Below are 72089 nucleotides of genomic sequence, written 5' to 3'. Positions count from 1 at the left end.
GTGCCCAGCTGGATAAGTTATTATTTATACTGATGCAATATTTATGATATCCATGTGAACACACACACATATATAGTAATATTAAATAATGCAGGTGTAATAAATCCTGCTCCAAAGTTGGAGACTGTTACAATAATTTCGATCAAAGTTCGAATATATTTCATACCCTTTTCGAACTTATTTTAACAGATTCACACCAAACGTAACAATCTGACATTTGATTTGATAATATTAGATTTGTAGTGTAGCACTTGCCTCATTCTCTATAAAATACTCATGTTTCATATTTTATTGTTTGATACATAAATTTTAGTTTGTGATTCATCAATATAGTCAGCATGTTAGATGAACCACTACATGCTAAGGGGTTATTTTAATCAATTGGACAAAATATTATATCTATATTGCTTGTGCTTGTAAGATAGAATCACCTCAGCCAAAATTTTATGGCACCTCTAACTAAATGTTTCTTTCTTTTCTACAAAGTGTATCCCATTTTGTTATGTTCATGGATTCTTCAAGTTTTAAGGTTAATGATATTGACAACTATTGTATTTTGGAACTTTTGTAGATACATAATCGCGTACTACAAGTACAAAGAAATGTTTAACAAGAAGAGCTCTAAATTTGTGTTTAGAAGAAAGAAGCATTTTGGTTCACTTGATTGTGCAATATGCTTATCAAATTTCGAGAACGGAGAAAAGGGGAGAAAACTCGAAACTTGTAAGCATATATTCCATGAAAATTGCTTGGAGAAATGGCTAATGCAAAAGGATATAAAAGCAAGTTGTCCACTTTGTAGGAGTGTGATTATAACAGAGGAAATAGTAGAAGAGTATCGAAAACTCGAAGATGAAGGAAAAAGAGATCATAGCTATGAGAAAGAGCTAACTCTTCTCTTGTTATCTATCTTGAACCGAGGATATTGCCATTGTAGCTTTTCTAATTGATCAAGCTCAAATATTAGAATTCAGGGAAAATGCACAAGTACCCCTCAACCTATGCCCGAAATTTCAGAGACATACTTATACAATTCTAAGTCCTATTACCCCTAATCTTATTTTATAAGTAATTTTCTATCCTTTTTCGGCCTACGTGGCATTAGCTTGACAAAAAAAATCAATCAGCGTTGAGCCCACAAGATAGTGTCACGTAGACAGAAAAGGGGTAGAAAATAATTAATATAATAAGTTCAGGGGTAATAGGACCTTAATATAGTATAAATATGTCTTTAAAATTTCAGACATAGATTAAGAGGTACTTTTGCATTATCCCTAGAATTAACACAAAAAATTGTTTTAATTTATATCGAAGAAAAGAAGAAAAAAGTGAAACCAGAGTTATAATTGTCACATCCCATTTTCGAACGGGTCAAAATAGTTCGTAAAACAAAATGACTTTCTCAGATTTTGAAAATTGTTTAAGGGATCACCTTCGAGGAAATCATTTTTTGAGAAAATGCAAATGTAATTTATGCTTAAAATTTGGTGATAAGTAAATTTTCCATTAATTTGAGAGAGAGTGAAATACAGGTTATGCTATATATATTTATTGTCCAGTAAAATAAACAAAACACAAATAAACTTGCAAGGTATGGAAATTTAATGTATTATAAAATAAAGATGTGTATTTGTAACGCTCGGTTCGTTATATAAAAGGTCAGAGGAAAAAATTTTGGGTCGAAAATTTTTTTCGTAGTAACGCGAAATTTTTCAACTTAGTCCATATTTAGACGAAATCGGAGTCATCACACTCTAGGGAAATCTGGTAACAATTGGGTGATCTAATTATGAAATTGATCACATGAGTAGATATCCAAGACGTTAAGGAACCTGTACGACTTAAAAAATTGATTCTCCCACCGGAGGGTTAGTGTGGATGTCAATCACGATGGTCTAGATTGTGACAATATTTAAGGTCGTATGAAATGAATGAGCTTATATAATTATTGTAAGAAAATACATAAATAGTTTAAAGAGTACGAGATTTTGTACCTTTATTTATACAGATAATGGAAAAGAGTCTAAAATGCTCTTCAAGTATTTGAATCAGTACAAATTACCTTTAATTCATCTTTCGTATTTAAAATACCCTTTGAATTTTTTTCTCGTAAATAGCTCGATTTATGTGCGTCTTAGTCATGACCACTAATCGACCGGTCACACTTGTCAGCAACATTCGTTTAGTTGTCCTGTTCAGATGGATGCGATAGTTCCACTTGAACTATGCTTCAAGTCTAGTTTTGAGACATTTACTCCAACCGCAACCTTTAAGGTCCACCTTTTGGCTCAAAATTACTCTCGATGTTAATCCTTTGGCTCATATTGACTCATATTTTTAATAGCTCCCTTAAAGTGACATTATTAACTATTTATTTATTATAATGCTTAATGTGACAGGTCCAAATTTAAACCCTTCTTAAAATAAATAATAAAAATGATATTTTAAAATTTTATTTCTTACAAAACCAAATATATAAAAATGATATTTTTAAAATTTATTTCTTATAAAACCACATATGATTTACATTTTGACCCGATACAGCTGAAAATAATATTAATAAATAATTAATTTCATGATATCTTCATTTATTATAACATAGCCCAACTCATAAATGAGGATCTAACTAAAATCCATACTCACCTCGACTGATCGTCCATCTAAATAAATATATTATTTTTATTAATATAAAATTTTCTATCAATTATTCAAATGTCTTCTTCATTTTGTCTTCTATTCATTTATTAACAACATCTACCCATTTAAAATCATGTAGACCAACCTTAGCCAAACACCCTCACACTTTTAGAAATTTTGAGTTAGGGGAAAATCCTTTCCACAACTCATTTGGGGTCTTGTATAATCTTTTCTTAGAGACTTTATTAATAATATAGCATCCAGACGAAATCTCTTCTCACCACGTATTATCAGATAAACCGGAGCCTAGAAGCATATAATTCAACATTTTCTTAAGGGTTCATATTTTTTTCGTTTGGCTACACTATTTAGTTGGGGAGCATATGGAGGACTAACCTCATGAATAATATCATTTTTCTCACAAAAATTCTTTAGAATTTTAGTGATATATTTACCGCCCCTATACCATCTAATCTCTTGATTTTTCTGTCTAATTGATTTTCCACTTCTACTTTGAATCTCAAAAATAAGTTTTCAATATCGTCTTTAGACTTAAGAAGATAAATCGTAATGTATCTAGAATCATCAACAAAATTAATATGTAATACTTTTTTTCCACATTTGTTAATAGTATCCTCGAAGTCTATTAAATCTAAATGTATTAGTACAAGCAATTCAGTCTTTCTACTAATAATGGATTTGAAAGGTTTCTTGACATGCTTTGCGTCTACACATGATATTTTGAAAAATTATCAGTTTTTTCATAGGAATTAATTTCATTTTTATAAGTGTTTTATTAGAACCAACATTAACATGACCTAATCTATCGTACCATAAATAAATTAGACTCAATAATATTAAAATATTTGAAATTGCATTATTGACAATCTCTCGAACAATGTTCAGAACAAATAAATCTCCACTAAGATACATATTCCCAACAAAGTCTCTTCCACGAAAAATAATTATTTTATCAGCTTCAAAAGCAAGTTTAAGATCTACTTCGTTGAGAAATGCTTCGAAAATTAAGTTTCTACAGAAAGATGGAACATACAAACATTGTTCTAGTCTAAAGTTTTTTCAGAATTTGATTTAAGTAAGACTTTTACTTTATCATTACTACAACAGTAGTGTTGTAACCCATATAGACACTCCCCATTAGTGAACTCCTCAAAGTCATGGAATAACTCCTTATTGACACAAAAATGTCTTAAAGCCCCCTATCTAGTACCTAATCAATTTTGTTACCCATCAGTTTTGTTTGAGTTTCAACTACCTAATCAATTTTGTTACCCATCAGTTCTGTTTGAGTTTCAGCTTGTCTTTCACAACAGTAGCAGCGAATTCTACAATCCTAGCTTTAAAAGAATTAAGAGAAACTACTTTCATTTTATCTTTGAGACAGTTAGCCTCTTTAGTCCTCATGTGACTAATAAGTTCTTGAAGAATTAATTTTTTTTGTTCTAATTGGTTTCTCTAAACACACCGAGATGGTGAGAATTTTTCAAGGAAAATATTAGCTTGAAAAATCTCACACACCATATTGTGCTTGCTCATAACATAAGCACTCAAGTTTTCGTATTCGTGAACTAACTAACTTATTGTTAACCATTTGAAATTAATTTAATGATTGAAAAAATATTTTCATATTTATATTTACTGCATCATCAGAACAATATTTCTTTTCTAAAATATCTCATATTTCCTTAACAAATTTAGAAGTAACAAATAAATTAAAGAAAGGGTTAGTCATATGATTTAGCAAATGTCTTTTCATAGTTTTGTTATCCTTTCTTAACAAAATAATCATAACATTACTAGAATAAGCAGTAGTGGTAGAACCATCCACAGAATATTTGATAAATAAAACATAATCAAATTCTAATTTTCAAAGAAAATTGGAAGTTTTTATGACCAACATTTAAAATTGTTTCCATCCAATGGCTTAAGCTTTTCCAAATCAAAAACAAGTTTTGTACAAAGAAATAGTCATTCAGCAATATTTTATGTAAGGAAATCATTTTAAAATTGTTGGGAAAAAAATACAATTGATGTTGAACTGAAATTATAATGTTGAAAATAACCTATTAAAAACATTGTGTCGTAGCAAGCCACTACCTTGAAAATGATTTCGATCTGACTCTAGTGCAAATTGTTGTTGTCGCGTGCCCCTCAAAGTTTCATAGTTACTCTCAAACACATGCAATCGTGACTAACAGTTCAGAGATTTTCCTAAACTAATTTTCAAAAATATTCTAAGGATAAGTTAAGAAAAGAAAGGAGAAAAAGTTGTTCTCTTAGTTTTATAGGTAGTGTGGTCTTATGTTCACCCAAGACATTTCTTTATATAGGATTTGGAAAAGAGGAGTTTCAAAGAGCAGCGGCAGATTCAAATTTTCATGAAAAAGTGTAAATTTTTGCGCCCCGAACTTACATCCTGAATAGGACTAGCAATCAAGAATAACTTTTGGCTCCCAAGAAAACTCTCGGTTTGGATAACTACTTAGCGGGATATTTGACTCAAGAAAATTAAAAGTTTTAAAGAGAAGCATATAACTTGTATGTCTAAAATATCATATAATTAAAGTATAATATTCACAAAACACTTTAAAGAGAGGATTTCTGAAAACAACTGCAGTTTAGTTATCTATTTAGCCACTAAGTTCAACATGAATACCGAGACAATACTCTCGACGCGCCAAATTAAATACTGAAATACAAAAATGTGATCCTCTATGCAAGAAAGACTCAGCAAAACTCACAAAAAAAAGTGATCTCAATGAAGCACATGTAGATGATCCTGAAGACATGTATTTGCATCATAAAAATATGTAGGTAGAATGACATACACACATTGGATGTATGAGTATATGTAATATACCCAAAATAAAATAACTAAAAGAAAAATGACTGCAACAGATAAAAGAATAATCAACGAAATGTAAAGAATGAAGGAACTAAATCATTTAATTTTACAAAATACTTACTCATCTTTGAACTCAAGGTAATAAGTGATATAGTAAAAATACAATTAAATCGTAGATTCTCTAACCAATAACCAACATTATGAGCTACGTGGAGATACAACGTCTCGCCCCCGCTGTTAGAGTCGTCCTATACCTACCGAGGTATAGAACCTCTCAAATAAATGGATTCACTAAGCAATAAGGATTCATCTAAAGAGTATGATTTGTTACCCATTTGGCAGATATGATTTATGAGGATTTTGAATTGTTTGAACTCGTTCCCATATCGATATTCAATACTACTCCTAATGAACGCATGCTCAATGTTACAAAATAGTCTCTTTCTCGATTTGAGATAATTACTCAAAAAATTCTCTTTAAGAGGCAATGTCTCAATTATCTCTCGGAACTTTTTTAACTCTTATGAAAATTAAAGTTCTTTTTCTCAATATAAAAATAATATAATAGAGAATCAGTTGGTCCCTTCATACTTTATTGAAAACCATTCTTTAAAAACTACTCAAAACTTTGTCTTTTAACTTTCTCAAACATCAATTTAAGACAAAAGAGTTTGGTTAAGATATTTTCAATAATAACTCACTAATAGGGTTCATGCTAAAAAAATATAGACATGAACAATCAACTCAAGATTCCCAACACAAGATATAGCTCAAAATCAGGAATAAAACTCATAACTCAACAACGATATTCATATCAAGAATTATCAAAACTAAGGATGTCACCCTAGATTATTTTTTATAGATAAAAAGTATATGTAGGGAATGAGGATGATTTTAGTTCGTCACTATGATAGCCTTACATACCTAAAAATGAAGTTTTTGGCGAAATCAACGAAAACTCGTAGAATACTCAAAATCCTAGCTCTTCTCCTCCTAAAACCTTGATTTGATTCTACTAAGTGTTAATGAATGTAAAAAGGTTTCAACATTGAATAAACCCTTAACTGGACATAAAAGGGTCGGGGCTTAGACTTATAAGGGATGGTAAAAGTCCAAAATACCCTTTATTAAAATTGTTGAATCGGTCTATGATTCCGACCTACAGCCTGTGAGAATTATAGCCCGTTTGGGTCAGTCGTAGAACCACTTACTGGTCCTTAAAATCTGAAATATTCTTAGGGTCACCATTCTACAGCCCGTGGACCGGTCTATAGATTCTTCTGTAGATCCCAATCTTTCACCTCAAAATTTTATCAAGTCCATACCAATCTTATGACCCGTAGAAACTTCTATGGTCTGTAGGTGTATCCCACAACTCAGTAATATTTTTTCGAAAATTTTTCCTTTCCAAATTCTAGGGTGTTACATCAATGATTGTAGTAAAAAATTAACTATGAGGCGAGCAATGCTTTAAAACACAACCTCAAGGAATTATCACAAACCCTTAATCATTACATTAAATGTCACGACTCAAGCCTACATCCTAGATGTTATCCACACTCGAAAATCGTTGTTGGACCCAAGCGAATCCTTGGTCTAGCTCAACTCTAAGTGGAATACTTCTTCATAATAAGATAAACTCAAAAGAAAGCTTTAACTCAAAAGTCTCAAATACTCAACTTACAACATTTTAAAATATTCAAACTGGCCACAAGGGTAACTTAAGTCTCAACATTTAACAAAGGAAATGAAAAAGACTCATGAACTATTATTGTCTATCTATGAAGCAGCTACTAACTGATATAGACGTCGGGAATATACCCATGACATCCTAATTACAATACTGAATTTATAAAATATAGATGAGAGATCCTCCAAAAGCAAGGAGGCTCACCAAACCACTATGGAACACGACTGGATCAACAGAGCGTCGGTTGATGATCATAATTTCCTGTAACTGCATAATAAAGATGCATGATAAATGGCGTCAGTAAATAAAATGTACAAGAATGCAAGGGGAAATATGAAACATGACATAAGCTTGAACTGGAACTGAAGAAATAAATTACCTCGTCTCAACTCAACTCAATCTCAACTCAAGGATACTCAAACTTACTCAACTCAATTTAATATAAAGTAGTAGTAAAGATGCATTATAAATAAAAACTTTTAAATATGGTACATAACAACTATATGCACTAAAAAATACAATAATGACTCAATTTGTATGTAAATAAACAAAATAATCTGCTTAGGAGATTCTCTAACCGGCAATCATCACTATGAGTTATGTGATGATACAACGTCTCACCCACACTGTCAAAACTGTCTTACACCTTGTCAGGGTATAGAACTCCTCAACTAAGTGGATCCACTAAGCTATGCTTAAAAATCATAGGGAATCATCTAAAAAGTATGGCTCTTTCTACCCACATCTGCTACATAGTTTATAAGAACTTTGAGTTATCTGAACTCGTCCCCATATCGATGTTTAATACTACTTCTAAAATATAACTTAGCTCATATTTTAAAAGTATTTTCTCATCCTCAACTTTGAAATTATAACTCAAAAGGTTTCTCTTAAAAGAGATAGTACTCAAAACTCTTCATGAACTCATTTAGAAACCGGTGTTTCCCCTAATTTTAAATGTAAAAACACTTACACTTGGGAATACTTAGTTCTCATATATTCATTTAAAAAAATGAAACTCAACTATATCCTCATACTCAAATAATCAAGTTTTAAAACAACTTTTAAAAGATTGTAAAAGACTTCTTAAAATGACTCAGAAGAACTTTCAAGACTTAATTCTTAACTCTACCTAAAAGTGATCTATCCATGTTTAGATATAGTTTACACTAATTAGAATCACAAAGGATTAAAGGTATCCTATAAAATAACTCAAACAGGCCAAACGATGAAAAAAGGGGTGGGGGCATACGATCCTGGTGCACTAAGTGGCGCAGGGCGCCAGCCCCCTTGAACTACAGGAAATTTTTCCTTGCCCACAAGTTTGGCGGCGCACCAGCCTATGATCATATATCCCAGATGAATTTTCTTACTCGTTTTTTGACCTTAATTCGCCTAGATTCGAATGATTACTTCTCAAATCACTTAGTTTCAAATACCCATTATAAGTGCACAATAATCCACTCAAAACAATCGCCAAATGACTGACGTTCATCTCAAGAATTCATTAAAACCCAAGCAATCAAGATTAAGAATGAAATTTTCAAGAAAAATGATCAAGCACTCAAATATTTCAAACTCAAGAACAAAATTGCATTAAAATCGCATGATTGGCGGGTGAGTGAACGAACCCAACATTATGAGAACTCACATACCTCTTAGGGATCAAAGCCTTGAAGAAAGTCTGCAACAAAACTCAAGAATCTTGACGAACGCCTTGAACCTTTCCTCTTTTATCTTCTTGAACCCTCTTCTACAAGCCTAAGCGTAATTTAGGTGTGTCAAAAACTGAACCAAATCATTTTAGAACCCTAAAAACTTAATAAAACATTTTAATATAAAGAGTTAAGGAAAAGATAAAAATACCCCTCATAATTTTGAGTAACTTTCCTTAACTAGGCATATAGCCCCCATCCGAACTCGAAACTTAGTAAACTCAATGGCGTTGGAATGAGGATACTAAGACCTTTCATTGATATCTCATGGGATACCTAACTCATCATGTACTGAAAGTTATGATCATTTGAAGTTGACCCACAACTAACAACTTAAGCATGACTTGCAAAATTCTTAATTTAGCTATTTCTAATTTAGCGCTTTCTAAATTTAACCTTTTTCTAAGGCGCGATGTAACACTAAACATTTAACTTGTATCAGGTGTCAATACTTTTAAAGATATATTTATTAAGGAAAAAATATGAGGTTATTGTGTTCAAGATTTTAATTTACAATGTAAATATATATTTTTTTATTTACAAATCTAAGTTTTTAATTACCAATTTAGCAATTTCAATTAATACACTTTTTTTTATTCTTTTTAGGTTAGTTTGTTTATTTTATTAGACTCATAACAAGATTTTTTTTTATCTCTCTCTATTATTCATCTCAATCACAAGAATATCTCTCTTAATGGGATATGTTTCTCTCTCATTATTCTCTTATCTTTTTCATTGTTTGTATCTAGGTAAAACCTCCATTCTTGATAATGTTCTTCATTTTTTTTCTTTCCTTGCTTTTTTTTTTAAATCACCTCTAATTCAAGAACAAGAATTATTTTTGTCGGTATTATTTACTATGAAAACTTTCATGGATTATACTCCTAGAAAGAACCTTGGGTCAAGGTAAACAAGAGTACGGAGCCTAAAGGGCAAAAAAAATTGACAAAAATTCCAAAAGGGTACATCAAAAAAAATTATAACCAAAATGGTAAACGTAACGTTTTACTTTAACGCCGTTAATCAAAACCGCTGCTCGTGGAGCAATTTTTTTCTTGAAAAATTTTTGTTATTGTTTTGAAATAGCTGCCGTGGCAATGATTTTTGTTATTGAATTTTAAAAAATTGGGAATCGCTCCCTTGGCAGCATTTTTTTAAGAAATCATTTTTTAATGTTTTTTTAACAAATCCCTGCCAAGGCAATAATTTCAGTGCTTTTTTCTTTTCCTCATAATTGCATTGTAAATTGCTGCCTTGGTAGCGATTTATTGAATTTTTAAAAAAAAAGTTGTCCAAAAAATAGGATTCAATAAACGGTACCTTTAAAAAAATGATTCATCATTGAATTTTTTTTTTTTTTGAAATTTTGTCAAAAAAAAAGGATTCAATAAATCGTTGCCTTCAAAAAAAAATATTCAATAAATTGTTGTCAAGGCAGCGATCTACAGTGCAAGTTGTCACAATTAAAAGGAAAAGAAAAAATCACTAAAATCGTTGCCTTTTGTTAAAAAAGGTAAAAAAAATGATTTCTTAAAAAATGTTGTCAATTCAACGATTTTCAATTTTTAAAAAAAAAACAAAAACAAAAATCGCTACCAAGGTAGCGATTTCAAAAAAAAATAATAAAAATTTTTCAAGAAAAAAAATCACTCCACGAGCAGCGATGTTGATTAACGATGTTAAAGTAAATCGCTATATCAGTACCGATTTTACCATTTTAGTTATAATTTTTTTATGTACCTTTTTAGAATTTTTTAAAACTTTTTTTGCCCTTTAGGCTCCGGCCAGGTTAACAACCTCATTATATGTTATAAATTACCTTTTTGAGTTGAATGCATTCACTTTATTCTCATAAGTGAATATGAAAGAATAATTCATGCCATCAATAGTGAAATTTTTTTCTTTGTTGCAACTAATTCGCCAAAAAAGGCAAGAAAAAAGATGTTAGTGCAAATTCTCTTATTATTACCTTCAAACTGGCCAAAAAAAAGGTAATGAGAAAAATCACAACTTTTAATTCAAAGAAAATCCACGTGATCATAGTGAATATATTTTTTATCAATTATGTGTCACGATCCAAACCGTTGTGATTAGCACCCACACTAGCACTCGGGTGGAAGAACCACTATTACCATCCAACTAAGTAGGTAAAACAAAACTAAGGCAATTAAGTTACAAAAACAAGTTTAATTAACTAAACAATGCAGAATTAAATACCTAGAACCTGAAAGTCAAAGTATCAAAACTCTACCAATATTAAGACTAAGAACAAGGGGTACAACTCCGAAACTAAACAACACCTAATAATAATAGTTTGAGTTCGAAGAGATTGGACTTAAACAAAAACAACTCAAAGCAGTCTGGAAGAACTAGATCACCCTTGAATTAGAATGGTCATTGATTCTTCTAAATGAGATTCGTCAATAGCCACTAAAAAATGTCCTGTGCTCAACAAAAATAAGAAGAAGTGCAGAATCAGTACATAATCACAGTGTTCTAGTCATTATAATTCACTTGACTCAACATACTCTTCACAGCCTTCAATTGGAGCAAACACTCTTAATACCAACAATCATGATAAACACTCCGACCGTTGAACTTATTTTAAACCAACACCTTCAGAACAAAAACCTTCCTTAAATACTTTAACAATAAAAAGTGATAAACTTAATAAACTAAAATCAAGTGTAAGTCTTTTCAAATGCTCAATACTTGATACAAGTGACCATTTCACACCTTGCAAATTCATAACTTGGAAAAATATACCACTGCGAATGTAGATGAACAATGAAAATTTTGAATTAATTCAATCGTCTAACACAAACCCCTTATGTATCAACATTAGCTTATATGTTTATTTGACGACCTTCAGTTGCTTCGGGCCCGCCACAGAGGCACCTATCTCGTTGTAGCGGTGTCGCTGCAAGCTGTAGCTGATTTATTTAGACCAGTGAGCTCTCATCTGAAAAGTATAAAAAATCTTATAATTTTAATTCCCACCTTATTCGTTACAGCATCACCCGTCCCGCTGTAGCGGCGTCACTGCAGCGATAATAACCCTGTTACAGCGGCAAGAATTGAGGCAGTGAGCTGTTTAGAGAATTTTAATTCTCCCTTTTTATAACACACTCTTAACCCACTACGCTCAGAAAATGCCAACACTAAGATCAATTTCCAAAGATCTAATTATCCAATTCAAAACAAAATAAGGCACTCATCATCACTCTCGAGCTAATATATGTACACTCCTTTCTCGAGTCATTTTTCAATAGTCTTTAACTAATCTGATGTTCCTGTGACACTATTACCATAGTCACAACAACACTACTGAAATTACGCATCTCTACACCGAGTTATCTATACCTCTTAAGATATATCTTTAGTCTTTCTTTAAAGATCGTATTACATCCCACTATAATTCGCTCCTTAAAACTCTATATGAGTGGGTTCCCGACAACTCTTAGAACTTCACATACAATCACGTTACTCACCAAATATAAGAAATATACAACCTTAGATATTCACAAGTCATAATTACTGCATCAAATTCATTTAGCCACAATCTTATTATATAGTTGCATCCCGTCACAATCTACTACGAACTATTATTATCAAGTCACTATTTTCATCGACATAACACCTCAAACTCATATGTACTCATCAAATTCAAAAGACTAACCCAATCTTGGTATGCACTTCCTAACTAAAATCATCAATTTCCTTCACCCAATACACTCCATTGAACTTTCCTTATCCATAAACTTGTAAATTATGCTAAAAATCTTGCCTTACCAGTTTTCTAGTGATACGCTCAAACTTACTTCTCAAATAAGAAGTACAGCGGTCGTGTCAAGTAAATAACCCAACTAGTGAGGTTGGGATCGTTCCCACGAGGAAAAATAGTCTAGACTTAACTTAAACCTGTTATTACTATTGTTTGGTCAATGACTTCCTTGGAAAGTAAAAAAACAATAAAAGGGGGGTTTAAAATAACTAACGTAATTGAAAGAGACACTTAACATCTTTGATGGTTGGATTTTAATCAATCAATCAAAGTAACTAGGGTTTACGTGTTCCCCACAGGTTCATAACTTGATAATTCTAACTATAACAATTCTTTCCTAGTATCTTGCATGCAAAGTGATAAGTTATGTATTTCTAAATCCTTGGTCCGCCATCTAGAAAATCTTACTCCGCACCTTGGTCCGGCTACGTGTGTTGCTTTCCTAACCCTTATCTTTACCTCATATTAAGCATCATATTCGATATTTGACTAAGTTATCACCTTGTACTAATCAATACTAGCCTATTAGATAGTATATACTAAATCTATATTGATAATTATTCTCCTATTATCTACCTCCTTGGTCCGGCAAGTAGCAGTAAGGCGAGTTCTAACGTTGGCCATCCGTTAAAAAGACTTCTAAGCGAAAGAATTATTAATACATGCAAGACACCATTCTAGAATTGTTATTTTAGTTAGGTTTTATCTCATTATTTGTCTATGGTTCCCACAACCCTAGTCATGGAGTTTAGTTACCCATAGTCATAATCACAATATTCAAATATATTAAATAAGAATTCATGTACTTTCTTCAATGAGAAAGAGTAAAATCCAAAAGTTTGCTTGATTAATCACCAAAAATCACTAACAATCAATGATAATCAAAAGTCTAATAATTATCAAGAATCTCACACTAATACACAAAGTCTAATAGTATGATGTCTAACAATCTAGAGTCTAACCTCAAAAACGAGGTTTTTCGAACTATTTATAAAAAATAAAAACCTAATTAAACAAGGACTCTATTTGCTGGAAATCTGCCAAAACGCGGCTGGGTCGACGGACCTCGCGACGGATCGTCATGGTTACGACGGACCGTCATGGACTCCGTCGTCCCATACTTGTGCAATTTCTTCTACTGCTCATTTTCATTACCCTCGACGGCGAGTATGACGGACCGTCATAGGCACAACGGTCCGTCGAGGGCCTTCGTTCCAAAACACTTCAACTCTCGGAATATGGGTACTGGGATTACTTCTCTGAACTTCATAACGAACCTGCAGGACAAACTGTCATAGACACAACAGACCGGCACAAGCTTCGTAATCCCACACTTGGTCAGACTTCCCCATCTTCCTTCAACAGCTGCACTACGCTGCCACCTACGGACCATCAAAAGCACGACGTACCGTCATAAGGTCCGTAAGTGGTCTCTTCTGCATTTCTTCGCTCAAAACCTCCGCATTCAGCTTTGGACAGATTTCCTGCAAAATAAACAGAAACTTATATAAAAATTAGTACAAAAAGGTTTTTGGACACACTTAACTTAAGGAAAAAGTATTAATAATACCGTGAAACCACGGTATATCACTTAGCCCGAATGAAGGATATGTTCTTAGCTAGGTTAGACTTGTACACCTCTTCCCACTTTGATCTTTCCCTGCCCGGTATCTATAGAGTTACCGTCTTGGAACCACAATTAAACCTGATATAATAGGGGGAAAACCAAGTCATGCCTAAGATTATATCGAGTCAGTCATATCCAGCATAACCAAATCTGAGAATCCACCATACCACAAGACAACACGATACACATGGGTGACTATGAATGACTCCTCAACTAGAGTGGAAACATGGATAAGGGCATCAAAGTATATCAAAAACCATATCAAATCCCAAGTCAATTTAACTGACACGTAAGAATAAGTATTGGATAAGCAACACCTTAGTCATCTGGTCACAATAATTATAGCACTTGTGATCACTACATCCGACCCTCATATGCGAGGTTCTCTATAGTTTTAACACAACTTATAACTTATATTCAATTGCTGGACACAGATGTATAATTTGGGGTCCATATTATGACTAGGAAAAGCCAGTGAGGTTCTTCCGCCCTTCATCCCGCTCTAGCGGGATAAATCTCGCTCTAGCGATTCTGACGAGACTACAACCCAGGCCAGAATTTTTGGGTTCTTTTTCACCCTTCTATGGTTTTCCAGGTCTAGCGGGATAAATCCCGCTCTAGCGATTCTGACGAGACTATAACCCAGGCCAAAAATTTTGGGTTCTTTTTCACCCTTCTATGGTTTTCCAGGTTACCCATTTTTACCATTCAATCGAATTTCTAAATTTTTCCAAGCTAAGGTATACGATACTTGGGTCATGTTATTGTAAACAACTCAGCATCACAGCACACACCTCCCCAGGATACACTCAGACATCTCACGATCCTTCGTCAATATCATCCTTTCACAATGATTTCACGATACTCAAGTATCTACAACTTTCATAACTTCAACAACCAGGCCAACATCTTGTACATATCAAAGTTTCGGGCACACATTTATTGTGCACATAATCATCTAATCACATTAATAAAATTACAACTTTACATTCGCAATTGATTCAGACAACCAGAAGCATGCATTCAAAGTTTCCAAGATGTCATTCAGAAATAAGTCCAAATTCTTAATTAATTATTTCAGTCCATGAATGACCCTTCTTGATCATTCATGCATTCACACCATCCCTAGGTCCAGATACCAATTGGAACCTTCACAGATTCCAATTTTCTTTGCTTGTGTTCCATCTAGTTCACTTCATCGAGATATCAATTTGAATGGGGAGATACCAATTGGACTCGACTCATACCACAAGCGACAATAGTATCTAGCGAGCCCTGCGAAACTGATAATTAACATAGCACTCGGTCAAACTCAATTCTTAATCGCCTTAATTGATGGTAACCAGACCTTAAATTAATCTCAGAGAAAATTGATGAACCTTACAATTGGTCAAAAACTTAATCTATCTCAGGCAATAACTATTTGTTCCGAATGGTAAGCCTATTCAAACTTGAGCAATCTATACGCAAACCTATCTTGCTAGCGATGTTCTTACCACTTCTGTTGCTCTAGTTCAGACCATAGAATGATGGAGGAAATATACCAATTTGTATCACCGAAATATCAATTGGATTCAAGTCATAACACGAAGGATTAGAAAGAAGTGAATTTTTTCCCAAGTCCTATAGCTTTTCAAAGAAAGGTACCGACGTCAACGCACTGTTCTGCAAGACTCTACTAGACTCGTTTCGGTACGATAAGATCAATGAGCCTCGGCTCTAATACCAACTTGTCACGATTCAAACTGTCGTGATTGGCACCCACACTAACACTCCAGTGGGAGAACCACTACTACCATCCAACTAAGAAACTTAATCAAAACTAAGGCAATTAAGTTACAAAAATAAGTTTCATTACCCCAACAATGCAGAATTAAATACCTAGAACCTAAAGGTAAATGTACCAAAACTCTACTAACAACAAGTCTCAGAACAAGGGGTACAACCCTGAAACTAAACAACACCTAAAATAATAGTTTGAGTTTGAAGAAAGTGGACTTAAACAAAAAGAACTCAAGGCATCCCGGAAGAACTAGCTCACCCTTGAATACAAACGGTCGCTAATCTTCTAAATGAGGTCTGTCAATAGCCGCCGAAAGATGTCGTGTACTTAATAAAATAACAGCTAGTGCAGAATTAGTATGCAACCACAGTGTACTGGTAGGATCATACGGCTATCCCACTAAGTGAAACATATATCAATTAAAGCAACAATATAACCATGTAAAATACTGAATATCAACAACATTGATTAACACGATCTTCATATCATAAGAGGACCAAACCACAAGCACTCTTAAAGTATACTTGTGCAATGCATGAATGAAATCTCATTCGATCATTCGCACTAAGTAGAACTTTTTAAGAAGTCATAAGTCATAGTTCGTACACAATAAGTACAATTATCACAAGTAGTTGGTCCTCTCACAGAACTCAAAGTCAAACTGTTAACGTGTCAGAACGAGGCAATTCGATCCAAACTATTAGCATGCCGAAATGTGGAAATCTGATCCCAATCACTCATCACATTCACTAGTACATGATCAAGATTATACAAAAAAAGGTGATTCATGGATTACAATTATTCGATCATACTCATTTACATAGTGTGTGATCAATAATGCATCATTCTCACACTTACATGCATTATAATGAAGCAATAACAAACATATATCACACCAACATGAAATCACAATCATCACCTACCTCGAATCAAAGCTTGAATCACCTAAAGCACTTGAATCTTCCCTTTCCGGATTCTTTCCGCTTGTTTTAGGTCTACAACAATTAATATACGCAAGGATCAACAATCAAAGGTCTAATTATCATATTGTACAAACCCAATAATCCAAGACCAACCCAAGATCATAATACCCAAATTAGGGTTTTTTCTACCATAATTCTTAGATCAAAACTCTTTGCCATCGATAATAACTAAAGAAAAAGGGTTCTACAGATCAAAAAATGGATTAGAGAGTTAAAACCTTACCTTTAGCCTAAAAAATGGTGAAAATTGTTATGAACTCGTCTAAGGTCGCCTCTTTAGCCCTAAAAGTCAAAAAATACCAAATATGGTCATTTTAGGGTTTATTAGTGATTTTTAACGAGTTTGGATTGCTCCAGAGGACCTATCCCGCTGCATCAGCACCGCTCTAACGGCCAGAATCCCGCTCTAGCGACGGCGGAGGCAGAATGTAGCCGTTCACGAAAAGATCATTTTCAGGAGTTCTACTCATCTGAATTCGATTCTGTAAAGTGCTATGGGTTCCTTATCGTCTTGGATATCTATTCATGTAATAAAATTCACAACTAGATCTCTTATTAATTATTAGATTTTTCCTACACCAAAATGAATTTGATTGCTTCCAAATCTGGGGTAGGTTGGGTAATTTCAAGTTACTACGAAAGAGTTTTCTGGCACAATTCTTTCTTCATTGACTTTTCGCTAAAGACGGAATCAGGTCGTTACAGTTCGGTTCATAAATTAATGGAATAAATTTTGAACACAAAAATATTTTAGTGTATACACATTGGTGGTCGATTTGATACAATTGTTGATGATATGTAATTTTACATAGTGATATGTATTAAGGAACATACTTTGGAGGCTAATCTGGTACAATAATTGGTGATTTGATAATTTTTCATTGTGATATTTTTTAGTGTGTAGATTTTGATAGATGATATAGTTAAGTTATTGATAATTTGTTGGTTTAAATTTGATGGATGGTGTGACTAATTTTTTTGGGATATGTTGATCTAGAACTAAAAAAATTGATTTAAAATTGATGATAATGTTAGTTTTACTTATATATTGCAGCCCTACAATGTTCACCATAATATCTAATCAAATATATACCAGCTTTTTAGTATCATCATGTTGATTTGCATGGTGTGCAATGTGGTGTCGCCTTTGTGTCAAGTTCAATTTTAATAACTATAAATAAAAATTAAAAATAATTGGTGGCTTTGTTGCTTAAAAATTAATGGTGATTTGTTGATTTAAAGTTACAAAATGTTATAGTGTATATTTTGATGTATGATATGACTAATTTTTTGGTGACATGTTCTCTTAGAACTATAAAAGATATTGATTTATAAGTGTCAGTAAAATTGATTTTAATTATAAGTTACAATCCTATAACGCCTTAATATCAAGTTCAAATTATATTAATTCATTTCATCATAATGAATAAATTATATCAAATTATAACCAAATAAGTCTTTTAAAATAGATTCTTACATAAATGAAAAAGTTAATTTGTAGCTACATATTCAAATCTATATTCGTGTTAAAAATAATTTATAACAAATGAAAGTAGAATAATAAAAAAAGAACAAAGAAAGTTATTGAAAAGTAAAATGAGGTAAAAATAGTTTGTTTTTTTTAAAAAAAAAAAAAAGAAAGAAATGAGTGAAGAAAGAGAAATAGAAAAGGAGAAAAAAAATTCAGAGAAAAAGGGTGGAGGAAAAAAGAGAACACGTTTATTCAATATTTTTTAGGAATATATTAGAAAAGAGGAAGAATACCAGGAAGTAATATATTGAGGGGAGATATTTTAGGAAGAACAAATTAAAAAAAAAAAAAGAGACATTTCTTAGGGACAAAACATGTTTTTTTTAATTCCTTGATACTTTCTTTTTTAAAAAAAAATTGTTTTGTAAAGATTTTATTGATGAAAGTCAGATTAATGTTATATATGAGGGATGTTGGTGTTAAATTGTATAGCTAGTTGTTTTTTTTTGTTTATTAAATCAAAATTTAACCTCTGTAAACTTAATTTTTCGGCGAAGGAAGTGTCGGTCGACACCTCTTGATCAAGGGTGGGTCCGCTCCTGTCAAGTAGTACTCCCTTTGTTCTTAATTACTTATCCAATTTTAAATTGGCACACATATTAAGAAAGCAATTTGATAGAGTGAGTTTATAATTTTACCCGTATTAATTATGAAATAGATGAATTAAAAACTTAAGATTTTGAAGAAGTTCTATATTTTTCAAAGTAATTAATTGGGATATAATAGGAAAAAAATTATTATTTCATGAATTGTTAAAATGGACAAGTAATTAAGGATAACTAAAAAAAATAAAATATGAACAAGTAATTAGGAATAGAAGGAGTAACTTTTTAAAAATGTAAGTTAATGTCACACTTAATAAAATCTGATTTGAAACATATATGTAATTCATCTCTTTTACAACGTATCATTTTGTATCCTTTGCATTAATTTTCATTAATAAAGGTGATTAATATCACAATTTTTACAGGAAACACACTTCTATTAAACTTAAGTGTTTATAGTGATAAAAAGGAGCAGACTTCAAAATATCAAAAGTAACACTATGACTTGCACGTGTTTAGCAACTAGGGTAGACATGGTATAGTATATATCAAATTTACATTGAAATTGAAATTTTTTATACCACGATATGGATCTTATGGTATTTGATGTAGTATTTGGAATGACTTTTTAAATTTTCTTGTATTCGGTACAGTATTTGGTATTTATAAAATAAATACTAAATACCATATATCATGCTGAAATTTTATAGTAATATATAAAATTAAGAGCAACTTTCACATATAACAAATACAAAAATCATATTTGTATGCTATAGTTATAGTTTGCATAATTGCGCTCCATAGCAAATATAAATATGTATATTTCGTTATACATATACAAAAGAAAGCAATTGTATCATTTCGCTATACATATACAAAAGACAACAATTATACAATCTGCTTTGGTACACATATACAAAAGAAGAATTGTATAATTTGTGTTTGTAAAGCGAGAAAGAGAGAAAAACAAAAGAAAATTATGCAGGGGAAGATCATATTTGTATAATCACAAGTGTATAAGACGAAATATATGCATTTGTATTTGTATATACAATTTTCTCTCGCTTTATACAAACACAACACAATGTAAACATTTGTGTTTGTATAAAGTGAGAGAGGCGAGTGAGCGAGCAAGATCTGGAAGAGTGGCGAGTGATATCTGGGAGAGGGGAACACACACACACACACACAAACACACACACACACACACACACACACATATATATTCTCTCCATTTATTCAAACACAAACACATTTTCTACATTTGCGTTTTTGTATAAAGTGAGAGAGGTGAGTGAGCGAGATCTGGGAGAGGGAAGAGAGAGGAACAAAAATATATGTATATATACAATTTTTTCTCACTTTATACAAACGCATTTTATACATTTGTGTTTTATATAAAACATGAGAGAGGTGGGGAGAGAACGAGAGTGGTGAGTGAAATTTACCAAGAGCGAGGTGAAATAGCAACAGTTTGCTATAAGGTACAATTAAATCAAACTATATTTATAGCATTTAATTTGAATTAATAGTTTACTATTATATACAATTTTTCCTAAAATTAATCATTCACTAATAGAGCTATCAATATGGATCGATCTACCCCCATACAGGCTTCAAAATTTTACGGGTTTGAGCAGGCTAGCCCATTTTTTATGTGGGTCAAAAAATGATTGGCCCAGCCCACAAGTATATGGGCTACGGGTTGGCCGGGCCAGTCCTCTTTTCTTAAAAATATATTTTTTATAATTTTTTAAATTAAATTATAATTTTAAAATATTATCATTAATATAGACAAGACAATATTACATGGTGTTAGTGTCACTGTTTGTTAATCAAATTCACAAATAAAATTATCTTTATAATATTTATTAAAATTTGATTTCAAGTAAAAGCATAAATAGCTAAATCGAAATATTAATCTAATTGTTTTTCAATGATTGTAATAAAATTATGACAATATTCCATAGGGTACGACCTATGTTGTGATTCCATAGAAATTTTAGAGAGTTTTTTTTATTTTATGTATTACATATTTGAGTTTTTATTTTATGTATTACATATTAGCATAATTTGGATTTGATTGTAATATTTCAAACTTTAATCAGATTTTGAATTTAGACTCTTTTTATTTTTAATACTCTATTTTATTTTTTATTTTTAATTAATTTTTATTTGACCCACGGACTGACCATATCCATATTTCTCAAGATCCACGAATTAGTAAGCTTATTCAGGTTCGGCTAAAAAGTCTTTTTTTTTAATGTGCTCCAAAAGTCGTAGTCCACCCCTATCAAATCACGAGTAAGTCCAGGCTATGCCCAACGAGCCTAACTCATATTGACGGCTCTATCACTATGTCAAGTTAGAGTCTGCATGTTAGTGAATGATTTTTGTGATGTAAAATTATATAGGACTATGCATAATTTTAGATAATGTTATTTAAAGTTTGCATCTATGATTACTCGATTATTATTGATTGTGAAATTATTTAACAAAAAGCATGTTGTTGATCTAATATGATTGAGACTTGTGCTTTTGAATTTCTCATATGTTGATCATCATATTGATCTTGCAAGAACACTTCCTAAAGGACAACGAGAAGAGTTTTAACGTAGTTGCTAACTAAGTGTGGAGAATTATAAATATATGTAAGTCGAAGTTATGATTACCGAATACCATTATGTAAAATACCAAAACCAAAATTAAATATACCGAACCATACCAAGCTAATTTGTTGTGGTTTTCGGTATAGTACGCTACATACCGAATACGGGAGTTACGGTACCGTAACATGCCCACCCCAACAGATCATTTAACAAACTTTTCTGCAAATTTCAACTACAAGGAATATGTTTATACAGTGAATGTTCAGTCATATGAAAGTACTCAAGTGTTAACGAAAGGCATGGTCGTAATCGTGGAAATGGAAATTTTTGTATATGAAATGAGATAACCATCTCGAGGCCACGAAGCATAGTAATGCAACGGTGACCAAGGAATACCTTGTCACCGCAGACAATGTGCCCTGCTTTAAAGCAGCAACAATTCCAATGGCACCAATGGAGACGATCTGCAGTACGACTTCAAGAGCATTGAGACTTTTATATGCGAGATTGCAACTTGTGCAACTCACTGTATGAGTCCAATACCTGAAAGGAAGTATAAACATATCATTTACACTTTTAACCCAACGTCTTCGTCTCTAAAAGGTTCTCGAAAGTCTATCCTTACAGGTCCAAAACTTGTTTACACTAGAATTAATGAAGAATCTATATTAGAAGTGTGGGAATCAATGTACGAACCTGTCCAGCAGCTGCTCCCTTGGAGGAGTTGGCGGGAGGTCTCCATTGTACTTTCCACGCCAATCAACTTGACCACCTGCATATTTGTTTAGCCACCTTCTAAAAGCAACAACAATGGCATCTGCCTTTGTTGGCACATAGCAAGCTTTATGCCAATTGTAAGAGCCAATTTCCTTTAGCTTGCGCTCCTTCATAATGGAAAACAAATTGAATGAGAAAGGACAACTCGTCATATTGTAAATGGAAATTTTCACCTAAAAGCACCAACGCTTCACCGGAATCTAACTTACAAACAGTCATGCAATATGTTCCAATAGCGAGACTATGCTCAAGATTTATTGTTTGAAGTAAAAGGTGGTAACATGAGCATTGAACTCCTAGGCTAATTTTGAACAGGTGGATGAAGCCTCGTGAAGTTGGAGAGCTGGAACAATCCCGTGCAACTAAAGGTGTTTATTTGGCTATCTGTATGGTTGTTTTTGTTGTTCATTTCATTTGATTGTCAAAAGTAAAGCACAGAGTAAAAAGACAACCACAACATAAATATTAACAGATGGGGAGAGTAAAGCCGCAGACAAGAAGAAAAGGAGAAAGTGAAGAAAGGGGAATGGACTGGTAGAAACTAAAAGTTTTTGATGAAATAAATCCCACACATCCTCAGCTTTCCATCGAAAAGTATTCCAGTAGCTTTTAACACAACTTGAGACAAGTTAGAAGATTAGAGTCGGAAAAAAGCGGTTCACATGTCTAGAGTTACTTTGTTGAGTAGTATACAAGAGTAGTGAAAATAGCATCGAATCATGATATTGCCTAAAAGTAACAGTATAGAGAAGTTCCTATTGATAGTTCCAGCTCCAGAAGCTATGCCAGTTTAGATTCTGGAGAAGGAAAAACCTTCAGCTGAGAAGCAGAAAAAAGCTATGGGATCTCCACTCTTGAGTTTGACCATAAATCTAAAACTTTCCGTCTGGTAACTTGAAGGGGTTTCAACAAATTTAGCTCAACATATATGCTTGTTTCCTTTTCATGGGACGCGAAAAGGGTCCTTGCATAGTAAACATCTCTAAAGCTTCAGGGATGTGTAAATCACAAGTCTTCTCTTTTTTTTAAGCTAACAACCTTCTGAGGGACAGCTAAATTTAACAAGTACACAATAGAAATGGAAAAGATGCAATAAAGAATGGATTTACCTCCACATGAAGAAGATACAAATCAGAATCCAGAATTAGATTTTGTCCCAGGTGAAATATCCAACGTGGAATTATTCGATCTGCCCAAGTGGCAAAGTTTCTTGGAGATGCAAATATAATTCTGCTATGACCTGGACTAACCGGAATACAGATGAAAACTAAAAGTGCTTTTTTCTGCTTCTCAGCTGAAGGTTTTTCCTGCACGAAATATTTATTTAAACTGCTGCAAAGAGTACCAAATAAATGTTGAAAAAAGACTAATAATATGGAAGGCACAAGAATTACCTGTACAGTTCCAGATGATACAGCAGTTGTTTTTCCCTGAGATCCTCCGAAAGCAAAATAACTATAATACACACAAGGCGGAACAAATGTGTTCCGTCCAGGTCCCTGGTTTGCAGTAATGACATTTACATCCAACTTCGTGATAGTTATGTCAAGTGGTCTTCCTCCTTCTCGATCAGCTTTCACAGTGAATAAACAATTCTGTTAGTCATGAAGTTATTTACACATGCAAAGAAAAGAATATAGAATAAAATGTGTATGAAATAGTATAAGCTTCTTATCTTTGGGGGGCTACTGGAACATTCATAATGCCATAATGTGAATATTGGACATGAGCTGGGTCCATAAGGTTTTCAATCAGAAGCTCATACCTGAAAATTACCAGATTTTGTTACAGATTATAACTAAAATTAAATAAAAAAGTAGGTAGTTTTTGTCACACAAGTTTCTCATAATTTATTACACAGTGATTTATCCTTGTACAATGTTAAGATTGAAATTACATTTTTACATAGTTGCTTGTTCACATTATAAAGTTTGAATTTCTCCTTCTTTCCTCTATTGATGGCCTTTTAGATTCTATAGGCTTCCCAACCCCCTCTTCCCCTCTATAAAAAAACCTATGTTGCTCGAACTCTTCAAAAAGGTCCATAGGTGTCCTACAAAAATAATGTATTTTTGAAGGATCAGACACGGGTTTGGCAACATTTTTGGAGAGTCCGAGCAACTTAAAAAGAAACGTTTTTTTCTGTTCAGTAAAAGTGAAACAGTTTGTGAAGGCTTTCTCCACAAAAGGTAGCAGGATATATCTGTGTCTGCTTACCCATATGATATATCTCTGACTATGAAAGTTTTCGAAAACGAACTGTCATCAAGTTCAGGTATATAGGGAGGCCTTTTCATCAAATATATGTCCTTGTATAGAGGATCAGAGTTCGGCCAAAACCAAAGAATGTCATTTTGCACACAACTTGGATAAACAGTTGCGCAAGCTCTTTTGGACGTATGAACCTGCACGACTAATACAAAAATGTCATTCCCAGTTAACTTGTGTAAAGCTAATGCAAATACTGTTGTAAAATTGTTGTCAAATACTAGTGCTTATCTATAAGCATTTCCGAGAAGTACACAATACACAAACTTCCCATGTTTGGAAAATGAAGATTCACATTCACAAGAAAAAGGGTGAAAAAACAAAATAAAAGAATATCCAGGACTATTAATTATGAGAGTTGTCATCATCTTTCATCAGTCAATAAAGATAGAAAGCCTTCACCAGTTCTTACGAAGTCCCAATCACCATTATAAAGGACTAAGGTCACACAGGTAAAGGTGGTAAGCTATGATCACAAGGTTATTATCCTTTTAATTGTGAACCGAGTTGATTAAGTCTTCAAATAAATGTCATGGTGAACTGTGCATGAAAAGTACGATGTCAAAATGCAAAATGCTCGAGTTCTTTACCTATAAGTTTCCTAGGAAAACCTTCAGAATAGCAGAAAGAAAAAACAAATGGTTGATCTATACCTTGACCAATGATGACAACAGTAAATTATGTGCTCTAGCACTGGAATTGGAATTGATATTTGACCATACTGATATAACTATTTCATTAATAATTTGGTCTAGTTATTATTTAATGGAGTCTCAAATGGTTTGGACATGTGAAGAGAAGGTGCGATGACGCTCTAATGAGGAGGTGTAATAGATGTTGGCTATAGGGAGTACGATGAGAGGTAGAGGTAGACCGAAGAAGTATTGGGAAGAGGTGAGTATACAAAACATGACGCAACTTCATATTACCAAGGACATGACTCTAGCTAGGAAAGAGTGGAGGTCGCGTATAAGGCTAAAAGGTTAGTATGGGTAGAGTGTTGTCTTTCAATGCATCTCCAAATGAACAAGCATTTTCGCAACATTTAACACCCCCTATATAACTTTCAGACTTTTCCTGAGCAAATCAAGATTATCAAATTCAGTGAAATCAAACACGAGTATTCAAGATCACACAGCTCATCCCACAGTGTGAAGCTATATTTAAATGTTCTCACGCAAAAACTCCACCATTTTATTGAACAGAATTGACATTTATAGAATTAAAAATGTTGATACCTGGTTAACAGTGCAAAAGTTGGGTCTACAAGCAACAAAAGGGTATCTCTATTATCCTCCTCACTTTTAGCCAAGTTAATCAACACCAAACTTCTTTGTTTTGCAAACACTTGATATGATCATTACAACAAAAAGACAGTCTATAAAGGCCATAATCAAAAGTAGAAAACCAATATTACCTGAGGGCCATCCCTAGGAGCTTGAGGGATCAACTTACAATCACCAGCTCCATTAAAGCACCAACCATGATACACACACTGCAATCTTCCCCATTGATCAATTCTTCCTTCAGAAAGTGGAGCATATCTATGAGGACAAGAATCATCCATTACTTTCCATTCTTTCTCATTCCTATCCCACCACACAACCACATCAATCCCCATCACTTTCTTTCCATGTGGCCTCCTCTTATCAAGATCACAAATTGGCATTATTGGGTACCACTCAGCATACCACTCAAATTTCTCTTCTTGATTTTCATTTTCAGTCTTTTCATCAAATGGGGTTTCTGATTCTGTTGAAACACTTGGGGAAGTAGCAGTAAAAACCTTGAATTTTGCATTTTGTGTCTGAATTGAGGGAAAACAAGAAATGGGGTTTTCATAATTTTGTTGAATATACAAGTTGGTAGTTTTGGGAAATGAACTGGTTGAGTTCAAGTTGAGGTGAAATGGTGAAAAGGAAGAAGCTTTGACAGCTTGCATGGCTGAATCTTAAATTTGTTAATAAAAGTTCAAATCTTCTTTTAAAAAATAAAAATAAAAAATCTTCAGAACTCCATTAAAATGCAAATACAGAATAAAAGTGGTGACTGATAAAACTAGAAAAGTGTTTTGTGGCTTTCAGATATACAACAAACACATTGGTTGTGTCATCTTCTACAATTAATTTATGGACAGAATTTATTTTTAAAAGAAAAGGTAAAAAGAAATAGTCAAAATACGAAGATTGATAGACCACACATTTGTGTATGTCCTTGCTAGGCCACTGGCCATGAGCCCATGCGGAAGAAACAAAGAGGAGAGCCAAGAATTTCAGATAAGAATAGGTGGAAAATGCTTACTCCGGCCACTTCTATTTATTGCGTTTTTTGAAAATTAATTTGATCTATTTTTAAACTTATATTAATTATATTGATTTGATTTTAAATAAAAAATTTAGATATTTAAAAATTATATGAAAAATATTATAAATTGCATTTATTTGCATATCAATGATATAAAAAAAATACATCTTAAAATCTTAGTCAAAATTCTTATAATTTAACTCTAAACATAAAAATTATAATAATTAAAAATGGACGAAGCATATATAGAGAGAATAAATGCTAATGAAATCATACCTTGTATTTATTCCCTTCCAATCAAAATAAATTACTCATTTTTCTTTTTAATTTATTTTAAAAATAATAACTTTATTTTCTTTTTAGGTAATACTTTAACATAAAAGGGTATTTTAATATATTTATATAATTTTAATTTTAGATCATAAGTTTCTTTTTTATTATTATTAAATTTTGTGTCAAGTCAAGTTAAATAATTTTTTTTTAAATGGAGGAAGTATTTGATATTAGACTTATTATGAATGTTAACGAGGTTAGGATGACATGGTATGGTACAGTATGATATTTGAAAATTTTGATACCATGATTTTGATATTTGGTTTTTAAACAGTATAGCATTATCATATTAATTTGGTATGGTTCAGTATATTGAAGTTGAGTTTCAATTTTTTACGATATGGTAAATTGGTAATCATAATTTGTTCAACTTCAACTAATATATCCTTGTACAGTAGAGTATTATGATTTCGACAATTAAAAAAATATCTCAATTATATTATAGTAACACATTATACATGTAAAAGTATATATGCAAAATAAAGTACGAACAACTCACTTTGTTAATCAATTCAAAATCAAATACATTTCGATCAAAGTAGAGTAGTCAAAGTTTTACTTTTTAATATTTAGTTTATACTTATACTACGATGCATATTTATTATTATTTAAATAATATAATAATAATAACAATAATAATATATCTATATATGTTATTTACGTAACTATATACTTCAATATAATATTCAATATTTCGATATATTATTTCTAATATCAAATATTACAAAAAATATCAAAAAATTAAAATATATATCATATACCACGTTAAAAATAATAACATCAAAAATTATGATATTAAATATTAACGTATACATATCTTTCGAGATAATCATTTTGAACAATAATGTTATTACTTGCGAGAATGATGCTGTAACATCATACTTGAAAAATAAAATACACATATAAGGTGATAAAAACATGTTTTTATGTAAAAAAATTTGTTTAATTTTTCGTTACGATTTTGACAAAAAATTTCGTAGTCTTTCATTATTGTTTTATTAAGGTAATTTTATTTTATTTACTTTTGAAATTATGTTTTGGCTTGATGTTTTATTTTAGTTTTTGAAACTTATTCGGCAGGTGAACGACAACAAATCATTCTGAAAATCAACGCTCTTGAGATTAAAGAGTCGATAAACTTGTGTGCTTAGACCATCTTCTCAAATAAATTTTTTACGTATAAAAATCGATCTTTTGGATATTAATGATTGAAATAATAGAAGACGATTATTTTATAAAAAAAAAAAGGTAAGAAAATTTTATGACCGTGCGAAGTATTGCTATATTTACTAGTTTACTAATTACTTCAAATCAATTTATACTTTATCATGTATATTCATCAAATTCATTATTTTTTATCAAATATATTTACCAATCAAATTGACCAACAAATAATTGTAACAATGTTTTGGTTTATCTTTTTAGCCATATGAATGAGAAATGCAAGTTTAATGTAATAAGATTGTCGTACTATGTGGGAGGATTATATTTAAAACTAGTACACCACAACTTATGTTTAATTTTTTTCAATTGAATTAAAGTTTCATCATTAAATATTATTTTTTAAATTTTTTTTTTTTGTGGTAGTATAATACGCGTTTTTATTAACTTGTACATAAATTTGTATAAGAATTAAAACAATTTTAATTAATAATGTTTGTATGTTTATGGAAAAAAAATATAACATTTAACTTTATCTCATACTTTTAAATTATGACTTTATATCACATGATTAAACGATGCAACTATACCTAAATTATTTATTTTAAAAGATATGTTATATCTCCTATACAATTTGCTAGCTATTTATAAAAAACGAATTTTAGCGAATATGCACCTAAAAATACAAGGAGTGGGATTTCTTCCCTGTCATAAAAAATAATTATTTATTTTAAAAGAAAAAAAGGATAAATATAGACATTAATGTTCTTGTTATCCATAAATTAAAACACATATATTTTTTGCTATAATGAAAAGAGAGGGCACCAATCTCCCTAAAGTATAATGGTAATATCTCAAAAGTACGAAAGTACAATGATAGCGGTATTAATGCCTAAAAAATATCCCGATGTACGATAGTTCGGCAGTATATACACTTTTTCCCTTTTAAAAGATATTCTTTTGGTAATTTTGACAGTTCGTAAAACCCCCAAAACCCCTCGAACGAACGTAGCTGAAAAATCAAAGAAGAGCAGAGCAGAGGAAGATGGATCTTAATGGGTTAGCGATGGATGTTGATGGCGAAAATTTGGGTACTTGTTTAGCTAGCTTTGTTGATGATGGTACAGTTGAAAGTCACAGATACTTTCTTGCTCGCAGAACCATACTCGAAATGCTTAAAGATCGTGGTTTTGCAATACCCAATTCAGAAATCGACACTACACTTCAAGAATTCAGAGAAAAATATGGTCAAACACCTGATGTTGAGCGCCTTAGAGTTTCCGCAATGCACAGGAATGACCTAACCAATAAGGTTAGTTACCCCTTTTTGAAATCAAAGTTTTTTTCTGTCTGAAGTTGAAATCTTTTTGGGGAATGATTAAGCGTGTTATGTTTGGTTGATTACTTCAAAGCAAGCTCCTCCTATCTGCCTAAGTCTCGGTGGGAGGGAGCAGGTGCCCGGTGTATTACTCGAGTTTTATGAAAGCTGGCCTGGGTACCCACAAAGTAATACTATCTTGAAAGCAAGATGCATTTGGTTTTGTTGGGGAAATGTCCTTTTTCTGTTCTTGGTTATATGGATGATAATAGATGATATTGGGAGAAGCTGCTTTAACTTGTACTTTCTCTTTAAGTTTTGTGACATTGTTCCTACATATGGGGATTGAATCTTTTCTTAACATTCTTTTTAAGAATTGATTTTATTAACATTCTATTAAGAGATTTTTGATTCACGTTACTTTATCTATAGTTTCTGAATATGTCAATTTGTTTTCAAACAAAATTGAGGAATCGATGTTTGAATCCACACCTCGAGTATTAGATACTCTCATTCACATACCTGATGTGAGGGATCCCGTCATTCTCTTTTCAGTTGGAGGGAGTATTTAATTGGATGTCTTACCCTTTAGTGAGGAAGTGAAATTGAAATTAGAGCTGGATTTGAAACAATTCAAGAGTTTTTTTAAAAAAAATGTTCATCGTATGATGTGGTTTGAGCTGTTTCATGAAATGACTGATCTACTGGTGTATATCTAGAGATTACGCCTATTCTAAAAGGCCAAATATATAGACGGCCCCTTAAAGTATTGTGAAAAAGGTATATGCATGAGCCGGATTTGGAAATTTTCAGAAGGCATATGCAGGATTGGGAAATAGATGATCTTCTTAACTTGCTGTCCTGACTGGGGAGCTACACATTCCATGAGCAGGAGGTAGACACTATCAGATGGGGGAAAAAACAGATGGCCAATAATCAGTCAAGATAGGATACTTATATTTCTGTGCTCAGAATCAAATGGTAGATAATTGTCGCTTATATGGAGAACTAAACTTCCACCCAAGGTCATTTATTTCACCTGGACAGTTCTGAAGGAGACGTGCCTTACTCAGAATAATTTGATGAAAAAGGAAAATTCAGCTATCCAACAGATGGTATCTGTGTAAAAAGAGAAGCTGAAATTCCTGCCCATCAGTTTCTACATTGTGAAGTTGCCTTTGATTTTTGGAGCATGTTTATGTGCATTTCTAGCCTCAGATGGGTCACTCCTAAATCAGTAAGGGAAGCATACAGGTCTTTTTGTTTGTGGAAAGTTGATAAATACATCACGAATATCTAGAGAATGATTCTAATAGAAACCAAGATGAAAATAAAACTTTACTGATTAAATTAAATGAAGTGCAAGAATTAACCAATAACTAAGTGTGTATGGAGTGGACAAATCTCCAAATATAAAGACATATATAATACTCCCTTCGTTTAAAAAAGAATGACCCTATTTCCTTTATAGTTTGTTTAAGAAAGAATGATCCCTTTCTTTATTTGGCAACACTTTTAACTTTAACTTTTCACGTGGCATGTTTAAGACGACAAGATTAAAGGACATTTTGGTACATTTGACATAACATTAATTTAGAACTACAGGATCAAAAAGTTTTCTTTCCTTTCTTAAACTCCGTTCAAAGTCAATCTAGGTCATCTTTTTTGAAACGGAGGGAGTACTTTTCTTCTTCTTACAGAATCTCTGCTAGATACATATATTTATCCTAAACATAAAGATAACTCCTAACACAGAAATAGCTATTTTTGTAGATAACTGTCTAATAACGGCTGCCAATAACTATTATAGATAAGTATTGCTTATATATTTTATCCTCTTTAAAAAGAAACGAAGATAAACAGGTAGTTCGTATCAGTGCATCCCCTCTGAGAAGTCGCCTTGTCCTCAATGCGAAAAGAAGGAGCCTAATCTACAATGAGATAATAGATCTCCCAACTAGCTTCTTCAAGGTGACGGTCGACCCATTGAACTAGCCGATCTCATCCCTTGCAGTTTGTAACATATCTTCCAATTAGGTTGAGTAGTGTTGAGAGAAACTAACCAGTTGATACCAAAAACCAAATCAGCCCCTCCAAGTGCAAAAGAATAATAATCCTGAGTGATGGTAAAACCTGACAATTGAATTTGAAGATTCTGACAAACTTTATTGCAGCGAATGATGTCCCCATTCCCTAATTGCACGCCAAATGTTTGACATATGTCTAATGAGAGCTTATACTTCTCTACAATGGATTCAACCACAAAATTATGTGTGGAACCACTATCCACAAGTATTAAAACCTTTCTACGGTTAATTTCACCTTGAGGCTTCATTGTAGAACCAATTGACTGTCCCAAAATGGCATGGAACGAAATTTCAGTATTGTCAGTTTCTTGAGAGTCGCAAGCAGTTGTTGCATTAACCAAACCAATATCTTCCAACTGGTCTCCACATGTAAGCTCCATGAGAGACAATTTCACTAATTTACCATTATGACCGGGTGCAAATTTCTCATGGCAACGATAACAAAGTCCGTAAGCCATTAGGTTTCTCCTCTTACTTTCCCATGTTTGCATTCGAAGAGGTTGGGAAGTGGATGGATTAGGAGAAGCATTGTTGCGTAGATTTTTGAAGTGGAGTTAATATTGTTCTGGGTGTTTATAGAAGAGTGCAATGAGTTTTGAATAGTGGATCTGCTGGTTGGGGTCCAATTAGACTTTCCATTACTGCGAATTGGCCTAATTTATTTTCAAATTCGAGTGCCAAACTCATGGCTCTATAAATTGTTTTGGGCTTGTGCATCCTAACATCAGATTTAATTTCCTCTTTTAGCCCATTCAAAAACACCCCTAAAAGACAATGATCTGGCCAGTTTGTTATCCTAGGCGAAAATTTTGCAAATTCTTGACAATACTCTTGTATAGAACCTTTGTGTTGAATGCTACAAAGATGCTCGTCAGGATTTTGAAACTCTGCAGGACCATAATTTTCCTTCAATGTTTTAACAAGGTCTTCCCAATAAAGCAAAGTCCGCTCATGATTTATCCAAGAGAAGAGATCAAGAGTATCACCTTCCAGATACATCGCTACGATGTCAACTTTGTGTTCCTCAGGAGTTTGATAGTAGCAGAAATATTTTTCTGCTTTCAAAATTTATCCCCTGGGATCACCTCATCACCTCGTTCAAATCTAGGAAATTCCATCTTAGTGTGTGGCCTCCAGGAAGGATTTTTTGGCCACATTGGGCTATTAATGTCTTCTTCCTCTTCTTGCCTAACATATTTTCCTCCAATACTCGTCTGGTGACTGGTTACCCCTTCTTGGGTGCAACCATTCTGGGCTTTCAATGTAGCCACTTCTGCTGCCAACAGATCAACAATATTTAGTTTTGATGCTATGACAGATAATTGTTGGTGGGAGTGTTTTCTTGAGAAGTAGAAGATCTGTTATTGACCATATTGGATCGATCTACTTTGATACCAAACTGATAGATACCAAGATGAAAATAAAACTTAACTGATTAAATGAAGTGAAAGAATCTTAAACACTGCATTAACCAATAACTAAAACTAAGTCCGTATGGAATGAACAGATCTCCAAATATTTGTCTTTTTTTTTCATATTCAACAAAAATAATACTTTTCTTCTTCTTACAGAATCTCTGCTAGATACATATATTTATACTAAACATAGAGATAACTCCTAACACAGAAATAGATACTGCTGTAGATAACTTCTAATAACTGCTGTCAATAACTACTATAGATAAGTACTGCTTATATATTTTATCCTCTTTAAAAAGAAACCAAGATAAAACAGGTAGTTCATATCAGATTCCTGGTTGCATTTTTTGGAGTATTTGGTTACAAAGGAATATGCGATGTTTTGATGGGGTCTCAACTCCCATAGATTCTTTAAAGGCTAAATGTATTGCTAGTTTATTCTTCTGTTCTTGGTTGTCCTCAGTAAATAGTCCAGATTAACTGCTGCACTTCAGTAGCTCTGGCTTAGTCAGTTTTCCTATAGAAGCCAACTTTTTTTATGTTTTTTGTAAGCTTCAATGACACATCTTGTAACCAATGCATCTTCTTGATGCTTTTCTTAAAAATGAAATCACTTTATCGAAAGAAAAAAGGTTCACGACAATTTTCATTTAGATACTTTAACTATGCCCTTTACCTATTAAGCACTCCAAGTTCAATCAATATGTACCTATTAAAAATATAGCTCTGAAGTGAGAAATAGCGTGAGTTTCACTGGGAGGAAGTGTGTGGGTGTTTTTCTTATGCTAACTTGAAGCCTTTTTTTGAGAAGGCTAACATGGAAGCCTTTAATCGTAAAAGAAAACCCTTCTCCTTCATATCTTCCATTCTCAATTGAATTATCCCCCAGCTTTTTCACCTTCATCTTCCGCCTCCTTCCCGTGCTTGGTCTCCAATCCTGTCTAACCAATAAATCCATAAAGCTCATCATCAGTTACCTCTTCACATGGGCTTTAAATCGAACTTTGCTTTCACAAATGAACACTATGCTTGTATGCTGTGAAGATGGATTGGAGATATCAATTTGTTTACTTTAAAGGTAGAGAAGTGAGGCCACTTATGGGATCACACTAGGTATGTTGTTGCAATGGTAGAGACGTGAGAGAGAGAAGGAAAGAGATCTGAATGGTGCTCTTGTTTTCTCTTGCGGTGATGAAAAGTAAAGCGAATGCTGGTTGACTATAAATTTAATCCAAATCACTAAAACTGCATAAACAACTCTGACGTTCGGTGGTTGTCGTTCTTTTAAGGTTCAACTCTTATTTTGCTGTGTTCTTCTCTGTATTATTTATTTATGTAAAAGGAATCTTAGCTTAGTTAGTGCGGATGTTATCTTTTCTTTTTTGGTTGATGAAAGTAGATGAATGGAACTAGGAAAGAATACAAATGGGGAGGGGTGGGGTTGAACCCTTGAAGAAGACGAACTAGCTTGAGGACAGTTGAGGTGGTGGGGGACAGTTTCTGAAATAAATTTTTATTTTTTAATTAGGGAAGAGGCCACGTGTCGTCCTTCCATTCGTTCATTATCCATGTCACACGCGAGTGAATCTGACACATTTTGTGTCTTTTGCTGATTCTCACTTAAGTAGTTAATTTTGCACACATTAGTTGAAGTGCTAATGTTAAGTCGGTGAAGATCCCGGTTGAAGTGTCCAGATGAAAATTGGTGGCAACTTTAAGGGGCTATCTTTGTGTTTTTCTTCTGAAAATATGTTCACATCTTGGATAGAAAAGGGTGGAATGTGAAGATGAAACTTGCAACTTCTGTAGATAATTTAACATGTCCTGTCAGCGCGTTGAGTCGGCCTAGCTAGTAATGATGATGCCTACTACTTCTCTTTTCGATGCCTTAAGTATAACGCTTTGAAGTTACTTTCACTGTGTCACTTTTTTGACTAATCTTTCACTGTGTCACTTTATATGTTAGAAACAATACTTCAGTGATACTTAGAAGCACTTCCTAAAATAAAACTTGATAGACAGCTTTTTATGACTAGTATTTTCATTTAGAAACTTATGGATGAACTCTAGAGAGCATAATGTTTGAAAGTCTAGGATACTAGTAAGGGTACTGTGTCTGATTAAGCTTGATTGCACTACAAGATGGTTAAGCCAATTCTTGTATTGGGGTATGAACTTTGATGTAGGGAAAACCGAGATGTAGAATTATGCTTTACTTTTTTGCATTAAGCATGGAAAAGAAATTCTAAAATGTATGGTATTGAGATTTTTGCATAGTCTTTTGAGAGGTTGTTTGCACTTTGCACAGCTCATTTCTGAGTTCCATATCCAAATTTGTCCTTTTGGGTTAATGTATCTTCAAATTTATTGTTGATCCGTGCTGGAAGCGCATCACTTTTGTTATGTCTATTCGATCTTATGTGAAGTGAATGCATTCTATGTATCTGCAAGACTTCTTATGGAAATTTGGAGGCTTGTCTGGGTTCAATAAAACATATGGAAACTCAAATCATCAAAATTTAAGAAGCAAAAAAAGTCGTCGTTGCCTTAACTGGGTAGATGCCTCAGCATTTTGGAACATGGTCTCTGATGAAGGACATGCATTTGCTTCATAGATTATTAATGTCTTATGTATTTGTACTGGTTGCAGGTTTTGGTCATCTTCTGCGGGCCAAATGCCGTGAAAGTGAATGTCATCCGCAGCATTTTAACTCAGATAATGAACAAGGAATCTTTGAGTCGACTGATATTGGTCATTCAAAATCAAATGACTAATCCAGCTTTGAAAGCTGTGGAGCTTTTCTCATTTAAAGTTGAAATTTTCCAGGTAAAGTATGTATTTCTTGTTGGTGTTTACGGTGAACAGTTCAAATACGTGAATAAAACAGGGTACTTAATTACTTATTAGGTTATTAATCAAGATGTGTTCTGTATTTGCTTTAAATGTGCTTGCCAAGTAAGGCTAGATCTCAGAATGAATAAAAATTTGTTATCATTGACTTTTACCTAAGAATGTACAAAGAAAATCCTGATAGGTGTGTGTACAAAATGGCTTTCCCCATTTGATGTCTTTTTTAGTTGCTTGGGTGTAAAAGTTTTTCTCCTGAATGAAGGAAATGTTGGATTTTTAAGCCTATTGAAAAATGCATACGACACAAAGCATTTCCGATGTTTTGTGGACTTCCAAATGTTTCTACTGTCACCGTGAAATAAGGAAAAAATTTGTAAATTTACTTGTCTGGCTTAGAAGGAGCTACATTTACTTGGTTATGTGAGCCTGTTATTTATTTTTGCCGAGACAAGTCCCCAGGCTCCATTTTTTATGATGAAGGTTTTGTTGTATTTTGGTCAAATTTTATTTCCTTGCGCTTATTAATAGTAGGAAATGACACAAACTGCTTTACTTCAGAAATAGAAGTGAATTTTATGCAAACAATAACCGTTATGTCTCAGAGATATACTAAGTGTCTGGCTCCTATTGGCAAACTCTTTCAGATCACAGATTTACTTGTCAATATCACAAAACATGTTTTAAAGCCAAGGCATGAGTTGTTAACCGACACTGAGAAGGAGAAGCTGTTGAAGAAGTATAACTTGGAAGAGAAGCAGGTTTGCTTTTGACAGCCTTTGAATTTTCAGAAACATGCCTGTACAACTGTATATCTTTCTAACCACAGCTTTCTACTGACGCTTGATTCCTGGCTTCCTCACTTGAGTTTAGCCAGTAAAAAGATTCTATCGTCTTTTCTTTCTTTTCTGAGAGCTTCACTCAAAAAGGGACTTGCTGTTAAATACCCGAAAGGCTAATATCATTTTCTCATACACTTTACAGTCCATAATCTGGTAAGAGTCTATCTCGTTGATGTGGTCAGAGTCGTTGTTTCCATCTATCACAGTTAATAAAAGTTGGTCCTTTTTGTCCCTCGCGGGATGGTTCAGACACTGAGAGGTTGTTACAGTTTGGCTGGATTCCAGATACTATGGCATTTTGAGCCAATACCTAGAACTCTTTTGCATATAGTGTTGTCTTGAAGGAGGTTAATAACAGGAGCCTTCTAATACTTATCTTGGTAATTTAATGTTGTAGACCAGTGTTGGTGACTTCTCTGGATTACTGTTTAAAAAAATGCTTTATGTTTGTCATTATCCCTTTACTGTGAGGGTGAAATGACTTAAATGCTGTTCTAAAACTTTTAGTTTAGGTACTTATAGATTGCTGCCTTTTTAAATTTGATGAATGGGAAGCATTACTTGCCCTATCTCTCTCACACTACTTATCAGAATCAATATGTAGGACCTTACTTGTAGAGACAGGTTTCCGCGTTCATCTTATGCTTATCAATGGTATTGTTGCTGATCACTCTCTCCAGCAGAAATCCATAGTTCACAAGGCTATATATGCACTTCAATGTACCACTCTTTTCTTCAAACATTATCAATGCAGTTCATTTTGTCTGAGTATTGTTATTGTATTGATGTTTTCCAGCTGCCACGGATGTCTCAGAAGGATGCAATTGCTCGGTACTATGGACTTGAGAAGGGGCAGGTAGTGAAGGTCACGTACAGCAGTGAAATCATCGAGACACATGTTACTTATCGCTGTGTCTGGTGATGCAACTATGTAAATCTATCCTATGTACAATTAAATGAGTCTGCAGCAAGCAGCCTAGCTAACTTACCATATCTTGTTCTGTTACCAACATGCTATTTGAACTTTTTCCTCAACCCCTGGGGTTCCTCCCTTCTCAACCTTAGTTCAAATGAAGAGCTTGTAGGTATTTAGTACACTATTCTTGTCACTCCATTTAAATTCTTGTTCGGCAAGAGGAATTAATCGAAATTAAATTTTTTTTTCAGTATCGAAATTAAATGTTCCAAATTTAATATATGCGTACAAGTACTAACATTTGGATTTGTATACATAAAAAAAAAAATCCATCAATGGTGTTCATCTGTCAAGTGGAAGAACCAGATTTTTTTCATTAAGAGGATTCAAAGATATAAAGAAGTAAATATATGAAAATTAGTTGAGGTAATTCAATATCTGGCCATATAACTCAAAGTAACTTGGCCTAACCTTTGAATACATTAGTGCCTGCTTAAAATACTATTCTACCATTTATTTTTAGTCTCTCTCTTTTTCAACTCTCTGAATGATAAAGATTTGAAATTATTGTGTTCCCTTTTATAGAATATGCTGATCATGGGGAAGGATAAAAGCAATTCCCATGTGTGTATTGCTCTGTGCAATTATTGTCTTCCCCTTGTATGCATCATTCAACAATTCCCTTGTATGCATCATTCTTATTTTAAATAATTTTTCATATAAGTACTCCAAATATGTCAAATGTCTTCTAATAATTCCTTCATTTTTCATAATTTTTTTTTTTACTTTTCTACAATAGTACTCAATATTTATTAAAAGATAATAACTTATAACCTATTATTATAAAAAGTGAAACCCCTTAAATTTGGGGGTCTAAGACGCATGTCTTTTATTTTAACACTTTCAAGTCACCCCTGTTAGTGATCACACCTTTGTAGTTGTTTTATGATTCCTTGCATACATGTTTCACACTGTCATGTCTATCTCCACTGCTATTTTTTTAACTACTACTTTAATTTGCTTTAGTCGAAAGTTTTTTGAAAATAATAAATATAGTTACACTCTATCCTCTCCATCTCTCCATACTCCATTTTGTGGAACTGCATATGTTGTTGTTGTTGAATGATGCATACAAGGGGAAGAGTAGTTATTTTGTAAATGCATTATGCAAATAGATGTATTAATTAGTACTTAGATACTTTATTATTATTAAAAGATACATAACAATAACAACTAAGAGAAATAACATACAAAATAAATAGATGATCAAGTGCACATAACTAATTGTATTTGCTTTACACTTTCAATCCAAATTTCCAACTTTTCCAATCCTCAAGTAAATAGGATAAATCACTTTTTTCTCACTCTTCCCATCTTCATTCCAAGCACTTGTAAATTTTTCAACAACATCTTCACTTAACAACTCAACACCCTTTTCTTTTGCAGTTTGATAAGCTGACCATGACTTCAAGTATGTAAAACAAGAATCCAAGTCCATAACTTTCTCAATCTTGAACTCAAATGGTCCATTATGATCACATCCATCTATAGCCTCAAATGGAAAATCAATAGTTTCATACTTTTCATCGACCAATTTTCTTGGTGATTCCCAATAAGGTCCAGCATCACTTGTGTAAAATTTATCAAATATTGCATCTACTGAGTTGTTTATTTTAGGTGTAGTGTAACACCATGATGCTATAACACCATTTGGTTTCTTGAGTAACCATTTAACATGTTCATAAAAAGTTGGTAGATCAAACCAATGCATTGCTTGTGCAATTGTTACTAAATCTACACTTGATTCTGATCCTATTTTTGTTTCGATTTCGGATTTTGACAACTTAGGAGAGGTACATATGTATTGAACATTTGGAACCTTTGCTGCAAATTCAAGCTGCTTTGGACTTGTGTCTGTAGCTATCACATTCTTGTAAAGCTTAGCTAACTGAGGAACACAACATTTTTGGAGGAAGTTAGGATAAAAGAAACAAGTTTATGAACACTAAGGACTGTTTCAATTTATGCGGTGGAGTTTGACATATGATGAAATTTACGTTATGCCGGCCAAAAATGAATAGATGTTTTAAATATAGAAGACATAATACATAAATATGTCCTTTAACTTGGCTTCAAATTATGTTTATGTTCTTCAACTTTGGGTGTGCATAAATAGACACTTAAATTTGTATAAAGTTGAACAAGTAGACACACATGTCCCGCATGACATCTTACCTGTTATTTTTTGTCCTATATGATCTCCTACATGTGTTGTCCTACGTAAGACTCATGTGTCTACTTGTTCAAGTTTATATAAATTTAAGTATCTGCTTATGCATACCTAAAATTAAAGAGCATAAATATAAAATAAGACAAACTAAAGATAAAAAAAAACATAAATGTGGAATGAGATAAATTAAGGAGCACATTTATATATTATACTAATATAGAAGGATGACATTCTATTTAGAAAAAATTAATATGAAAATCATGTTATATAAAGTGAAACGGAATACTAGATTTCTTGTTTTTCCAGATGGACTATCTAAATAAACAGAGGACTACTGTTTCCTATGCAATTATAATAAGATTCACTTCGTTTAAAAAGAAATAATTTAATTTTTTTGATTTGTTTCACAAAGATCAATTCATTTTTAGCAATATTTTAATTTTAATTTTTTATTTAAGGTGTTTAAGACCTGAAAATGAACATTATATATTTACCATAACTTTAGACCAACCATTCAACCAAATTAAACAAAGTCATTCATTTATAAAAGGAAAAAAAATATGATTCTACAGCATGAAAAATCAGTCAATGAACACTCAAATTATATAATTCAGGACAGAGTCAGAATATTCACTAATGAGATTAAACATGCAAGTATAATTGATAGTATCAATCTATACGGTATAATTTTTCCGATCTTAACCCACTTTGAATAAGGATAGGTTAGATATTACTTTCCGTAGTTAAAAAAAAATATTCTTAACGAAATTTTTGATTGACCGTGGAGAAATAGAGACTTACAGATTGAGCAGCCTGGCCACTACCAGTACCAACATCCCAAACAAGATCATGAGAAGGTGTTTTAGAAGCAATGAAATTGAATAATTCTTGAGGGTAACTTGGCCTACCCTTTGAATATTGTTGTGCTTGCTTAATGAACAAATTTGCCATTTTTTTTTTTTGTAAGTTAATAATGAACTACATGTATTTTAAATCATTCATCCCCTTTTAATATATGCTTAGCTCAAGAAGAAGAAGAAAAATAGCATTTTACTTGGTGTTGCGTGTTGCTTTTTGCCTTTCATCGGTAGGTTTGACCAAAATACCGATACTCTTGTACTGAATTTGACTAATTCAGATTATATAAAACTTATTAAAGGTTAAATTATTTTATATTAATAATAATTTTTTTTTATTTAAAAAAAGAATGATTCTTTTCTTTTTTTGGCAACACTTTAATTTTTACTTTCAAAGTGACATGTTTAAGACCACAAGATTAAAGAACATTTTAATACATTTGATATAACTTTAATTTAGAAATGCAAGATTAAAAAGTATTTTTTCTTTTCTTAAACTCCGTTTCAAGTTAAACTAGGTTAATCTTTTTGAAACCAAGGGAATAGTTCTTTTAAAAAAATTTATAAGCCTATTAAATTAAAGGGAAAAATGCTTGTACCAAAAGGATTGAGTTTTATTCAAAGGGCGTGCGTTAGTTGGATTGAAACGACAAAATCAATCGAATATTAATTTAGATAGGGTTTTTTCTTTTTCTTTTTTGTTTTTTTTTGATTTTTATAATTTATGTTGTTCGTTTTTGTTATGGATGATATATAAATTAAATATTTAGGTTTAGAACTAAGTTGAAGTTAATTATTTTTGTCATTTTTAGGTTATTGTCTTTCATTATGATTTAATTTATATTTTATACTTCAACATCTATAATTAATATATTTTTAAATTTTGTGTTTTAAATTTTACTTGTGATTTATATTAGAAAATATATTTAATACTTATCCTTTTATATATATTATTTTATTTTTATTTTTTAAATTACTAATTTAATTTTAATTATGTTTTTTTGTATTGATATAACCAAATTGAATAAAAAAAATCAAATTTATTTTGATTCAAGTCAAATTATACTTATTTATATATTAAGATCTTCCTCTAGAAAATAAAGAAAAAACAAAATAAATAAAAACAAACAAATAATTCAATGCCTTGGGGTCTTGCGGACACAAAAGGGGTAAAAAAGGAATCTATCTACGTCATCCATCGTCCATTGATATTTGTTAATTTTAAAATTAATTTAGATAATATTAATCTAATTTTTTAAGTAAAAATTTTAAATAATTAAAAACTATATGAAAAGCACTACAAGTTATAATTTTTTTTGCATATTAATATGATGAAAAAATGTCATTAAAATGTTAATTAAAATTTTTATAATTTAATTTTTTAAAAAATACAATAACAATTAAAAGTGAACGAATATACAAATACGTGGAATAATTGATTTCTTTATTAGGAAGCTTTCAAAAAACCATAAGTTTTATGCATTCTATAGTTATAGTTTGCTTAATTATGAATAATATCAAAAAGAGATGAGCGAGATCTGGGAGGAAGAAAAATAAAATATTTTTCATGAATTTTATAGAAAAGAAAAAATACAAATTAATTTATATCAAATTAATAAATACATATTAAGAAGGAAAAGACGAGCGGGGCCAGATCAGATCGAGAGAGAAAGGAGAGAGAATTGTATTTTATAATTTATTTTGTATTTTTTAAATTTATTTTTGCATATTATATATATATATTATCTTTTTTACGTATTTTATTTTCAAATTGTATTTCAAATACAACTAGATTCATTATGGATACAAATATAATTGAAATGAAAATACAAGTTCTCAATGGATACAAATATAATTCATTACAGCATGTTCCATAATTTTTCTTCTTTTATTTGCTTTGGACTTACATCTAACTGTTTTACTGTCACATTTTTGCTACGATGTTGCTTTGAGAAAAATTCTTATTGGGAACAGACTCTCTAGATTGAATATGTAAATATGGTGGTTTAGTTAAAATGGGATTCAAAATCAATTAACTAAAGTTTATATATACAAATTATAATATATTGATAAAGTAGACGATATATAAAATTATATTATGAAAAGCATAATATTATTAAATGATATGATCAAAATCGAATTAAATTGTAAACTGAGTCAAATGGAAAAAAAATTTGAGTAGTGATTTGGTTTGACTTGGTTTGGTATTGAAAAAAATTCGACTATATTTGGATTGGTTTGGTTTTAATTAATAATAATTAATCCGAGACCAAACCAAACCGACCTGATATATAATTAAAAAAAAATATTTTATATATAAAAATATTTACTTTAATATGATTTATAAATATTTCTTATACTTTTTCATAGTTTTTATCTATTAATATATTATTTTAAGTTTGAAACTTAAAATTTTGAATGAGTCAATGAAGATTATACTCCACATATGTCGGTAACTAAAATAAAGCTTAAATTAAAATTAAATTAATACTAATATAAATAAAAAATCATTTCAACAGTAAGAATGACAATAATATTAAATATTTGTTTTTTAGTTTTACATAGATAGATTTAGACAATTAAAATACATGATCTAATTTTACTTTCTTTTAATATTTAGTCATGTAACTAATACTTATTAAACTTAGTATCTGTAAAATATGATAAATTTCATTATGACTTGTTAATTTGCACTATTTATTTTTACTCGATTTCATTATTATCTTTTGGTTGAATATTTTATTGTCATTAATCATATCATATTTTGTGTTATTTTCTTAAGAAACACCTTAGATAGTTATATTTTGATAGAATTAAAGAAATATTTGAAATACAAGTAAATTATATGTTTGTACGAATACTTTACGAAAAATCCTAAAAGTTTGAAAAAATCCGATGTTGAAAAGAACTCAAGCTTTATTGATTTGATTTGATTTATAAAATAAAAATATGACACAAATAATTTGATTTGATATTTGAAAAATTCAAGTCAACCCAATCATATACATCCCTAATTATTATGACCCGTTGACCTACATAATTAAAATAAATAAATAATTAAAAGCATAGCCATAAACAAAATTGTGTAAACGATTATTTAAAGAAAAGGGTCTTCGTTCCAAATTTTTGCTCTAAAAAAATATAAATTAAGGAAAAGTTCAAACAGTAATACTTTGACTTTCCTTTTTTTTTTTTAAAAAAAAAAACTTAAAATATGGTTGCAAAACCGTAACAAACCTAGTTATCAATTTTATAATAATAAAATTGCGTAAAACAAATATTTCAAATTAATTAGTCATAATGAAATTGATCATAATCTAAAGTACTAAATCATGCTAAAATAAGTTTAGTAAGTATTAGTTACATGACTAAATATTAAAAGAAAGTAAAGTTAGATCATGTATTTTAATTGTCTAAATCTATGTAAAACTAAAAACAAATATTCAATATTACTAACATTCTTAGTGTTGAATTGATTTTCTTTTTGCATTAGCATTAATTTGATTTTCATTAAAACTTTATTATAATTACCAACACGTATAGACTACAATCTTATTAGATCATTGAGAATTTCTAACTTCCAAACATGAAATAATTATATTAAAAAGATAAAAACTATGAAAAAGTATAAGAGACATTTAAAATTATATCAAAGAAAGTATGTTGCGTATAAAAAAAAAATTTAAAATTATATATAATGTCGGGTTGGTTTGGTCTTGAGTTGGTATTTTTTAGTTGAAACACAACCAATCCAAATATAATTGAGTTTTTTTTCCCAATTTAACTCGATTTGCAGTTTGATTCGATTTTCGGTTTTGTTTAGTACATCCCTAACTATAACATACAAATATAATTTGTGTAAATTAGGTATATAACATTTTATATAGTAATATTTTCAAGTTATAGCATTAGAATTTGAATTTCAGTGTATAGCATTTAATATCTCAATCTATAACATTTTATTAATAAATATAATGTTAATTATAATTTATTAAAAAAAAGTTGATATTAACAATTAATAAAAAAAAGGGATAAACTAATAATGGATAATTAATATACCTAATTAACACACCGACAAACTAATAATGGAAAATGAAATACTTTATTAATTACATTAAATGTAGTTAGCACATTTTAAAACTGTATACTAGCACGTTTTAAGGGATTTTAAGTAAAATTTAATATTAGATTAACACGTTTTTAGGGATATCAAAAGTTTTCAGATTAGCATCACAACCTTAAATATCTCTAGTTAGTTTAAATGATATTATTTTTTTGATTTAATTCTTTAAAAAAATTTATCAGATTTTAATGATTATTTTCAGATTTGCAGATTATTTTCAGATTGGCATTTTGAAACCTATTTGCATCATCATTGCAATTCATCTTTTTTTCCGAAATTTCACAATTATTTTCCGATTTGCATCAACGTAGAAGTCATTTTCCCCCAAAATTTCACGATATTTGCATATTTCAGTTCGTTTTTTTAGTAACCTGATAAATTTTGACGTTTGCAACAATTTGATTTGATATGATGGAGAACATTATGTCAATATTAATTAAATATGGTGAAAAGTGACATTCATCAGGTTGATTTTTAATTATGATTTATTTCTTTTAATTATGAATTGTTAGTTTTAATTAATTTAATGTTTTTTTACGTGTAGAACAGTGTTTGATTTATTTTTTAACTGTATTATCTGAAATACAGTTTGTATATTTTTTTTTTTGAATGAAACAGTTATGTTACGTATAGCATATTTGAAGTCTGAAGTTTGTATTATTAGTGTATGAAAAGTATACGAAACGTGTATCAATTGTTTATGAAAGTCCTTTTTTTTAAAAATAATATTCTAGTTTCTATTGAAATTAGAATATATGTTTTTGTATTAATTTTGTATTGAAATTGTATTGTGTTTGTTTAATTGGAGTAATTTGTAGGACAGTGAATGATATATTAAATGTGTATGAAGTGTGTATGAATTATATAAACTGATTATAAACGGTCATCTTCTTCCCAAAAGTTTTTCAATTTAAATTTGTGGTAAAATTTTGACTTGGGGACTTTGTCAAAGTCTCTGAAATTTTCTGCAATTAATCTATTTGGAACAGATAGATCAGAAACAAAATCAAAAATTGATCCAGATTTTAGACCGATTACAACAATCAACTCTTTTAAGTCAAAATATAACTCTGTATCATTTACATTGATAATGAACATGTCATCCCTGCCATGTTCAGATTTAAGAAAGAAAGTATGACGCAACTCTTGACATTGGATTTTTATGTTATGTAAATCATAAAGAAATCCAAATGGAGTTTCTTGTAAAAATTGCTGAAACTTATCTTGACCGAGGAAGGTCAACAAATCAGCGAACACAATCATGTTGATACAGGAAGATAAATGCGTTTGAACCTTCTTCTCCTATAAAATTTGAAAACTAAATTATTGCTTTTTATATACTATAAAATTCCATAGAAAAATTCATATATACAATGCTATATTAAATTGACATTCAATTAATTCATACACAAATCATACAAATTATATACGAAATTCATACAATATTAATACATATTTGATGACATTAATTCAATTCATACGAAAATTATAAAAACTATATGCCTCAGTTCATACACAATTCATACAATATTAATACATATTCAATTTTTAAAAAAAAATTAATTTGTAACTTTTAAACTACAAACTAATATCATTTAGTATGAATACGTCAATTCATACATCAAAATCAAAAAATAAAATATATAGTTGCAATACTTGTTATAAAAGTCAAAATTATAGGATACACAACATTAATACATCATTCATACACATATATTTTACTGGATAAGAATATCATTTCATACATATATGATACAAAGGTAATTACATAATGCAGACATCCTGTATCGATAATGACCAACTATTTCATACACAAAATCATACAAAATTAATACATTTATTATGTATCAAATCATATACTGATATATTCAAATTATATCATATACAAAACATACAACACTAAATCATTCAATATTCATATATAATTATAATGTATAATACTAAAAACTCAACTCATACATAAATCATACAAATTTCATGTAGTATACTATTAACAAATAAAATCAAAAATTAAATATACTAACACAACATATTGTAATCCAAATTTGAAATAATCTTTTTAGTGACTTTATTAACTTTTTGGGGGTTATTTGTAGCTTGTATCTCTGATGCTTTTTTTTTTTGAAAACTTTCTTGTTGATCGATCAATTTCAATGCCTTTTATTTTTTTTGATTTTATATTTTTTAATCCTCAGCAAAGTCAGATTCGGATTCTGACGATGTTCTAATTTCTTTTCCTTTCCTCTTCTTGCCTCTTTGATTTTGTTTTTCTATTCATTTTTGAATTAACTGAACTACACTTCTCTTTTCCCTTTGATTTCTGCGTTTGAGTTTGTGACAATATATCGAATGAAATAACATGAAAGTCATCAGACTCATCGACCAATCTTTTACTTTTACTTGGGTTTCACTACCTTTCCTAGACATTCTATATGAACTTAATGGGGAACTGATCTGAGAGGGATGTTTGGATTTTGGGATGAACTGATCTGAGAGGGATAATGGGGAAGATGAGTGAGGCGGGATTTGGGTAAGAACAAAAAATCTTTGCGTGTTGGGAAGAGATAATGAGTGAGGCGGGATTTAGGGAAGATCAAAATATCTTCGCGTGTTGGGGAGAGATGGAGTGTATTGGGGGAAGATGTCTGTATATGTATTGGTTGAGATGGGGGTGGATAGTTATTGGGCAACCGTATAATAGGAAATTAAGTAAAATCAAATCCCTATTATTTAGATTTTCTTTTTTAAAAGACAACTATATAATGAGAAATTTAATTAGTAAATTTAATTAATAATAATTTATTATTTATATTAAAAGCTTTAAAAAGTGATAAAGAAAAAAATCATGTTTTAATTTGATTTAAACTAATTTAAGCATTTTAAGGAAACTGAATGATTTAAATACTTTAAGAAAATGCACAAGTACCCCCTCAACCTATGCCTGAAATCACAGAGACACACTTATACTATACTAAGGTCCTATTGCCACCCTAAACTTATTTTATAAGTAATTTTCTACCCCTTTTCGACCTACATGGCACTAACTTGAAAAAAAAAAGTCAACCACCGTTGGGCCCACAATCTAGTGCCACGTAGGCCGAAAAGGGGTAGAAAATTATTAATAAAATAAGTTCAGGGAGATAATAGGACCTAAGAATAGTATAAGTGCGTCTCTGAGATTTCGGGTATAAGTTGAGAGGGTAATTGTGCAATATCCCAAATACTTTTTGAATTCCTTAATATATGTTAATTTGTTAATTATCCATTATTAATTAAAATCAATTCAAATACCATAATTAGTGCTACTTACCAATTTAAATAAACATTTTTTTCCTTTTTATTTTATTTAAAAATAAAAATAAAAAGTTAATTGTAAAAAATAAAAAAAATATTTAAACATATTAATTAGTATTTAAATAATTACTTATAGTTTATTTTTAATTAAATATAATTTTAATTGATATGCTATAACTCGATAATAATCTGCTATAAGTAATTTATTTTTAAAATATATGTTTATAACTCAATATATATAACCTTAAATGTGTATAGTGTGTTATTTTTATATATAATTTTTATGTTTGCTATATGTAAAGTTACTCATTTAGCCCAACAAAAGAAAATTTAGTGAGCCCACCAAGCATTTGAGTAGGCCTGCTTGGAGCACACAGTACTTGGCATAAATCTCTAAAGACTTGAGCTTGCCATGTAAATTCTCATGGTGTTTCATGATGGCTAGCTCGTTCAAAAAAACCCCTTTAAAACACAGATTATTATAATCAGAGGCGAAATCAGGATTTAAACTCCGTGAGGCATCACTCTCTTAACATACGCACCAGCGAAACTTCGAATGATGACTAGGGAATAATATCATGTCCTATTGATCACTAGTGATGTTGTTGAGCTCAAGATTGGTAAAACAATCAAAGTTCAAGCTGAAAGTTGGAATAGCACATATAGTTTTACGCGACAATTTGCTAACAGTTGTTGAAAAGGATCGAAACAACAAATAAAGGTCTAAGAACAAGTACTTATGATGCTGATGATAAATGATCAAATGTGAGAGATAGAGCAAGCAGAGAAAGAAAAAGCTTATAAAGCAAACAATTTGAACAAAAGACTGATGTATTAATATAGGCTATATAAAATTGGACAAGATTCCGAATTACTCGGATTCATTCTTTATCCTGTAACAAATTGTTGATCATATTTACTAATGGAACAGTTCCCTTTGTCATTATCTCAAATCTAGAAGTATTTGAAGCATGAGAGAATAGAGACAGCCCAAAAACTATGAGTTCAGGTAGAAACAATCGAGACGATAAGAAGCCATGCCAATAACGAGGTTCTAAGTCAAAGAATGCATCAAAGAACCTTCTTGTAGCAGGTAAATCAAGCTTCAGAAGAATATCCATACCGAAGCAGAAGAACTCTCTTTGACGTCTCCTCTCTATAGGCCACAAATCTTTCCAAACAGCTGTGGATAATTCATTACCCGAATGACTTCTTTCAGAACCGAGGTATTGAATTATGGCATTGGCAACAACAGGAGCCGCAGCTAGTGTCCTTGCCACCATATAACCGGTGGATGGATGAACCATGCCAGCTGTACCACCGATTCCAACGACTCTCTGAGGTAATACTGGAAGTGGACCACCCATTGGTATTAGACAATGTTCATCTTCTTCAATGCTCTTCACTTTTATCCCCAAATGGTTTAAACGAGCCACCATTCGTTCTTGAATATCATCTATACGCAAGCCAGGACGAGCTACGAGTGATGTTTCTTCAAGAAATATCCTGTTGGATGAAAATGGCATTGCATAAAGAAAAGTTGGTATTCTACTATTTCTCTCCTTGAGATCAGTATTGTTCTTCAAATGAGAATCTCGCCAATCCATGAAAACCATCTTGTTTACATCAAAGGGGTGCTCTTCCACTTCAGCCAAAATGCCATAAGCAACTTGATACCCGGGGTTATAAGGCTTATCATACTGAACAAGAGATCTAGAGAAGCCAGTTGCATCGAGCACCACCGTTGCCTGAATAGTAATACCATCATTGCATATCAACATGGATTTCGATTCCTCATGAATCACCTTTATAACTTTGGCTTGGTGGAATTTAACACCATTCATTATACATTTCTGCATCATTTTCGATTTCAGCTGTTTCCGGTTAACCCTTCCATAAGGTCTATGAAGATCTTTAGCCGTATTATCATCAATGTACACTGCTGCACCAGACCAGGTAGCATCTAGACAATCTAACAAGTCCATAGCCTCAAATTCATCCACCCAAACACCATAGTTATTAGGCCATATCAATTTAGGATTCGGATCAATTGAACAAACAGAGAGTCCTGCTTCAGAAACTTGCTGTGCAACAGCAAGTCCTGCAGGGCCACCACCAACCACAGCAAGATCCACAACAACCCCTTTTGAAGGGTCATACATAGGAAGCTCAAAATCAAGATTCTCCTTTTTGGTCTCAGGTACAAGCTCTAAAAGAGCACTACTACTACCCTTAACACAAACACTTCTACCCAAAGTTTCACAAAACTTCCTAGAACCAAAATTATGATGCTTCTCAGATCTAAAGGTACTAGCTTTAACAGCAAAACCATGATGTGGGTTCAGAAATTCAAGGTTATTTGGGGTTTTCAACAAAGTATCCATCTTTTTCCAACAGGGTAATGATTTGTTTCAAGAAAACTTCAAATGGGGTCCTAAAATCTTGAAATTTCAAGCTGGATTCAAGAAAGTTCCCCAATTTTCAACACAAATGAAGCAGAACATGTAAAAAAAATCAAGCTTTAAACAGTTTAAAGAATTACAGAATGAAAAGTGTATAGATATATACTAAGTATTTCTATATATGAAAATGAAAAAGTATTGATTGCTCACCATGTAAACAGCTAGTGAAGAGAGAAAAGTTTCCATTTTCTTGTTTGTTGCATAGTACTTGTGGTGGACAGTAGACTCTCCTTTTGAGCACTTCAATATGTGGTCATAACTCCACCATTGGAATTCTGACACATGTCTACTCTCATTTTAGCCCAAAAAAAAATTGTGATATTTAAAGATGAAAATGGAAAGGACAATTATTTAGGTCCAAGATGTTTTCTTTGCATTAGTGTGTCGATTACTAAAAAAAGAAATCTTTTTTAAACCTTTTCTTTATATTAAATCAAAATCATAAAATTAAAATAATAATCAAAATAAATCAGCTACTAGTGTTATAATTTTAGATAGAGTACATCATTAATAACTTAAAAAAAATAACAAAATTAGCAAAAAAAAAATAATTAAGAGATCAAAAGGTTAAATAAATATGAGAAAACATAAAAGAAGAGGGTAGCCATAAAATTTAATATAACATAAAATCAGACTTTTCCTCGCAACAATAACATGAAAATTAACAATATCATACCATTATGAATAGCATAAAGTTTTGAAAGAATAAATATAATAAAAAGCTCACCTAACATTATAGTTTAAAAAACATTATATTATTAGTGTGAGTCAATAACACTTTTGTGTGTGTGGTGTTGGTTGGTTTTGTTGTGTGTGTAGATAAACATGGGAAGCTCAAGTAACAGCAGTAAAGATGATTTTTCAGTGTTGGTGCTGGCATCGGATCTTGGTGTTGATGCCCGACCCTTTTTGACCCATCAAGAACCTGAAGACAACTGGTATGATTGTGCTTCTGACCCTCCTCCTTCTGAGGAACAAGATTTTGCTCATCTTGATTCACTACAGTTCTTACGCCTTGAATCTGGATCTGACAAATTGGGTAATCGGATCTTTCGTATTGTTGGAAAATACTTTCCGGGTAATTTCTCAAAACCCAATATCATTTATCTATTATGCTCTGTTTCAAGATTATTGTTTTCTGTTTGTTCAGTTTTATGAGTAATTTACTAATTTAAAGTGGGATGTTAAGAATTTGTAATAGTTGAGTAGTGAGGTAATCTTGTGTATGTGTGTTTTAGCTTCTGTAAAGCTACAGTGGTGTACCTGTGTTGGTGTGAATATGTTCAATAGTTGTGTGAAGGCTTAAAAATTGAGTCTTTAGGTAATATGGTTATCTGGCTTCACTTTGATGTTCTCTACTGGCTTTCTGAACGGTTGGTTTGTGCTTGAATTTTTTTGAGTCGGTGTTAACCTGCTTGGTTGTTGTAATGAGATATTACTCTGTGTTCCATTTTTATGATGCTGTTAATATTTGGGAGGTCGAAAGTCACACGGAAGATGGATGCTTTGCCCTTGGATTCCTAACTCCTTTGTTCATTTTGAGATGGAGGAAGTAGTAGGTGGTTACTAAAGTGGGATGTAAAGAATAGCAAATACATTAAGTAATGGCTGCATAAAATTAAGTAGGTGATTGTCTACTTTTTCTTTTCCTTATCCTTTTCCTTTTTTCTTTTTTGTTGTCGGTGTGTTTAGACTTCTGTTCAGCTCGAATGGTGTACCTGTATTGGTGTGTCTCAGTATTAGGTTAAAAGCTCAGTAATAGTTGTGTAGCCTGTATTGGTGTGACTATGTTTAATAGTTGTGTGAAGGCTTAAAAATCAAGTCTTTAGGTGATACGGTTATCTGGGCTTCACTTTGATGGTTTCTACTGGCTTTCTGAACTGTTCGTTCCTGTTTGAAATTTTCTGAGTTGTAATGAAATATTACACTTTCTGTTTGTAATATTTGGGAAGTTAAAAATTTATATGAAAGTTGGATGCTTTGCCTTTGGATTCCGAACTCCTTTTTTTTGTTCTAGGATGGAGAATCATAGATGGTTACTAAAGTGGGATGTAAAAAATATCAAATACATTAAGAAGTGGCTGCATGAAATTCAGTTGGTGATTATCTACTTTTTCCTTCTTTTTTTTGGTTGGTGTGCTTTAGCTTATGTTCAGCTCAAGTGGTGTACGTGCACAGGTTTGGTTATGTTCAAATATTTGGTTAAAAGCTTTAATATAGGGTCTTTTGGTGATATGGTAATCTGGGATTTACTTTGATGGAGTCCTTTGACAATCTCAATTGTTGATTTCCGTTTTAAAACTATCCTAGTTTTTTTTTTTGTTGTAATGGAAACAAATACTAACCTGTTTAATTGGTAGTATTTCCCATGCATCTTGTGTCAGTGTTTTGGTCATGTTTTTCTGGTGGCACTATTTCCGTGGAGCTTACTTTGAGACCTTGACCTTCAGCTGTATCTACTATCTGATAAACCTTCTCCTCAACATTGTTTGAGTTTACTATATGCTTTGTTAGGTTTTTCTTTCTAAATAGGGCTGAATTAGTCAGTTATGATAATCTTGACAGATGTAATCGAGTAAATGGATTACCATGATGTTTCTGCTTTCTGCACTTGCAACGTTAAAAGAAAGCTACTTTAGTGTTTGAGCTCTATTTTCCTACATCCCTTTTTGTCTTGCATTTGTTCCAATGGCTATTTTGATGTATTGATGGAAGAATCACGAGGTAAGCCTGTGATGTCATCCCACATCCGAAGTATGTATTCCCTTCAGCAGCCTATCAAACATTTGAATGAATATAAAGTCAATCAAGTGGTGTGTAACTCCTTTTGAAGTTCTCTTACTAGTACTTGAATAAATCGTAGATTCATAAGATGGGTCATATTAAAATTCAAGGGTTACCTACCAAGTAAGGAAAATGGATTCGGAGCAAATCGTATTAGGTTATCAGTTATATCGGTGACATTTACGCGGAGAAATACCATCTTAAGAATTAACTAGAATGCTTCTTGTTTGACTCTTATAGGTCTGTTTACCAGGCTATATTGCTTTAAAACTCTTCAAAATTCCCGAAAATAGATTTCTATTGGGTTTGCCTGCGTGAGTTCATCATTGGGGTCATTTGTGATGCTACAATTGATGCAAGGCAATAATACTGCCTCTATTATTCTTCAATCATGTGAAAAAAAGTAAAAGCCTTGATCTTTTTTTCTCCTCATTGGTTACTATGGCCCTCTTGCTTCAACTCCATTACATTGATTTCAGCTGTTTATTTCTTCCACACGAAAGAGCACTGACTATAGCCATGAGATAATTGAATAAACAATAGTCTCAGACCATACAAAGTTGGACACGTACATATGTATGGATGGGAGACCTTTACAAAGCATGATGTTAACCTCTAGGCCAAGTCGATTAGTTTTTTGTTATACATTGTGATGTCTCTATCTTGCTTCTTGGGGAGATTTCGAAAATACCGGGACATGATATTCTTTTTAGTTGATGCAATTTATGATAATACTCACTATTATTAACCTTATAAAAAGTATTTGCTGTGACTAGGACAGGACTTCTCCATTCAAAAAATAACTCCATTCTTCAGACTTGAGGTTGTGATTCATTTAACTTATTTGTGGACTGTGGTTGCTGTTTTGTTGTCTCAAGTGATAATCCATCTCATGTTTCTTTGTTCATGCTTCCCTTTCTATTTGTTGCTTCAAAAATATGTAAAACAACTATGTCAACAATATTTCGCAGCTCTAGTTATAAGTGCGGAGCGGCTGAAAAAGTATGTCTTTAACAAAGTTTGCACGGAGCTGCCTGAGGGGCCATTCTGTATTGTCTACATGCATAGTACTGTCCAAAAGGAGGATAACAATCCTGGATTGACCATCTTGCGGTGGATCTACGAAGAGCTACCTCCTGACCATAAGGACAGGCTTCAGGCTGTATACTTTGTTCATCCTGGGCTCCGGTCAAGGCTTGTTCTTGCAACGCTAGGCAGATTTTTCCTGAGTGGAGGGTAAGTAGTTTCTTTGTTAGTTAAAATTCTGCACATGGTAATTGTAGACCTCACATTTCCCCCCTGCATGTTTAGTCAAGATTGCATGAATTTTAATAATTACATTTTTTGGTTGATTAGTCGAAACCATAATTGGTTGTCTTTCTATAGGACATGTACGATAAACCATAGTGCTTGCATCTATTTCCGATCAACTCATCTTGCAGCATACCCCCGTAACATGTAAATATGCATTCAGGTTACAATGATCTTTAAGATTTTTTGCTACTATTATGTAGACGTTGCTTCTGGTTTCACTCTTCCTCTCTTTTAGCAGCATGTTCTTTCCTTCATTTGAGAGATATGTGAAGGACATTTCCTATACACTGTTTTCTTTTGGTGTAGTTTGTATTGGAAAGTAAAGTATGTTAGTCGACTGCAATACCTTTGGGACGACATAAAGAAAGGAGAGCTTGAGATTCCTGAATTTGTTCAAAAGCATGATGAAATTTTAGAGCACAGGCCACTTACTGATTATGGAATTGAACCAGATCCCCTCCACTTCTCTCAGATGCCACCGTCAGCCTACTCGCTTGGTAGACATGACACCGGATGGACATCTAGACAGTACATGTCTTAGAAAAGCTGCTAGATTCTGTATAGCGTCGTAACTTTTGTACCAACTCTTAGTGTTTTTCAGTTTAGTGATGTTTCTGCAACTTATATGAACTTTATCCTAAGCTTTCTTCTGCCCAACCTATGTATTACCATAAACTGGTATTCATTCAATAAGAGAAAGTGTCAGGTAAAACATTCATATGGTTTACTCTTTGCTTTTTAGTTAGTATTTCTAGCAAGCTGGCTGAGGGTCTATCGAAAACAGGTCTCTCTACCTTCACAAGGCATGGGTAAGGACGTAAGACTACATACACCTCACCCTCAGACCCTACTTGTGGGATTACATTGTGTATGTTGTTGTTGTTCTAACAAGCTGATGATTCGGGTGACAAGGAAAATTCATGAACTTATCCCATAATCTCCACCTTGTATGAACCGTGAGTTCACTCAAGGATGCCTTCGACATCTAGAGGTTAAGGACCCATCATAGAACCCTTTTCAACAAGTAGGAAGTATTATATACCCTCTCCTAGGTTGGTAGTTAGAGTCGGAGAAGGGCAGTGACTCATTCTTAATACCATGGCTGAAATTGTAATTTGCTTCATATTTTTATCTTTAGCTAACTTTATTTCTCCTTTATGTATATATGCCAACGCTCCTAATTGAGTGTCAACATCTGGTCATATTGTCGGTAAGAAGTTAAGACAAGTGTTTTCTTAAGCCCTTTTTGTTTCTCGTTAACACTATTATTTTATTGCGACAATCGAAAGGGAGAAAGAGAGAAGTATGTAAAGAAAGGAAAACAAGAACTGTATTATCTCAAAGATTGTTTACACAACAACAATTCTTCAGACCTCAAAAACACACAAAACAAATAGAAAGAAGAATAACACACCTTATTATTAATTAATATAGTGCGTCACATCACACATTATAATACTATAGTTTGGTGAAAAACACAAGTATATACTATTACATCACTAGTTAAATACATCAACACCAAGTGAACTGATTATGGACTTTATAGGTCCAAATCCTAAATATACAATCAAAAGCAAACTTCACATACCCAACAGCAGCATATTGCAAATAGGCTGCAAAAAAACAAAAGCAAATTTCTTAAGGTCACCTTTATTTATTGTAGCAGGTAACATAGTTATTTTCAAGATAACAAATCTTATATTTATATGAATAATACACATAAATATCTTTTTGAATAACCTAATAGTACTAAATATTCTTTATAAAATCGATGTATATCAAACTAATATAGTTTTTTTAAAGAAAATATATGTGATGAATATTAAGAAAACTTAATTACCATCCTTCAATGAAGCCCCTTTCTCCTTTTGGTTTACTTCTTGGGAAGCACTTCATCTTCTTGTTCTTCTTTTCTGTTGGTTGTGGGGTAGATTCTGTCGGATAACCTTTAAAACCAAGACACAACAAAATTAAGAAGTTATCATCAATAATGAAAGAGTGATTAGTAGAACATTCTTAATTTATTGAAAAATTATACCATGTTTTTTTTTTAATTTGATCATATTTATTCAGAATCCACCCACTCATGTAAGTTTTATTTTTTGATTTACATCCTCGTACTAATAACCCTAGTAGGATTTTTTTTTCATATTCAGATGTCAAACACAAAACCTAAAATTAACAAGTGGAGGAAGATCGAACTTTGTTCATCTCTCCATAATCTTTGTTGTGTATATATAAGATCAAATATCATGTACTATACTTTCTTAAAATTTATATTAAAAATTGAACATGAATCCTCACATATACGTAGATATTAAAGAAAGAACGTAAATTTCTGACTTTGTTACCTAGGGCAGGTTGGTTTTGTTGATTTTGCATATTGGAATGAACACAAGAAAAAGAAAGAAGTATATGAAGAGTACTGTATACTATATGTCAAGTAAATAGAATGGATCGGTGTATGTAAATATATGAAAAATACTACTATATGTTGAGAAATTGTTAGCAAATAGCACCTTTTATATATAGTTTTCAAATGGATGAAGATTAAAATTAAAAGAAATTAGAAGCCAACATATTCCATTCTTTTAAAATTATTTTTTCAAAACTTTTATTGGTGACCCCACACGTTTTTATTTGTCAAAAAGAAATGAGTATCATATAAATCAAGTCGGTTTGAAAAAGATAAAGAATTTTTTGTCACTTTTATATCACTTGTTTTGCACTATCAAGTTTTTCACGAATTATTGTAATATTCGAGTTAGTTTATATGTATTTTAATTATGTTTTTGTTTCAATTAGAATTGAGTTTTAATTTGCTTTATTGGTCGATTGGACACACTTACACCAATAGGAGTTTTCTATTACTATCTCCAAATTTTTCATAAATGATTTAGAAATTTCTTGTTCGATTTTATATATTGATGATAGATCAAATTTAAATTTACATTGAAGAAATTTATATTGAAGTAAAATATTTTCTAGCAAAAGTAACTCCAAATCTTAAGCTCAAATTCAAGATTTCTGATTAAAAATTAAAAAAATTATACATCACTTAACCTAACTCGTGTGTTTTGTATATTCTCTAGCCTTGTTCTTTAAGTTATCTTCAAATAAAGATAACAAATATTTTAAAATTAGTTAATGAAATGAAAGAGGTATATAAAGTAAAAATGATCTCAAATATTTTTTTTCAACTTTACATATTTTGATTGCTTTTTCAAATGGGAAAAGAATAATTGTGTTTATATATGAAAATTTAAGTGATATAAAAAGTTAAAAGAATATATTATCCAATATATATTAAAACATCAAAAGGTTCCAAAGGTAACACGGTTTCCCCTTTTTGCAAAATCTTTGTTCTTTATAAACTACTTTTGCAACTTACATTTTCTCAAAGTTTATTTCAATTTCAAGTTTGTATGTGTAGGAACACATTGATACTAATTTGATTAATCTCATAAAAGTGCCTGAAAATATATATTAAACGTACTCATAAGATGACTTTTTATATATAAGCGTGCGCGCTCTCATATAGACAAATTACTATTTATTATGATGCAATATTTATGATGTTCACATGCACATTTAAGATAGACTATTAAATAATGCAACAATTTCACAAAGTTTGAGTATATTTGAATTTTTTTTTTCCTTTTACAAATTTAGTTACTATATAACATATTTTAATTCAAATACTTACTATCTAAGTACATGTTGTACATGTGAATATCAAGACCTGATTAAGGCATCGTAATTGTTTTGAAAATAATTTAGTTGATAAAAATGTTAAATTAGAATATATTGCTAAGAATTGATTACAATTTCTTCTAAAACAGGGATAATTCGTAACTGCTACGATTTTTGTCACAACATCTAAGAGCACTTTGTGTATGTCAGATAACTTTTCACTATATGATAGTCTCCATATACCAAATATGAAATGTAAACTGCACTAGACAATCGTAATTAGATAGACTCGATTTAGAAAACATTTGAGGAGATCTTTTCCTGATCACAATTGCTTAACTAATAAGGAACTACTTAATTTGTTCCAAAGTGAATGCTCGAATCTTCTGATTGTACAATCACAATTTATTGGCAAGTCATTTTCAATTGAAAATTGTGGTTGAAATATAAAATTAGTGAAAGTGGAATATATTAGGGAAAAAAAAATCATCTTCTCTTGGATTAGAATCGTTAGTGGGTTTTAATATGCAATCTAATGAGTTGGATGGAATATATTGATCTCAAGTGTGAAGTAATATCATCACATAATAATACATTATATTCACACGCATGGTAAAATACATTATATTTGTACATAGGTCATTTAGTCTTAATTGAAATCGAGTTAAAACAATATTTGATTTTTTAAGTATATGTTTTTAAAGCAAAAGTCTAATGCATGTGTGTCAAACTGGATTCAATTCATGTGCAAACCAATTGTATGGGATATCAATTGATGTGAAGAATATATTATGTCATATGTATGAGGGAAATCTGTTCGAATATAGCTAGTGAATCTAGATAAAACCGTTCGTCAATGGCAATTGAACCTAGCAGAAAGTATTCTTTGGAAAATTTTGTTTATATTGATCTGATCTCTTTTCTACACTTCATACATCATATATATATTAAGAAAAAAGAGAAAAGACATACAGGCACCGTCAAAGTTGTTCCGTATTTGCATAAAGACACCTAACTTTTAAAGTGTCCTATTACCCCATAGAACTAATTAATTTCTTTGTAAATGGGCCATTTTGACCCATTTTCTCGTCTATGTAGTGGCGCGTTGCTCAACTCCCTATGATCTAATTCAATCCGACCCGACCCGACCCTATTCTTTAAAGAGAAGTCATCTTCTCCATTTCTTTTCTTCTCTGTTTGGCTTGCACCTTCAAGAAATTTTCGTTAATTTTTCTTCATTCGAATTTTTTTTTATTCAGCTATAGAGTTAGGTGACAACAAAATTTTGAATGTGGAATTGCTATTAGTTGCAACCCTTTTGGTAGCAAAACTCGGACCTAAATAACTCACACATTTATGCTAACTCAGAAAAAACCCATGCATAACGCTTTCTTGCACATTGCAAGAAAAGTTAATGCAGATCCATTGACAACAGTTCCTCCATTAACCATTTTCTTGTTCATCATGTTCCATTGGCCAACTTGTGGCAGACAATCTTTTTCTCAGCCATTATGGCCAGTTGTGATGCTTAGACAGGAGCATCCATAGCTTGGAAGTGTTTACTTTGAATTTATTGAACAAGAAAATCACATTCTTCATTGATCCAAAAGTTCCTCGCCAATAGTGGTGTCTTATTTTCTTAGAGAAGATGATGAAGTGGTCAAACAAAGAGTATCAACGTTGATTTTGCTATGGAAAAAACAATGAAATTGAAAATTAGGGCTAACAATGATTATTTTGGGTTTAAATTTGGGGAAGATGACATAAATTGAAAAATAATTAATAATAAAGAAAAATAATGACACATGGCACCTTTAAACTGGTCCATGGCAGTAAAAATAATGCATGACGCGCCTCATGTGCGTGGTAACAACTCAGACTAGGAAATGGATCAAAATGATCCATTTACAAAGAAATTAAATAGTTCTGTGGGGTGATAGGACACTTTAAAAGTTAAGGTGTCTTAGTGCAAATATCGGACAACTTTGATGGTGTCTTTATGTCTTTTCTCTAAGAAAAAATAACTTCCTAATTTTGACAGTTATATTTAACAAACTTTGACAATTGTACTCGTAACTACTAAGCTAACAATCATTATTCTAATCTCCTAACTAATTAATCATCTAGATGATACTAAATCCAATACATCCCCTCAAGTTGGAGGGTGTAAGATGTTGAGCACTCCCAGCTTGCCCATTAGATAGTAATGTTGTGCCTTGCTTAAACCTTTTGTCAATAAGTCTGCTTGCTGTTCTTCGGTTCTCACAAAGACTGTTCTAATGAGTCCTTCTTTAATCTTGCCTCTAATAAAATGGCAATCAATCTCAATATGTTTGGTTCTTTCATGAAAAATGAGGTTCGAAGCAATCTGTATTGCTGCCTTACTGTCACTCATAACAGTTATTGGATGTGCTACTTTCACCCCTATCTCTGAAAACAAACCTATCAACCACGTAATTTCAGCTACTTCAACTGCCATACTTCGGTATTTTGCCTCTGCAGAGCTTCTTGACACTGTCTGCTGTTTTTTTGATTTCCAAGATACAAGTGAGATTCCAAATTTGATCAAATACCCTGTTGCTGATCGTTTGGTGTTTTTATATGTTGCCCAGTCTGAGTCACACCAACATGTGAGCTATTGACTGGGACATGAACTCATGAGAATGTCCAGCCCAGGTGCAAGTTTCAAGTACTTCACCACTCTTACAGCTGAATCCGAATAAGATTGTTTTGGTGCTTGCATGAATTGACTCAAAGTCTGAACAGTATAACTGATATCAGGTCTAGTTATGGTCACATATCATAGCTTTCCCATCAATCTTTGATAGGCACTAATATCTGTTAGTAACCGATCACCTTGACGTCTTGTTTCCTTATCAAATTGTGTTGTAGTTAATCTGACATTAGTTTCCAATGGAGTTGGTGAAGGTTTTGCTCCACTTAGTCCTAATTCAGAAATTAATTCTAGCACATACTTCCTTTTGTTCAACAATATTCCACAGTCAGATCTCAAAACTTCGATTCCCAAAAAATATTTGAGATCTCCAAAGTCCTTGACTTTGAACTGCTTATGTAAAGCCTCTTTTCCTTGACCTATCAGGTTTTTGCAACTACCAGTGATTAATAAATCATCCACATATATCAAAATAATCACAGTGTGACCATTTTCTTTCTTTGTGAACAATGAATAATCATAATTGCTCTGTATGAACCCAACCTTCAATAATGCATCAGTTAACTTGATATTCCACAGTCTAGAGGCTTGTTTCAATCCATACATTGACTTCAATAACCTGCACACATTGATCTCCCCCTAACTTCTGATTCCTTCAGGCATCTCCATGTATACCTCTTCATATAAATCTCCCTGAAAAAATGCATTATAAACATCCATTTGAAATAGATCCCATCGTTTGGATGCAATAAGTGCAATGACAGATCTTATTGTGATCATCTTAGCTACCGGTGAGAATGTTCTCATGATAATCAAGGCCTTCCTTTTGGCTATATCCTTTAGCAACTAATCTAGCTTTAAACCTCTCCACTTCACCATTATCTTGATGTTTGATTTTGTAGATCCATTTTGATCCTACTGCATTCCTTCCTGAAGGCAATTCAACCACATCCCATGTCTTGTTATCATCTAATGCTTTAATCTCCAACTTCATAGCGTCAACCCACCTAGGATCCATGGGAACTTCTCTAAAACTGGATGGTTCAACCAAATTAGAGAATTTGGAGACATAGCATTCATACTTGGCTGAAGTGTTATCATAGGTCAGATAGTTAGATAAAGGATACAAGCTAGCATTACAGCTTGGTTTGGTCTTTCCTACATAATCTTTCATCCACATAGGCTGCTTGGAAAGTCTTTCTGATCTTCTTTCGTTTTCCTATTCAATAGGATGAATATTCACTATTGGAGAAACAACACTTTCATCTGCTTCACATACATTCTCAACAACTTTTTGTGCAGGTAATTCTGCAAATACTTGAGTACCATGATCTATGGAAATATCAAGAGCCTCTGAAGGTGATGAAGTCTCACATGAATTCCCATTGGAAGTTATCACTTCATTTTCTGAAAAAATAGGCATGTCACCTGAAACTAACCAAGATGACTGTGAATGGAAAGGAAATATTGTTTATTTAAACAATACATCTTTGCTAACACTGATTTTTTTAGAGTTTAGATCCACTAGCATGTAACCCTTTTGTACCTCCGAGAAACCAAGAAGAGCAGTTGGTTTTTCCCTTTTCACAAATTTGTCCCCTTTCACTAGATTTGTATAGTATCATAGACATCCCAACACTTTCAAATGTGTAATGGTTGGCTTCTTGCCATGAACCAATTCATAAGATGTGAGCCCTCCTATAGCAATAGAAGGTAACCTATTCATAAGATAAATTGCAGCATTGATGCACCGCCCCCAATATCTGAGTGGGATGTTAGCTTGAAACTTCAAAGCCCTAGCAATATTAAGAATCCGTTTGTGCTTTCTCTCTACTGTTCCATTATGTTGTGGGGTATAAGGGCAACTACTTTGATGAATAATACCCAAAGAAAGTACAATTCACTACATTTAGAGTTGAAGAACTCAGTCCTATTATCAGACCTCAATACTTTTATCATTTTTCCAAACTGATTCCTTATCATAGCTAGAAATTGTTTTAGTACAATAACAACTTCAGATTTTAATTGCAGCATGTACACCCAAGTAAATCTAGTATGATCATCCACAATAGTTAAGAAGTAATATTTCTTATCATAAGTGGGAATATTATAGGGACCCCATAGATCCAAGTGTACAAGTTTCAGAAATGGATTAAATCTAGAATTGCTAATAGGAAATTGTAATCTAGTTTGTTTTGCCAATGGACATATGTGGCAATTTTTTTCTACAGGAATTTTAGCACATTTATTTAGTTCAGGAATTTGTTTCATGACTTGTTGCGAAGGATGTCCCAACCTCATATGCCATAGATTGTGTTCCTTGGAGTTATTGATGGTATGAGCTCCTGCAAACTTACTTCCACCTGAGTCTCCATCCATCATATACAATCCATTTTTCTCTCTATTGATCCCCTTCACCCTGCCACTGTAGAAGTTCTGAAAGACATAGAAATCAGGATAAAAAGTGACAAAACAAGACAACTTTCTGTTCACTTTAGCCACTGATAACAGGTTGCATCTAAATTCAGGAACATATAAAACTCCCTTAACAGTTTCATTGTCAAATAATCTAGCATTACTAGTGTGAGTAATGGTATTCATATCTTCTGTAGGTAACTGAACTTTCTCCCTTCTAGATGCATCTATATGAACACTATGTTCCAAGGATTTCAAGTTTGTAATAATGTGATGTGTTGCCCCGGAATCAATAATCCACTCATGCTGTGGTAATTGAGACATTAGACAAGTTGCAATACCAGCCATACCTTTCATGTTACCTTGAGGCTCTCTTTCTGATACTTTGTTCAGCAAACTTAAGATCTGCCTGTATTGTTCATCAGAAAAATAATTGAAATGCGCCTGCTTATCATGTTGGTTACCATTTCCAAATCCTCTAGATGATGAGGCCGTATCTGCATTGTTCACAACTGGTGGTCTTCTCCATCCTTCAGTATTACCTGCATTCCTCCTCTATCCATCTGAGTTGCTAGAATTCCCATTACCTTGTGATCTTCCTGACTGAAAACCGAGTGGGTAACTAACAATCTTGTAGCAATTTTCTTTTGTGTGTCCTTTCATTCCACAATGCTCACACTGCTTGCCTTTGAATCCTCTGCCATATCCAATTTGCATCACCTTAGGCTCAATTTTTTCATCCTGTTTGGCTGTCATACTTGCCAAATTAATTTCACAAGTTTTCGCTTCCAGATTAGATGTAACAACCTGTTGAGTTTCATCCTGTATAATCATAGCATAAGCCTGTCCAAGTGCAGGAGTAGTGGATTTCATGAGAATTTGTCTTCTCGCTTGGTCATATGACTCATTGAGTCCACTGAGACAGTGAAGCAACCTCTGTTGACTAAGGTGCTCGATATGGTCCTTGGATTTCTCACATCCGCAATTAGGAGATGGCACTAGCACATCATATTCATGCCACAATTCCTTCAATTTTGAAAAATACACAGACACAGAGTTAGTACCTTGCATCAATGTCGTAATTTCCTTATGCAATTGCCAGATCCGTACTCGTTTGATTTTGTCAGAACTCTCCTTCAGGTCTACCCGAATAAGATATGTGTTTGAGGCATAATCAATTCCTGTAAGCAGATCTTCAGAAATTATATTCATGATCCATGAAAGTACGATCGCGTTACATGTTTCCAATTCCTCATGCAACGCTGCTGCGTTGGATTCCTTTGTACACATACTAGTCACAAATCCAAGCTTCTTTTTTCCAAGCAAAGCAATTCGCATTGCTCGACTCCATAGACCATAATTCTCAGAACCAGTAAGCTTCACTTGAACTAGAACTGATCCTGGTGCGTCTGATGGACCTAGATGAAAAGGGTGATTGGAATCGATTTTCTCAACTTGATCGCCTGCCATTGTAGGCTCTGATACCATGCGCGAATATAGCTAGTGAATATAGATACAACAGTTCGTCAATGGCAATTGAACCTAGCAGAAAGTACTCTTTGAAAATTTTTGTTTATATTGATCTGATCTCTTTTCTATACCTCATACATCATATATATTAAGAAAATATAACTGCCTAATCTTGACAGTTGTATTTAACAAACTTTGAGAGTTGTACCTTTAACTACTAAGCTAACAATCATTATTCTAATCTCCTAACTAATTAATCATCTAGATGACACTAACTCCAATAAAATCAACACTAAAAATAAATGTTGTTTGTATATCATATATGATATATGTATGTCAGGTATTTGTTGAAAAGGCCCACTCCTAGAAGTTTTAGATACATTGATACATACATGTATCTTGTATATCTACTATAACAATTTGTTGTCTTAATTCATTTAGATAGATTATAGCACTTTTTTCCATTTTCTCTTCCCCTCCATTTGAAAATACAAAAAATTCAGAGTTTATTTAATCTTGCTCTTCCTTCGATTTGCTTCGATGAATCCCTACTCATATGCTTTCAAGTTTCATCTTCAATTATCCTGGAATTATTGGAAAGATTACATCAATTGGTATATTTTAATAAATAATCACTGATTTTAGCGATACTATTTATTTATTACCATTTATAGCAATATTATGTTAAATATACAATATGTATTAAAAGTGAATTGTGTTTTATGCAATATATATGAATCATAATTATTTTTATTTTAAATACATTAATTATGTTTGTTTCGTAAAAATTTGACACACTGTATTATAATTGTATTAAATTGGGTGGTAAATATATTATCCATCGTTAAAACTTGTATTATATTTGAATAATAAATTTTTTTTTAATAAAATTGTATTATAAATGAATTAAAAGTGACCAAATAAAAAATAATAATTAATAGTATATGATAAATATTTTTTTTTATTATAATATATTTTTGTAAATTTTCCAAAATCATTTTCCAATACTTATCTAATAGTGTGGGCCTGGACACTAAATAATTGACTCAATTTCCCAAGTTGGACGGCCAATTCTCCCACATAAGACTATTAGGACCTGCAGGAGAGTGGAACTAGAATGAAAAAAGGAAAAATTACGTAAATTAATACATTTTAATAAGTAATTACTGATTTTAGCAATATTTTTAATTTATTATCATTTATAACAATGCTATGTTACATCAGTAATATAAATTAAACGTGAATTACGTATGCTATATATATGAATTATAATTGTTTTTTGAAATATATGATGTTTATTTGGTAAAAATTTAACATATTTTATTATAAGTGTATTAAAATGTGTCATAAATATATTATCCATCATTGAAACCTGTATTATATGTGAATAATAAATTGTTCTTTGTAATATGTATTAAACTTTTATTATAAATGAATTAAAAGTGATCATGTGAAAAAAAAATGTTATTGCTATAAATGGTAAATATTTTTTTTATCATAGTATATCTATGTAAGTTTCCCATGAAAAAATATGTCCATTTTACTAATGTTGGCAACATATAGTTATTTTTTATTTTCTTGACAAAAGAAAATTTTAAAAATCAAATTTTATAATTAGTAGCCTACGTATTAAAAGTTTTTTTAATTAAATTAATAATTTTAAGAGGCGGCAACATGATATCTTTTTTTATTGTAAAGTGACTTTTTTGTCCCCTTTTTTCCTCTTCTATTCCGTACATATAATATTCTTTTGAATCATTTTCTTCTTCTTTAACTTTAAATAAAAGATGATTTACTTTCTTGTTTATTAATTTTACATAATGAATTCTATAAAAATATTTGTCATAGTATATTTTTTCTCTTTCGCTTTTAAATTTTTGATGGTTTGTTAATATTTATTCGTCAAATTCTCTAGTTGTTAGCCTGTGTTTGATCACCTCTTATATTGTTGTTTGAATTATTTATTTATTTATCTTGGGGGAGGGGGGGGGGGTTAATTCTGAAATTGAAAGTTATATTTAATTTTTAGGTAAAAAATTATGTAATAGTTTTTAATTGTGGGTATAAATTATGATGTTTAAGAAAGTTATCATAGGATTATTCATAAAAATGGAGATTTTGATTCTAATTTTGTGGATTCTCCATCCAGAACTCTAAATTTTATAGCCATGTAAGTTCTTATTGTTATCTGATTTGACTTGTGTGTTTTCTATTGAGCATTTTATATTTTATGTGTAGTCCTCATTTTCTGAAGAAAGAATCTATAATATATACAAATTTTGAGAGAATAAATACACGAATATGCATACATGATGTTCATGATTAATTACGGAAAAATTTCAAAATGTCAATATTTTAACATTTAAGAGGGCTCATTAGCAACACTTTCAATATTTAGTAGAAACGTCAAATTTTAGTTTGTTATGTATCTTAATTATGTTTTTATTATTTGTTTTTATTTTAAAAATATAATTATTTAATAACAAATGGGAGAAAATCAAGGGAGTAAATATTTCAAAAAAAAGTAAGGATCACTTAATTTTTTAATCAGTTACATTTTCAAATAAAACTTAAACTTTGTTCTTTTTTTTTTCTCCAGAACTTTTACCGTTTTTAAAATTATATTCATTGCACAATATATTCTATTTATATTCATTATAGTTTTTTATTAGTTTGTATTCATTCTAATAGGTACACCAAATGTATCTATATAGTCATTTAAGAAATATATTTGTATTCATATATTTTTTTGGGATAATTATATATAATAGCAAACTAATAACCTAAAATAAATGGAGTAGCTACTGTTTGATTTAATTGTGCCTCATAGCAAACGTTTGTCAAAGTTTGTCAGTCTCCTCTCTCTCAAAACTCTCGTTCGCCACTCTCCCTCTGCTCGCCTCTCTCACTTTATACAACAGAAGTGTATAAGTTGTATTTCTGTTTTGTATAAAGCGAGAGAAAATTGTATATACACATGCAAAAACATATATCTTCGTGCTATACACTTAATTATACAATTTACAAATATTTACTTCGATTCAATTGTATACAAATGCAAATTTTATACAAATATTGCAGCGAAAAAGGTCAGCGAATTATACAATTGCGAATTATACAATTACAGTGAAATACAATTTTCTCTCCCTTTATACAACAGAAGTGTATAAATTGTGTTTGTGTTTTTGTATAAAGCGAGAGAAAAACATATTTCTTCTTCCTATACACTTATAATTATACAATATACAAACATTTTACTTCGATTCAATTGTATGCAAAGCAAATTTTATACTCATATTGCAGCGAAATAGGCCAGCAAATTATACAATTGCAGTGAAATAGGCCAACGAATTATACAATTTAATCCAACGAATCATACAATTGTATATGTATAGTGAGGCTAGTCAATTATACAATTTAGGCCAGCAAATTATACAGTTGTATATGTATAGTGAATTATACAGTTATATATTTGCTATAGTATACAAATATGAATTTTTTGTTTGCTATATGTGAAAGTTGCCCTAATTTTTTTCCCGCTGTAGTTATTTTTTTCTTCAAAAATCTTGTATTTCGTATTCATTTCAAGATGTATTTTATTTGTATTTTTATTTATTCTAGTTTTTATGTAGAATTTTGTATAATAATAAATAAAATACAAAATTTTAGTATGATGAAAAAGTGAGAATGAAATATAAAAATTCAACATAAATTCAACAAAAGTTCATTAATAAAATCTGAAATGTCATAGTTCAACAATTATTGAATATCCACAAATGTGAAAAAATATAAAGGAATGAAAAAAAAAATACATTATCAAAATTAACAAAAATTGACCCCAAAATACAATAATAAAAAACAACTAAATACAAACTAATAAATACTGCACAATGTACATAACAAGAAATTTGCAAATATATTCAGTACACATTGTTGAACAAATTGTTATTGAACTTCAACTCTACATGCAAAAATCTAAACATGTAAAAAATATTTAAATACCTCTTCATCAACAATTTGATCTTCGCCGTCATTTTCTTGTACCCTACGAGTTACATTTTCAATCTGAATTTGATGAAGACTTTATTTTTGTCGTCTCTCTTCCCTAATTTTAGAAACAGATCTTACAATATCGCTATTTCTTGAGTAATACATAGATTAAACGATGAAAAATCACTAGAAATAGTTTTACTAAGATGAATAGTGTCTCTTAGAATCATTCTTTGAAGAATGTTTTATAGTTCTAAACGAGAAGAATCCTACTTTCACCAATGATTTAAACAACAATAAAATCAGAAAATAAATCTAAAAAAATAACGATGAAAATACCTTAATTAAATTAATTTGTGTGAATCCAGATTTTGAAGATAATAAAAAAATATTTTGATAGATGATAATAAAAAAATTGGAGTTAAAGAGAAGAAGGATTTGAAGGTTGAATAGGAATATGAACATGAAAATATGGAGAGAGAATTTTTTTTTTTTTTTTACTTATGGGATAAATATGGAAGAGAGATATGGGGAAAATTTGCAGATTTTGATTTCAAAATTAAAATAATTTGAGACTAGTGAACTATGGATATACATAGAAATGTAAATAAATTATTTTTAAGGAGATAAATTAGGGGTTTAATTAGGATCATGTTCTTTTTCAAAATAATGACATTTTTGACATTTTAACTAATATTTTTAAAATAGTGAGTTTTTTACTAATTAAATTATTGATTTTGATTAATTTATTAATTTTTTTCATTAATTATTATTTTTAATGCAGTATATAAATATTATAAGTGAATGAATACTAAAAAGATAACATAGCTATAAATATATACCAATATTAAGTGAATGAATGCACCATTCTTCTAACTATATACAATCATTAAGTATACAATTGAATTTTTTATCATCAAATAATGAACAAAAAATATATATATAAATACATAATTTACGTTTTTAGGCGGTTATTGTATATATAATTTTGTATGTTTTTGTTATTTTTGTTATTAGTGATATTGGTTATACAAGGAAAAAAGTAAAAAAAAAAAAGTCATTTATTAATTTGGGTGATTTTGTGCTTATTTTCTATTCATCTATTAAATGCTAATTAATATCGGGCTATTTATTGCTAATCATACATTTCAGTTGTGTATATATACATTTCATTTCCTAAATTTGATTTAAATTTATATTACTTTAGAAAATTAATTGAGTATGTACGTATTATTATTTTAACACTTAGTAGCTCGTAAAAATTTATATTTTAATTTTATAAACATCAAATTTCTTGTCTTCGAAGATTCATCATCATAATTTATAAAGAATAGACAAATAAATTTTACTAATCTAACAAAACTTGTAAATAAGTTAACAAGACCAAAAAGTAAAGATCGTATTCCCTCCATCTTATTTGATATGTCATTTTTTTATTGTATATTTGCATCAAGAAATAATATAATTATACTCTTTTATTATTATTTAATATTCTTAAGTCAACTTTATTAATAAATAACAAAATTAATTAACTATTTTATTAATGATATAATAGATAAAATATGATAAATTTTATATAAATTTTATAAAACGATAAATATTATGAATCAATTATTTATATAAGAAAAAAGGACATATAAAATAAGACGGAGGGAGTACCAATGACTCACCCATAACTTGTGGACAATGAAATACAGACAAGTCTTACCAATTCTTTAAACAGCTCAACAAAATAAAAAGAATAATCGATGATTACACAAAATTATATTTCAGGATAATGATATAATATTTGAATTTGAATGATTGCTACGTATAATGTATCATATTGTGTTTGTATTTTATAGTATTGTTTTAATGAATATAATATTTGAATAGATTAGTATATTATTTTTCATCGTTACATAACAGTCGCATACTCAATTTCAGTGAGAAAACTATGAGATAAGTAGGGTACGAGGCAGAACTGTTATGAAAATGTAGAATAAAAGATGAAATATGATTATTAAATAATAAATAAAGACAAAGTGAGATGAAAAATATATTAAAGGTAATGACGCGATCATCAAATCAGTTGTTACATAAAATGAATATTTTTATCGTTAAAATAAATGTTAATTAATCAAAGGTCCAACTGATCACCACGCCTATATTGTAAATATGCAGTTACGAATAATCCAGCCAAAGTAATAGGAATTACACCTAACACGATTCCAAATAGAAAAACTTCAATCATTTTTTTTTGTTTGAAAGTAGAAAAAAAAATAGGTGATATCGGTACCTAAATATTAATCCGAATTGACATGAATCTCAATCACAATGAATTTAAACGATATGATACAATAAATAATAAGTGGCAAACAAAATAACCATTATATTTAAAGTAACAATAAAATACAACACAATATAACAGATAACAACCATCCGAACAAGGTGCTAAAGCTTCTAAAAACATTATTTTTAAATCTTAAATGACATATTTTCCATACACATATTAAATAATTTGATTATCGTACTTCAAATAAAATCACATAATTGAAACAGATATAGTAGCTAAGTGCCCGCTTCTACATAGACTAGAAAGAGAAAGCTCGTGCTTTGCACGGGCCAATCATCATTATTTTGAAATTCGTAATATTTATTGAAAAACTCTTACATAATGTCACTCAAAAGTAACCTAATTATTTTTCTTAGCTATAGTTTGATAACTAAAATTATTAGCTACATATTATAGGGAGGAGAGA

At 31.4% G+C, this 72089-nt stretch overlaps 6 protein-coding genes, 1 long non-coding RNA gene and 1 other non-coding gene across 10 annotated transcripts; 2 read left to right on the top strand and 6 right to left on the bottom strand.

The window, feature by feature from the left end:
• Window positions 1-21975: 21975 nt before the first annotated feature.
• Window positions 21976-27104, bottom strand: PTC52 (flavonoid 8-hydroxylase 2, chloroplastic). The gene is made up of 7 exons (XM_004237284.5): window positions 26233-27104; window positions 24765-24952; window positions 24223-24312; window positions 23942-24128; window positions 23657-23854; window positions 22467-22654; window positions 21976-22313 (listed from the first exon to the last, which is right to left on the bottom strand). The coding sequence occupies exons 1-7, from the start codon at window positions 26755-26757 to the stop codon at window positions 22058-22060; spliced, it is 1632 nt and encodes a 543-aa protein (XP_004237332.1). The 5' UTR covers window positions 26758-27104; the 3' UTR covers window positions 21976-22057.
• MIR5303 (microRNA MIR5303) lies at window positions 24566-24669 on the bottom strand. The gene has a single exon (NR_108007.1). It is a non-coding gene; the product is annotated as a microRNA MIR5303 (primary transcript).
• A 2288-nt stretch (window positions 27105-29392) lies between the features above and the next one.
• Window positions 29393-38301, top strand: LOC101255881 (DNA-directed RNA polymerase V subunit 5A). 2 transcript variants are annotated; one of them, XM_004237285.4, is made up of 4 exons: window positions 29393-29925; window positions 36087-36263; window positions 36932-37045; window positions 37923-38301. In XM_004237285.4, exons 1-4 carry the CDS (start codon window positions 29659-29661, stop codon window positions 38046-38048), a joined length of 684 nt encoding a protein of 227 aa, XP_004237333.1. In that variant the 5' UTR covers window positions 29393-29658; the 3' UTR covers window positions 38049-38301. The 2 variants fall into 2 exon arrangements, with proteins under 2 accessions (XP_004237333.1, XP_010319654.1); XM_010321352.3 differs by lacking the exon at window positions 36932-37045 and having other exon boundaries at window positions 29449-29925.
• A 919-nt stretch (window positions 38302-39220) lies between these two features.
• LOC101256176 (uncharacterized) lies at window positions 39221-41413 on the bottom strand. Its single transcript, XM_004237286.5, has 2 exons — window positions 41074-41413; window positions 39221-39990 (listed from the first exon to the last, which is right to left on the bottom strand). Exons 1-2 carry the CDS (start codon window positions 41221-41223, stop codon window positions 39346-39348), a joined length of 795 nt encoding a protein of 264 aa, XP_004237334.1. The 5' UTR covers window positions 41224-41413; the 3' UTR covers window positions 39221-39345.
• A 7960-nt stretch (window positions 41414-49373) lies between these two features.
• Window positions 49374-51211, bottom strand: LCY1 (lycopene beta-cyclase). Of its 2 annotated transcripts, NM_001316759.1 has the most exons (2): window positions 51159-51211; window positions 49374-51001 (listed from the first exon to the last, which is right to left on the bottom strand). In NM_001316759.1, the coding sequence occupies exon 2, from the start codon at window positions 50928-50930 to the stop codon at window positions 49428-49430; it is 1503 nt and encodes a 500-aa protein (NP_001303688.1). In that variant the 5' UTR covers window positions 50931-51001; window positions 51159-51211; the 3' UTR covers window positions 49374-49427. The 2 variants fall into 2 exon arrangements, with proteins under 2 accessions (NP_001303688.1, NP_001234226.1); NM_001247297.2 differs by having other exon boundaries at window positions 49374-51211.
• Window positions 51212-51833: 622 nt separating this feature from the next.
• Window positions 51834-55822, top strand: LOC101255086 (uncharacterized). The gene is made up of 3 exons (XM_004237283.5): window positions 51834-52086; window positions 54764-55028; window positions 55413-55822. The coding sequence occupies exons 1-3, from the start codon at window positions 51834-51836 to the stop codon at window positions 55645-55647; spliced, it is 753 nt and encodes a 250-aa protein (XP_004237331.1). The 3' UTR covers window positions 55648-55822.
• Window positions 55823-56414: 592 nt separating this feature from the next.
• Window positions 56415-57768, bottom strand: LOC101254476 (uncharacterized). Its single transcript, XR_182643.5, has 3 exons — window positions 57458-57768; window positions 56947-57052; window positions 56415-56719 (listed from the first exon to the last, which is right to left on the bottom strand). It is a non-coding gene; the product is annotated as an uncharacterized lncRNA (long non-coding RNA).
• Window positions 57769-62254: 4486 nt separating this feature from the next.
• LOC138347958 (uncharacterized) lies at window positions 62255-65376 on the bottom strand. The gene is made up of 5 exons (XM_069296567.1): window positions 64476-65376; window positions 63831-64430; window positions 63020-63078; window positions 62753-62920; window positions 62255-62692 (listed from the first exon to the last, which is right to left on the bottom strand). Exons 1-5 carry the CDS (start codon window positions 65374-65376, stop codon window positions 62255-62257), a joined length of 2166 nt encoding a protein of 721 aa, XP_069152668.1.
• Window positions 65377-72089: the final 6713 nt, after the last annotated feature.

This window comes from Solanum lycopersicum, chromosome 4 (genome assembly GCF_036512215.1).
Source record: "Solanum lycopersicum chromosome 4, SLM_r2.1".
Taxonomy (NCBI): Eukaryota; Viridiplantae; Streptophyta; class Magnoliopsida; order Solanales; family Solanaceae; genus Solanum; species Solanum lycopersicum.
The sequence above is the reverse complement of the archived record's forward strand: the minus strand, read 5'-3'. Positions and strand labels throughout refer to the sequence as shown.

Bases quoted from the DNA above. Each gene is read 5' to 3' on its own strand.
- PTC52 (XM_004237284.5), bottom strand. From the start codon at position 26,757: ATGCAAGCTGTCAAAGCTTCTTCCTTTTCACCATTTCACCTCAACTTG. The intron at 24,953-26,232 runs GTAATATTGGTT...TTAGTCGTGCAG, and splicing joins CTCCTAGGGATGGCCCTCAG to GTTCATACGTCCAAAAGAGC. The intron at 24,313-24,764 runs GTAAGCAGACAC...GGTAATTTTCAG, and splicing joins GTCAGAGATATATCATATGG to GTATGAGCTTCTGATTGAAA.
- LOC101255881 (XM_004237285.4), top strand. From the start codon at position 29,659: ATGGATCTTAATGGGTTAGCGATGGATGTTGATGGCGAAAATTTGGGT. The intron at 36,264-36,931 runs GTAAAGTATGTA...AAACTCTTTCAG, and splicing joins TTAAAGTTGAAATTTTCCAG to ATCACAGATTTACTTGTCAA. The intron at 37,046-37,922 runs GTTTGCTTTTGA...GATGTTTTCCAG, and splicing joins ATAACTTGGAAGAGAAGCAG to CTGCCACGGATGTCTCAGAA.
- LOC101256176 (XM_004237286.5), bottom strand. From the start codon at position 41,223: ATGGCAAATTTGTTCATTAAGCAAGCACAACAATATTCAAAGGGTAGG. The intron at 39,991-41,073 runs GTAAGTCTCTAT...TGTGTTCCTCAG, and splicing joins GTGGCCAGGCTGCTCAATCT to TTAGCTAAGCTTTACAAGAA.
- LCY1 (NM_001247297.2), bottom strand. From the start codon at position 50,930: ATGGATACTTTGTTGAAAACCCCAAATAACCTTGAATTTCTGAACCCA.
- LOC101255086 (XM_004237283.5), top strand. From the start codon at position 51,834: ATGGGAAGCTCAAGTAACAGCAGTAAAGATGATTTTTCAGTGTTGGTG. The intron at 52,087-54,763 runs GTAATTTCTCAA...AATATTTCGCAG, and splicing joins TGTTGGAAAATACTTTCCGG to CTCTAGTTATAAGTGCGGAG. The intron at 55,029-55,412 runs GTAAGTAGTTTC...CTTTTGGTGTAG, and splicing joins AGATTTTTCCTGAGTGGAGG to TTTGTATTGGAAAGTAAAGT.
- LOC138347958 (XM_069296567.1), bottom strand. From the start codon at position 65,376: ATGGTATCAGAGCCTACAATGGCAGGCGATCAAGTTGAGAAAATCGAT. The intron at 64,431-64,475 runs GTAATGGGAATT...GGAGGAATGCAG, and splicing joins TCAGTCAGGAAGATCACAAG to GTAATACTGAAGGATGGAGA. The intron at 62,921-63,019 runs GTACAAAAGGGT...TTCCATTCACAG, and splicing joins CTCTTCTTGGTTTCTCGGAG to TCATCTTGGTTAGTTTCAGG.